The sequence below is a fragment of the Ixodes scapularis genome, unplaced genomic scaffold (genome assembly GCF_016920785.2).
Source record: "Ixodes scapularis isolate PalLabHiFi unplaced genomic scaffold, ASM1692078v2 PGA_scaffold6__148_contigs__length_123643588, whole genome shotgun sequence".
NCBI lineage: Eukaryota > Metazoa > Arthropoda > Arachnida > Ixodida > Ixodidae > Ixodes > Ixodes scapularis.
In genome coordinates this window covers 13604891-13676710 of record NW_024609881.1, presented here as the reverse complement: position 1 = coordinate 13676710, position 71820 = coordinate 13604891, and the positions used below count along the sequence as shown (strand labels likewise).

General features: G+C 47.2%; 3 protein-coding genes across 3 annotated transcripts; 2 read left to right on the top strand and 1 right to left on the bottom strand.

Annotated features, from left to right (window-relative positions):
- Positions 1-37051: 37051 nt before the first annotated feature.
- On the top strand, positions 37052-38745 carry LOC115309968. Its single transcript, XM_029968235.4, has 2 exons — positions 37052-37505; positions 38258-38745. The coding sequence occupies exons 1-2, from the start codon at positions 37331-37333 to the stop codon at positions 38743-38745; spliced, it is 663 nt and encodes a 220-aa protein (XP_029824095.2). The 5' UTR covers positions 37052-37330.
- A 132-nt stretch (positions 38746-38877) lies between these two features.
- Positions 38878-40776, bottom strand: LOC120844175 (putative nuclease HARBI1; the record flags this gene model as incomplete). The annotated part of the gene is made up of 3 exons (XM_040215824.1): positions 38878-39196; positions 40121-40335; positions 40690-40776. Coding segments are annotated over 3 exons (621 nt in total), but the record flags the coding sequence as incomplete, so codon positions are not given.
- Positions 40777-42347: 1571 nt separating this feature from the next.
- Positions 42348-43040, top strand: LOC115332409 (solute carrier family 22 member 7-like). Its single transcript, XM_029994788.2, has one exon. It carries the CDS (start codon positions 42348-42350, stop codon positions 43038-43040), a length of 693 nt encoding a protein of 230 aa, XP_029850648.2.
- Positions 43041-71820: the final 28780 nt, after the last annotated feature.

The window sequence follows — 71820 nt, the reverse complement described above, 5'->3', positions numbered from 1 at the left end:
AGAGGGGTCACGTCACGTGGGGGTCACCTTGGGGTCACGTGACCTTGAGATGACCTTGGAAGGGGTCACGTGACCTCGGGGGTCACGTGACCTTGGGGAGGAGACCACGTGACCTCGGGGGTCACGTGACTTCAGAGGGGTCACGTGACTTGGTGGTCACGTGACCTTCAAAGGGTCACGTGGGGTCATCTTGGGGTCACGTGACCTTGAGATGACCTTGGAAGGGTCACGTGACCTCGAGGGGTCACGTGACCTTCAGGGGGTCACGTGGGGTCACGTGACCTTGGGGGTCACGTGACCTTGGGATGACCTTGGTTACGCCGACGCCGACGGCGACGCCGACGGCGACGGCGACGGCGACGCCGACGCCGCTCAAGCCGGGAACGGGCCCCTAAGAGCTGCGCTCTAAAAACGTCGTGATATCACTATCTAAAAAAGTGAAAGAAGTTTACAACTCCCTGTAACGCCGAATTAGAGCGCAGCTCTTGAGGAAAAGGAGGGAAGGGTACTGGGGGAGGGGGGTCACGTGACCTAGGGGGTCACGTGACGATGCCGATGTCGATGACGTCATCAGGAACGATGATGATGCGGATACTGAGTACGTCATCAGTGACGACACTAATGACGTCATCAGTGATGATGACGATGACGATGCGGATGCCGGTGACGTCATCAGTGACGTCACTATTACGTCATCGGGGGCCACGTGACATTGGGGGAGGGTCACGTGACTTCGGGAGTTACGTGACTTTGGGGTGCCCTTGCGGGGTCACGTGAACTTTGGGTGACCTTGGGGGTCACGTGACCTTGGGATGACTTTGGGGTGACCTTGGTTACGCCGACGCCGACGCCGACGGCGACGCCGCTCAATCCGGGAACGGGCCCCCTAAGAGCTGCGCTCCAAAACGGAACCGAGCACCCCGTCACCAACCTGAAACGTGGTGATCGATGCAGACGTGAGAAGCTGCAGCACCGCGAATTCGACCAGTGTCTCCACAAGGGACGTGGCCACCCCGGACAAGACCAGGCCGAACAGGGTTAGGCCGAGGACTGCCCTGCGCCCGTACTTGTCGGCCGCTGAGCCCATGATGGGCAGGAGCACCGATCCGCCGAGTGAGTACACGAAGCGGAGCGCCCGGAGCAGCCACTTCCTGTCGCAGACGAGGCTGAAATCCCTCACGATGGTGGCGCCAACCTCGCTGTCGTAGTTCCAGCGGTCGCAGCTGACCTCGGTCTTGTTGTCCGCGGGCGTTGGCATCGGCGGTTCGTAGCGGGTGCAGCTGCTGAATCGTCCGTCCACGTCTTTGGGGATGCTCGTGTTTTTCCACTCGTCCGCGGACAAGCCGGCGTACTCGTCGGGGGGCTTGCACCAATGGGCCACAGGACGCGACATGACGAGGAGCGTCTGGCTGTGGACTACATTCATAAAGAACGAGACGATAGAGCAGAGCAGCGCCATCCTCTGGAACTGGCCAAAGCCATAGACGTGGATGTCCTCTTCAGTGCGAGGGACTCTTGGCGACGCGCTGCGGATGTTCCCCAACTCGGTGTTTGGGTTGGCGAGGTTATTGGCCTTCAGGGTCGCCATTCTTTTGGACTGGGATCTTCGGCGGCTTTAACGCAAGAGTCGTTTTGCCAAGTCTTCGTATATTGCAGCCGATGGAACGGATAGGTCGTCGAGACAGTTGAGACACGAAGAACGAGCCTTCGCGTGCGCTCGTGCAAACCTCCTTGCGTTTTCTTTCATTGGCGATGATGATCTTGAAGTAAGACGTACACACGCTATTTGCGTTTTGGTTTCCATGGTTTAAATGTGTTCATTAGATCATAATCAGTGTACCAAAAAGTCATCAACAGTGACCGCAAAACGGTTTGAAGCCCGGAAATTTTTAATGTTTTGAGCCACAAAACTTGCGCCACAAACATATGTTTAGGGAGGGTACCGCTCGTCACTCAATGGGCAAATTCCGCTACACAAACCTGATTTTCAGGAATGCGCGAGAGTATTAATTCCTTTGGAGGTTAATTATGAAGATATACTGAAGGTTATGCGGCCCCACATCATATATCGCACTCATTATCACCACTTATACGGGCCTCTCAGGCATTCATTGTACGTGCTGCAAGCCTCTCTGTGGCGACTGCGCCTTACAAGCACAAATAAATATATACCTACGTACAAATGAATGCTTTAGTTTTATGCGTTACATCAGTGAGAGCGGTTGTGTTCCTTGATGACACGGGGAAAGATCGGTGCTTGCAAGTGCTGCCGAAGCCAGGTCCTGACGAACAGTAAGAATTAATGACGTGTATAATAGGGTGTTTAAATGCCCATACACACAGTTGTCTTTTAGTGCGTTTCACTGCGCTGCGTGAAGAAACGGAAACGTGTAACTAGCACATCCGTGCTTCGTATGAAGCATGGAATTCAATTCAAAGAGTAGCTTGGCACGCGACATACGAAGCAGGGATGTCCTGTTTTTTCGCAGCCACAACATAGAAACACCGAAACGCACCAAACGCAAATCTTATGCGCCTATTGAAGAGCGTTACCATTGCCTACCACAGCCGCGGTGTACCACTCCTGGTAGTTGTACCAATGTGTACCACTCCATCTCGGAATACCCCTCCCCACCCGTGGTGAGGGTATCACCCCTCTTCCTTCTCCCACATTTTCCTCCTGGGAGGCGGCCCCATCCGGCACAGAGCTCGGTGACCAGCAGAGACTGGTTGATCGAGCCCGCCGAATCTGGGTGGCCAACGGAATACTGTACTATACTTCGTTTCACCTTATGTGCGAGCGAAGGCAAAGCTGGAAGCGCGAGCACGAAAGCTCCGTGCCTTCAGGCTTTGCTCGAGCGCGCGAGCTGGGCAGAAACGCAAAAAGCGCTTGTCTCGCGCTTCTAGCTTTGGCTTCGCTCGCAGATAAAATGAAACGAAGTATAAGAGCACCGACCAGAGATTGCAAGGTCCTTTCACTTTTTGAATATTAAAGTTCACGATGATGACGATGATGATAGAGCATGCTTCGAAGTAATAGCGAGAGCTCCCGGTTGTACTGTCGCTCTTTAAAAATGAACTCGTCCGTCTAGTGTCGGTTTATGGACCGCTTGATGCAGTGAACGCTTTCTTTTTTTCAAGTCTTTGATACGAATCTTGGACACGCCTGGAAAAGTCATTCTAGGCATGAACTTTAACTGCGTGTTATCTAGCCGTAACCGCTCTAACCACGCTACAATAAGCCATTCGAGCGCAACTAAGCTGAAAAGCGTGATAGAGCAGTTTGTCCTGGTCGACGCCACAAGCCCGCTGAAAGATTTTTCTCTTCGCTTCACGCATTGGCAGGAAGCATTTCACACCCGCCTTGACAGACTTTACCTGTTAAGCGAGATGCTGACTCAAGTGGAGGTGTATAGTGTTGACGCGATCCCGTTTTCTGGTCATGCGCTGGTCTCCTTTTCTTTGAAGTCTGGAGCGAAAAAGCGCAGCAAGGCACGTGATGGAAGCTGGAAAATGAGCATGAACATTTTACAAGACGAAGAATTTGCTTCAATGGTGAAATAAAATATTGAGGTGCTAATCAATGAAGCTCCGGTAGATGGGCCTGCGTGTGGAAGAACTTCAAATTGGAGTTTAAGGCTGCGGTCCCACGGCAGCCATCTTGAACAAGGCGTTAGTTCAACCAATAGATGGCGATACGCACCCGTGGGGTGACCGAAACATTCACAGTGGGATGGCTCGAGCACCATCACGTTCCCCTCGTGGCCATGCTCGCGCCGCTGCCAGCTGTGCTCAGCTCAAGTAGCGTGGCCCAGCAAACGGATGTATGCGAGAATGTCAGGCTGGGTATAAATTGTTCTCTGATATAGGGACATGCGGTTCGGCGGTTGTAACGGGCTTTCGCAATAAATCTTACCAAGAAGGAATCAAATGTTGATTGACGTGTCAATATTCTATCAATAAAAATTTCTTCTGCAGGAATGCGCGCTCAGTAGACTCAATCTTCCAAGACGCCAGTTGAATGCGGACGTCAAGTAAACTGCTTCGCGATTTACGGTACTTACCTCATCATTTTAATGACGACTAAAATAACGTCACGAAATATTGTGTTTCACGGGGTCCGGAAGATGTTGTAAAGGTTGTTACATTATAGGAATTCCCAGAAAACAAACGCCGTTGCAATATTTTTTGAAGTACCGACACACACAATGTTGTAAGTACAGCTTAGGAGGAATATGATGAAAACCATCAGAAGAAATAGGAAGACGTTTATTTGCAATAAAGACCCTATGAATGAACCGCGTTTAGCGACGGCAAGTTATGAGCGTTAGGGAATTTTTAAGTTCACGTGATTGCTCACTATGGACATGCGGACAATGAAGACCAGTTTTGTCGGGAGATGGTGTTGCGGTGATGACCTGATATCGGACGACTCGTGGCAGACGAACAAGCAAGTTTCTTCTCAGCGAATGGTAACTGTCCCCTGTCAAGCACAACACGTGGCTACCGACGTTGTCGACGTTTCGAACACTTACCGCTTTCGACAAAATTCCTGGCACCTGGGCTAACTTTCTGGAAAGACTCAAAGTCTTCCTTGAGTCCAACGCCATCATGAACAGTAACTGAAAACGATCGACTATTCAGTCGGTGGGTGGCGAAACGTATCCACATCTGCGGAGTCATGGTCGATGCGTACTCTAAGCGGCTGGAAGTTTACACGATGCCTGCCACGACGTCCAAACACGTCATTGACGTTCTACAGTCTCTTTTACCTACTTTTACCCTACCGAAAATACTTTTCTCTGAAAACGCGCCAAATATTGCTTCAAATAAAATAAAGAAGTTTTTGAAGAAAGAAAAAACGGCATCAGGCGTCACATTAGTGCACCATAGCATCCTGGAACTAAAGGGCAAGCAGAACAGATGGTGTGCGAAACGGAAAAAAGCCCTTTTGAAGCTTACGGAAGGAGCAGTTCAGTGAAGAATCGCCAGGTTCTTCCTCCAGCAGCACGCGACGGTCTTATCTTGCACGGTAAAAACACCTGCCGAAGCAATATTCGGTGGACGAAGAGCCACACCACTCGATCTTATGATGCTGTGGCCTACGAACGAAGATCGGGAGATTCCAAGATCGGGAGTAATGGCAGTTTATTCGGTCGGACAACTCGTCTACGTGAGGAATTTCAGCGGAAGTCGGGCCTTCCATGTAAAACTTGAGTAGAAAAGGCTCTATGTTGGTTGACCAGAAGGTGTCATCCCCCTGAATACGTTGGATATCAATGCCCTTGAGTGTAAATATAACTAAATCACAAAACTCTCTTTGTGTATTGTGAAACTGCCCTTGTATTTGATAGTAGAAGCTATGGTGGTGTTTCGAACCTTTCACACCAGGCCCCTTTTTCTTATTTTTCGCCTCATACTCCTTTGCGGTTTAAGTATGCTTCAAGAATATTTTGGAACGGGGACACTTTACGTCAACGAGGTCATTTGTTCTAAGTAGTCAATCAGGGAATGCTGCTAGAAATTTCTCCCTCGTATTAACGAATAAGCCGCACTTCTGCGCAGTGCAGTTTTCCTGTTCCACGTACAGTTGTAAGGCAGCATCCTCATTGACTCTACCGTATTCTGTTGCGGATGAGGAAAGTCTTTGGGTACACGATACTTGAAACAAGTCTGGCACTGTACGTTGTGATTCGGCACCCACTAATGTCGCCGTCCTTATAGAGCCTCATCATTTAATCATTACCTCGTCACCTCATATTGCTCTTCATCAACAGTAAGTACAATAGGCTACCGCCATATTACAATCCAAGAATTGAAAAAATTAAGTCGTTCAGTCCTTCAACAAGTTTATTATTTATATGATGTTATTACGTTACATTACCTCGAGACGATCGACGACCATCGTCGATCTTCAAATACTTATACCTGTATATAAATTAGACGCACAAGGGGGGGGGGGGGGGGGGTCGGTGGCCGAGTGCATGGTCTAGCGCACACCAGCTTGGAGCACGTGGAGCGAAAGCTCGCGCTGCAGAACCCACCCCGCCCCTGCCCGTTTCGATCTGGAACAGCATCGTACCGGCGTGCGGTCGTGTATCACTACTGCGGGGTGCACGCTAAAGACCCCAGGTTTGCGGTTGTATTGCACTGGCTAAATTGCTCATCTACAGCTGAGACACCGGACGCCCACTAGGGCAGACTAACTTCAAGCTGTATAAACATACACACAACAATTTGCAATTAGACGCATAATAACAAAGAACACATGGTGCCGCCTCTTTTCTTTGGATGCCTTTTTTTTTAAACCAGCGCAAGCTCGCGCGCTCTCTCTTTTGAGACGGTTAGAACGGTCGCACATAAAACCCGCGTTTCTCCTACCCGGCCGCTTCCTCCTCTTAATATGGGAAGTTGGTTATAACTAAAGAAGCTATAATAATGATGTATTATTCATATTTATTTTCAGTTTCAGTCTTCCCCGACAGTGGTGTGAACGCCGCCATTTTGGTGCTTGTACAGAGCAGGCGCAACTGCCGATCGTCATGATTCAGAAGTGCGGCATCCTCAGCATTAGATTCGGTGTTAGGAAGCTCATGTAATGTTGCTTTGCTTTGTCGCAACCTGTTTAAAATGGAGGGCGGAAAAGCGTTTCTTGTGATTTCAGATAAAACTTCAAATAACTGGCAACCATGATTTTAAGCCACAATATGGCCAAGTGTCGCTACTCTGACGCGTAGCTTATTTAATGACTCTATTCATGCTCTTGTTCAAGAGGCTTGTAATACCTGTAGGGGCCATGAGGTAAGCCCCGTGGATTCCACAAGCCACTACCTTTTGACACCTGCCTCTTCCTCATTGTTCCCGCTTGTGCCAGTAAATTAGCTACGGTTCAGAGTAACGACACTAAACCATATTGTGGCTTAAAATCATGGTTGCCAGTTATCTGAAGCTTTATCTAAAATCACAGGAAACGCTTTTCCGTCCCCCACAAATGTTTAAACAACCCGCGACAGAGCATTGCAATAGTGCATCAGCTTCCTAGCACCGCATCTAATGCTGAGGAAGTCGTACTTTTGGATCATGACGATCGGCAGTTGCGTTTGCTCTGAACAAGAACCAAAATGGCGGCGCCCAAAACAATTTTGGGGAACGGAGTGCCGATACTTTAAAGCTCATTTATTGACCCTAGGCATGAAGTGAACTCGGGTGTATTCTTTTCCTCTTCGTCTTTATTGTTTATTGATTTCAACCATATCGCATAATGAACACACTACGCTTGTGTAATTATTTGTCTTAGATTTATTAACCTGACCCAGTTCTTAGAACATTCATTTATCGATAGGAAATCTTTCAATATATTTTTTAAATGTGAAGGTAAAAAGACACGGAGATTGATGATGATACAGACGCCTACGCCGCCCTCGGAAATTTTTTGAACATTATAATCAGCAGTTTGTCTGCCATCCGCCAGATAGCGCAACAAAAGACCCAAACAGTTTTTAATTGTTTTAAAATTAGCTAAGCTCTACACCTATTAAGAAACCAAAGCAAGATCATTGTGAAAATGTAATACATCGCAATGTATATCTATTCCAACCAATAAATGTTATTAGATGCCAATAAATCTGTTTCATGTCCAAAAAAGATATGCGTCCAAAACAGGTAAGTTTGAAGGGCAGTTTGGAGCGTTATGACTTTGAAAATGAAAAAAAAGCCATCGTCCACCTCTTGGGCAACCATTGTAGCTCTAAATGTTATAAAATATTTTATCATAGTTTGATTATTTCCTCAGCGGCATTTGAACCCTTAGCGAAAACTAGGTTACTTTAAGTATACTTTACGGTCTTTTAAGATACTCATTCTCAAGAAGTATACTAAAATTGTCCTTAAAGGATGCTAGCCAGAAGTAGGCTTGTACTATTAGTGTCCTTTCTTAGTATGCTTGAAGTAAGTACTGTAATAGTATACTTTTAGTAAACTAGCTAAGACCTAAGTAGCTTCTAAGTTCATGCGAAGCGTCTTACTAGTAGCCTGTCCTGGGTATCTTTTAGTGCACTAGAAGAACGTTATGGAAGTAAGCTGGAAGGATCTTGTAAGTATTCGTGCAGTGACTTATCAGTTGCCTCTCTAAGGTTTCTTTTAGTGAACGAAAAGTTTACTATGGAAGTGCGCTGAAAGGATAATCAGAGCATGCACCGAGTATGCTTAGCTGCGCTCACCATGAAATGAGGACAACATTGTGCTTCGTCGCTGTGTCTGTGTCATGAAATGGCGTCAGCAGCTCGCGTTGTTTCGAGCGCTGTGGCGTTTCAGTGCTGTACGTGAGCCCCCTGATCAAGTTCTCAGCGTTCCGGTGGCAGGCGTGACCGACTACGTCTGCGATTGCACCGTCCCAGAATGAGTGTAGTGACCATTATAAGTTGCGCACACGCTGTGGACGCGTAGCTTCCCGGCGTGGCGATCAAGAAATGAGCCGCCTGGAAACGACAACAATAGTTGCGTTGACGCAGTGGTTACCCCTCACAAGAGCGCAAGAAAAACTGTGAAAGGTACGTTTAGTTGATATCTTCAGGAATATGAAAGGTAGCCGCTGCAGTCTCAGCGTAGTTGTTGTCGTTTCCAGTTCGTTCTGGTTACACGGACGCGGTGAGCAGCCTGCAACAGCGAGTGAGATACGCTATTACCGTTTGATCCACCAGCTTCGGGAGGCTGATATCACATCGCAACCCGCAAAAGTCAGGCGCTTGGCGGATGAATCCGAACACCGCGTACAAAGAAAGTGATTGCTTGGTGACAATCAACAAATATGCGAGCATGACCGACTACGTCTGTGATTCCATCGTTTAATCATCAGTGCTACGTGTTATTTGCCCCACCAACATCGACGAGCAATCTTCTGTCGTCGATAGCTCTCAGTCGGATTATAAAGCAGTGCAGTTTGTGTAGTGGTGCACCGGGTCGCGAAATCGATGCTCCTGAGTTTCGTCGACGCAGAAAAAACAAGCTTCATCGTGTCTGCGTCTGAGAGCTCCGCGTGGTTTCATTGCAGTGTTAAAATTCGAATGATTTGGGGTCTGTTGCTGTCGTGACGCGTTTGAGTTCTTGGTATTTCTATCAGTCGCGAACGTGACCGACCACGTTTGCAAATACGTCGCTTTTTAGACTTAAGCTAGGTGGCGCAAGCTACCGCCCGTTACAAAGTGCGTTGCAAGGTGCCGCAGTAGTATCCATACCCATACAATCATCCAGATGGTGCCGGATTGATCAGCCGTCAGTTTTGTTGTCTTTAAATAAACCAGTTTTTTTCATGAACGTTCGATGATGTTACTTCGAAAACTTTAGCATTCCGAAGTGGGATTACCGCTGAGCCTCCCCGGAACAGTGGTGGCTGCGACAGCCACGTTCACGCCGACGAACGTGAGTCTTCTTCGCGGGCGGTGGTGCGCGTCCATTGTTTCCGCCACCGACGAGAGGCCGTTCAGTGTTCCCGTTGACTCGACGAGAAAGCACAGCCATGGCCGCGGACCGTGAGCTCGTACAGACCCTGGCGTCGCAACCGGGCTTCGCATCGGTGACCGCGATGCCAGACTTGACGGCGTCCATTCCCGCCTTCTCTGACTCGTCGTCGGCAGCGAGCGCCATGAAGTGCGCGGGACTGGGAGGCGCATATCAACACGGTGGCGGCGCAACGCAGTCCGGGTGGAGCGATGAAATAACGCTCGCTGTTGCTTCATCGAAGGTGAGCGGGACGGCTTGAGTGGCATCCAACGACCGGGAAGCGCCTGGAAACTTGGTCGAAATGGGCTGAAGAACTACAGATGGTGTTCCCCGATGATGACGATTCGCACTCTACGAGATGATGCTCCGGCGGACACAGACCGGGTGAGTCCGTCGCTGATTATTTTTTCGACAAGAGCTTCTTCTGCTCGAAGTGTGACGTCAAGGAAATGAGTTTACAATGGCGCAGCTTATAATCGCGGAACTTCGGAACATGAACCACGCTGTGATCCTGCGGCTTCAACAGCGACGTTCGCAACGTCTTTCGAAATTTTGCAAAAACTTGCTGATTTTTTTTTCATGATATCACTCGTTGCAGAAGAAGCAGCCCACAAGAAAAAAAAAAAGACACTGTGGAGGACAAGCTTCTCAAAAAGCTTCGCCAGGAGCTGAAAGGTCACAGGGTATGTATAACAACATTTTTGTTAGAAAGTGTTAGCTTTATGGAGAGCGCATCAGATTTATATAATGTTGCCATTTTGGTGCTTGGTTAGATATATTTTAATCAATGTCATTATTGCTTTTTCAAGTGTACTTATCAATTATTCATTCATGCAAACTGCAAGCTGTTCAGAATGCTGAAGTAATTGGAGACTAGATATACTGTTTCAGTAACCTTTGCACTGTGAGGGCAGATGACATATGATGTTATTTTCCTCAGCATTAGAAAAAGTTGGTGGCAACGGGAATGCAGCTTTGCGGGTCAGTCAGAGGTCACTTCTGGGAAGCAGTTGCTTAGGACTTCCAATGTTATACTTTGTTGTACAACTCTGATAATCTATCATTACTGCTTATATTTTCTGTTTATAGCTCCGTGCATCTTCTGGGGATCCTGAGGACGTTGCATCACAAGCTCGAGGACCTGTCTTCGCTGTACCTGCCCTGGCCTCTGCTGAAGAGGCCTCTGCTAGGTCCAAGGAGTCCCGGATAAAGGAGGGCGAGACCTGGGCCAACAATGTCGAGACCAGGGCCAGTGAGCCTCAGACCGGGGCCGAAGCCAGGGCTAATAAGGTCAAAGCCTGGGCCAACGAGGCCGAAACCAGGGCAGGGCCACCGAGGCCGAAACCAACCTGCTCCATGCCAGCATGGAGCAGGTTGAGACCAGGACCGACCTGACTGGGGGACGCTGAGGCTAGGGCGGCCGAGGCCAGAGCACAGGAGGTCGAGGTTGTAACGTAGCGTCCTCTGCATCCGGATGTAAGGTGAAACAGTATAACCTATTTGTCCAGGCCTAACTGCTCGATGTCGCAAATTTCCAACCTAAAAGATTTTTTGCTTAGAAGTTCATTTGCACCAAAAATAACTTTAGTGATCGATTACATATACACATTTGCAGGTACGTCCCCTGGGCGCCGCCATCTTCCTAGCTGGAGAGCGCGTGAGCTGCGCCATAACCTAATTACGATGCCTTGAGAAGAAGACGTAGTCAGATTATGGCGCGGCCCACAGTGTACCTAAGTACCCCCCAGTAAGCAAGATGGCGGCGCCCATAGGCCATACTTACAAAGATGTATACAAAGCAAAAAAATAAAGTTTAAAACATTTTTCTTATCTACACTTTGCTTTAATTCCCTGCGTTAAATGGTCAACAAGCTTCTTCATATCCCAAAATGAGTACTACTGCTGCTACCATTCTTTGTGATTCTGTAAGTTTTTTTCGTTAAACTGAATGCTGATACAGGAGAGACTTTTTCAAAATCAGGGTAGGCAATATCTGTGATGGTAAAGCACTGAATCGTGATGCGAGAGCTGACCCTGCTTGGGTTTGGAGTTTGACTGTCTCTATGTTTACACACAGTGTCAATTTTCATGCCTCAATTTGCTGTTCTCCTTACAGGAATAGCTTGTGCATTTCTCTTTAAAGTTGCAGCTGTACATAGGTGAAATGGGGCCACTCATAGTATGATATAGAGTGGCAGCAGCATTCTTACTCGATTTGGGAGCGGTTTGTGAAGCGGCGTGTTGACAGTGAGTGCCCGTGTCGAAAGCAGTGAAATATGCACAAAAATACTGAATGTGCACTAGGAGAGAAATTTTGAAAATAAAAGTGACAGCCACTGAACTGAGCTGACTAAGATCAGGGAATGAGATTTGAGGGGTATTGGGGTGGCGAAGCAGTCTGAAGGGAGAGCAATATTTCTAGTGCAAGTTAAAGGGCTCGGATAATTTCACAAATGGTTTCTTTATGGTGAGTATACACATGTCCAGCATGGGATTTCAGGCTTGGATTTCACAGCTTCATGCTTTCCCACCATTCATATTAAAAGTTTGAAGTCTAGGAGCAAGTTTGGTGCAGTGTTTGCTTTAATCGTGTGCACTTTTAATTTTCCTTAATGTTAAACCAGGTGTCACATGTGTGTAACTTCAAAGCGCCTGTGATTTCAGTGTTGACTGTTGAACCAGTAATTTTCTTATAATTTGATGCTTCCTACCGGCAGGTGTGCCACCCCTTGTTGCGGCTATGGAGACTCGTGGAGTGGCAGGCCCTGTGGTTCAAGAGGATATTGTGTAGAATATGGTATGTAACAATTTTTTTTCTTCACATCGCAGTTAAAGGTGTGAATCTTTTATCTTGTCTTTTTCCTAACCGTAATGGCTCATTCACACGAAATTTTGACGCTGGGCGTCAAAATTTGATCAGATTATTTTGTTGAACCACAATCGCAGACTTTTGACGCTGGGTGTCAGAACTCTGTGGAATATCCTGTGGCAAGCGGATCGATCAAAGACCTTTTTGATCTTTTTTTTTCTTTTTTGCTGGAGAAAACTTTTTAATTAGAACAAAAGGCAGGAATTCTATTGCCATATGTCACACCAGGGAATGTCAGCTTATGTGCAGCAAGAAAATGAATTTCGGCGGCGCGAGGATGTCTCGTGCAAGGCTCTGTCACATGCCTCCTCAGCTTGCAATGGCCTTGCCGCTTGCCTTCCTTGTCTTGCTCGGCCTTTTCTGTCCTCAGCTTCAGTTGGTTTGCGACAGCACACTGCCTTTTGGTGCCAGGGTAGGTAGATGCAGCTTTTAAAAAAGGTCTATTGCATCCTTTGTGATATAGCAGACGTTCACAAATCATTTTAAATCTCGTTTAGCAGATGATACATCAATGTCTTTTTTGTTCTGTTTTCGTCGGTGATTGACACTTCATGGCAGGCGAAACCAACACAATTTAGACGAACTTGAGGTTTTAGCACCGATTTTCCATGTTACCTAAAAGGAGTCAGTGTGAAGCGCGGATTGAACACGAGTGTCATGTCAGCCTTGACTGCCCATTCGGTGAGAACACGAGTCGCACCTGATTGATGATGCTTCACTAATTATTAATCTTAAATCTGTGCTCTGCTCGGTCCCCCTTTTGGTCACAGAAAATCCAGTGCGTTGACTTCCCAAACTCTTCTTTTTCTCGCACTGACAGGCAACATATTTGCAAACAGTCTTTTAGCTCCTTCACTCTCGCCAAGACGAAAATCAGACCCCGTGCTGTGGACAGCTTTCGTTCGGTGCTCGCATATTTCTTGGTTGTCACTGAGCAATGAGCATAGGTAACCTACTCAAAGTAATGCATGGTGTTTGTCAAAAGTTGACCTCCTAACTTCCTCCGCCGACGCACACTGGCACGGCAGGGTTGTACTAAGGAAACTGATTTCCCAGATACATCATATAGGAACGGCAGGGAGTAGTAAGCCTCAACATTATAACTTACAGTGCGACTAGGACAAAGACAGACAGAGGAGAAAACACAGGACAAGCGCTGAACTGGCAACTGATTCTATTGAAAAGAAAATACATATGATGCTGCTGCTGCTCAGGCAGGCATGCCCCTCCGTGGCCCTGGCGCTTCTTCTTTTACTCAACACGATACCAGCCGAGTTATCCGAGATCCGAAAAGCCGATCTCGCTCTTCATCAAAGTCACTGTGGGCTGGCTCACACACAGAGATCCGTTTTGTGTTATGTAGTATGTCTCCATCATTTCTCGGGGTAGTTTTTGGTTGTGTCGGAACATCACTGTCGTGTTGTTAAAAAAGGGTTGGCATCCGCAATCCCGGCAATGCATCGCGAGATGTGTGTGAGCGGTTCCTTTTGTAGAACTGTGGTGTTCTTGTAGTCTTATCTTGAGGCAACGCCCAGTTTGTCCTATGTAGGCACGCCCGCAGGAAAACGGGATCTTATAGACCGCACCTTTTATGCAGGCGACAAACTGCATTCCGTGTTTGATGCTGCTGCGGCTGAGATGTCGGATCGTCATTTCTCTCACGTTTGTTGACTGTGGAGCACACAGAGCCGAGATTGTGACAGGCGGAAAAATCAACATTCACATTGTATCTCGAGGCAGCTTTCTTGAGTCCGTGGGAAAGGTGGTGGATGTATGGTATGACTGAAGTTTTCCTTTTCTCTTTCTGCTTGAGGTCACATTGCTCGATCTCTGGATCTGTTTTAAGGTATTTCACGATTTTTTCGCAAGTTGAAGTAATGACCGAATTAAGATACCCCAAATCCTTGAGCCGTTGAATTTTGGAAATGAAGTGGGAACTCAATTTGTGGATGCATGTGCTTGTTAAAGCTGTCCTCAGACAGGGAAATGCGATGCCTTGTTTGACGAGTTTAGAGTGGGCTGACTGAAAGTTTAGAAGAGCCTTTGCTGTTCTGGGACTGTAACACCAGCAAACATGATCATCCCCCTCTTTGATGCGGAGATCCAGGAACTCAATAAGGTTCTTTTTTGGGGCTTCATAGGTGAATCGAAGTCCTTGCCTTTTTTTCGTGAAGATCTTCAGCACATCGTCAAGCTTCTGATGGAAATTAGCCCTCTCAACGAAGACCAAATAATCGTCTACGTACCTAAACACGTTTTTGGTGTTTTTCTCCAAGCAAGGTTCCAGATCCCGATGGATCTTACCTAGGAAGATGTTACTGAGCACAGAGGCTACCCTCGACCCTATGTATACTCCGGACTTCTGTAGGTACACCTTGTCCTGCCATCCGATGAATGTGGACTTCAGCCCACTCCAAACTCGTCACACAAGGCATCGCATTTTCCTGTCTGAGGACAGATTTAACAAGCACATGCATCCACAAATTGAGTTCCAGCTTCATGTCCCAAATTCAACGGTTCAAGGATTCGGGGTATCCTAATTCGGTCATTACTTCAGCTTGCGAAAAAATCATGAAATACCTTAAAACAGATCCAGAGATCGAGCAATGTGACCTCGAGCAGAAAGAGAAAAGGAAAACTTCAGTCATACCGTACATCCACCGTCTTTCCCACGGACTCAAGAAAGCTGCCACGAGATACAATGTGAATGTTGTTTTTTCCGCCCGCCACAAGCTTAGATCTGTGTGCTCCACAGTCAACAAACGTGCGAGAAATGACGATCCTACATCTCACAGCCGCTGCAGCATCAAACACGGAATGCAGTTTGTCGCCTGCATAAAAGGTGTGGTCTACAAGATCCCGTTTTCCTGCGGGCGTGCCTACGTAGGACAAACTGGGAGTTGCCTCAACATAAGACTACGAAAACACCACAGTTCTATGAAAGGAACCGCTCACACACATCTCACAATGCATTGCCGGGATTGCGGATGCCAACCCCTTTTGAACAACACGACAGTGATGTTCCGACACAACCAGAAACTACCCCGAGAAATGATGCAGACGTACTAAATAACACAAAACGGATCCTTGTGTGTGAGCCAGCCCACAGTGACTTTGATAAAGAGCGAGATCGGCTTTTTGTATCTCGGATAATTCGGCTGGTATCGTGTTAAGTGAAAGAAAAAGCGCCAGGACCACGGAGGGGCGTGCCTGGACGAGCAGCAGCATCATCATATGTATTTCCTTTTCAATCGAATCAGTTGCTCGTTAAGCGCTTGGCCTGTGTTTTCTCCTCTGTCTCTCTTTGTCCTAGTCGCACTGTAAGTTATAATGATCTCTACCGTAAACTCGCCCAATTGTCCATTCTGCTAAGCCTGAACAGTTCGGTCTTTTTTGGTGACCAAATTCGGTCGGCAGCAAGACTGCTTTTTAAAAGTGTGAACGAACCATATGTTCTAGCAAAAAATGTGCCTATTAGAGAGGTTCAACTATTAGAACCATAGCTATACTTACTGACCTTTTAATGTGAGGCCTAAGTTTCCACATTCCACCAGGATGTGCGAAGAGGTAAGCATTGGAATCTATGGAAGAAGCTTAGCAATGTTGAGGCATAGAAAGGTAATGGTTCTTCAAACAGTGCTAACCGTATTGTTGGTTTCATTTCTGAATTGTTTTGTGTTGTCTCTGTTTCTGTCGTGTCCTTAAATCTCGGTGATTTGCTTTGTTCGTGGTTTGCAAGGTTTCAGCAGACCCGTCCTCTTTTTTGAAAGGTTCTTTTTTTTAATTAGATGCTGTATATGGGGTGTCTGTTCATGCAGGCTTACGCCATCCCAACAATGTCAGGACTGCTTTCTGCTGATCATTTTCATAACCTAAATATAATTCAGTTAGAACCCAGGGAACAATTTTTGCAACAGATATATCCCTCATTGCCTCTACGCACGCCTTCTAAATTCTGGGAACTGGATGGAAATAGTGTATTAGGTTCACCACTATCTTTCGATGATTTTCCGAGTGATGCTGCCACACTCCACGAATGCGGCCAGCGGAAGTTCTCATTCAGCCACTGTAGGGCGCGCAGCATTCAATCGGTTGAGGCGTTTTCAAAGCTGGAGGATATAGTGGTGCCTCGATTATGTGACTTTCAGGAGACTGCGCGACAACATTGGATAATCCAAAAAACAACAGTTACGGGTCAAAGACATACAGAACTTCCAAACAGCCTTTAAGCTGATAATCTGCTGGAATCTGAAGAAGCTAGAACCCTCATGCAACTATGAATGTAACCTAGAAATTGTGTAATAGAGGTGCCAATCAATCTTTATTAACACATTGGAACTTCAAAAGAAATCAGTGAGTTTCTGCTGACTCGTCCAGTTGTGCATAAACCGGGGACGCATAATTGGGGTTTTACTGTATCCACTGTGGGACACATTTCATTCTCGATCGCATAATGTGTAGAAGTTTCTTAAAAATTTCTGGGCGTTGCCTTTAAGGACTAGCAATTTCAAAATAAAAAAAAAAACAATCAGAAAACTGCTTTAATAAACGACGCAGATCAAGCCTGGAATGTGCTCGACAGCGGATGTTTTCTTCAGCTTCGATAACACTTCCCCAGTCGACTGCTGCATGCTGCAAGATTGCCAATTCAGAACTTCCGGAGGCTGCAATCACAGAGTGAAGCGTAATTATAGTTGGAGGCACTTACTACAGTCCATGTGCATGTTCTCTTAAAGGGACACTTGCATGGCTGTTAGGAATATAGCTAATAATAATCAATAATATTGATTACTATTAGCCTTGGCACACTCGCAACTGTTGTTTATTTGGAAAGACAATTTACTATGTAGGCCTCTTCGGCCAGCCTAGTCATCATCACTTCGCGCGAAGCATTTTTGTTTAATAGTGCAATTGATGCCCCACTTACACACTCTTTTCCTTTTTCCTAAATATCATATTCCTCATGCAGTTCTCTGCTTGTTTTGGCATTGTATCTGGCAAGAATCTTAACATCGTGCAACACCAAGGAACAGGGGCATTTGCTGCAGTGAATGGCGAGGTGGCCAGACAGGCTAGCTCACGTGGCAGCCACGTGCTCATGGGTACGTTCATTCATGCATCCACAAATTTATTATTGTGTTTTATGCTGCAAGGCTCAGACGGCTGCTCTATGATGTTGATTCTGTGGCAGAGCCGAGCCATCTTATTGGATGCCAAGGACACCACGGGAATGCGGTGGCGCTGACCGACTTTCCTTAATTGTGTGAAACTGAGGGTATGGTATCACAGCTGGTCTTACATTGGACCTCTCACGAGTGGGTTTGTTTATCCAGAAGCAAGCTACCTGCAGATGTGTATAATTCAGGTCGCCAAAAGCTTGTTCAATAAAGTTGAGGCATAAACAAGCCTGCTCGTGAGAGGCCCAATGTGAGACCAGATGTGGTACCATACTTACACTCATACCTGCCAACTCTTCCGAATTTTTCGTAAAATGTACAAATTGGGACTAATTTTACGATTTTACAAATCTTGCTTCAAATCTTACAAAAAATTTTTTTTATTTTTTTTGTTGTTGTTTTTGTAACTCCGTTGTTGGTGGTATCTTGTATTGCCACAAGAGGGCGATAGGTACCGTCCACAGCAGGGTCGGGGTTTTTACTATCCGTCTATCCGGTGGCCACGAATCGAAAACCAATCCAAAGCTCAAAGACTTTGTTCGTGTGTTCGGCGGTGCAGAGGTGCAAGTTGGTTCGGCGTGTTCAGACGTTGCTGGGGCCTCGTTGTTTCGGCCAGTTTCGAGGCAAAAAGTATGGCGTCTGTGTTTGTTGCGCGTGTAACTGCAGCATTCTCCTTGTCACTGTGGCTTCGCGGCGCAATGCCGAACTCGAAACCTCAAAAGAGGTACTTTCAGGTGTTCCTGAAGTCCTACACGTCGAAATTTCCGTGCTTCATGCCGCCCAAAAAGCAAGAGAAGTTTGGATTGTGTAGCACGTACACGTGTGATGTAAGCGTTTCGCACGCTGGCCAGGCTGACATTAAGCTGCACATCGCTTCGCGTAACCCCCCCCCCCCGGCCGCAGCCGCGCGACTTTTATGAATTTGAAATTCCACAGGTTGGCAGGTATGTACACTCAGTGTCACACAATTCAAGGAAGTCGGTCAGCGGTACCGCACTACTGTGATGTCTTCGGCACACAATAGGATGGCTTGGCTCTGCCACAGAATCAACAGGCCCAAGCCCTGCCGTCTTAGCCTTGCAGCATAAAACACAAGGATAAAATTGCTGGGTGTGTTTTGGGCGTTGTGTATCAGATACCAATATTGTGAGGGGCAGTGTATATGGGCCAGATGTGGGAATGACCCTGCCCGTGAGCATGTGGCTGCCACGCCAGCCAGCCTGTCTGGCCACCTCGCCATTCACTGCAGCAGATGCCTCTGTTCCCCGGTATTGCATTATGTTAAGATTCTCGCAAATACAATGACAGAACAAGCAGAGAACTGCATGAAGCATATGAAATTTGGGAAAAAGGAAAAAAGCGTGTGAGTGAGGCATCAATCGCCCTATTAAACAAAAATGCTTTGCGCCAATGTGATGGTGACTAGCCTGGCCAGTGGACTTTATATAGTAAATGTTCAAACTAGCCTTATTACCCTCTTTACTATTAGCTAGCTCTCTTCATCAAACACTTCCTTACCACCAGCATGTCACGGCCATTCGTGCACATGCGCTCATCTAAAAGGCATTCATATGGATGTAATGACCGTATTTGGTTCTATTTTTATGTTTCAGATAACCTTTGGAGACATTGCGCTTCCTGAAGCGCAGTTGAAGCATGTCGACACGAAGCAGCCATCCATTTACGTTCAGGAACTCGCGGTCATGGTATTTGAAACTGAGGCCCTGACAAACTGCTGCCTTACGGGGTCGGCAATGAAGGGAAAGCTTCCTAAAAAGGGAGTTAAGGACTTGATAGGTGAGCAAATTGCCATAAAGAGGAAATGGCAAGGCACTATTGCAATCAAACTTAACAGGAACAAATACTAAGTTTACTCTTGACATATATTGGACTTAAATCTTGGACAAAAGCTCACCAGACAGAAGCTCACCGGTCAAAAGCTCACCACGTGAAAATTTCATGTTGGTCTTAACACGAGTGCAGACAACTTAGGTGCATGCGTGCGACACTAAAACACAACAATGAATTAAATCTGATAGGCACATGGTTTGTTGATTAGTCTGGAAACAAGTTTTTCGATTGGTTAGAAGGAAATGCAGTCCCGTACAGGCTGTTTCCAGCAGTCTTGGTAGATCTCGGTGTACCTGGAGCCCCTTGCAAATATTTTCCAGACGGTTGTGGCATACCTTGAGTCAACCCAGATTGATCTTATCAGCTTCAGCTCCACTCATTTTGGTGACCTAAATTTTTGTCCCAAATCGTTGCTTCTGTGCCTGTTATGGCTTACCTGTCGACACCGTTGCATGAGATGGGGTACCACTTCTTCTAAAAATAGTGCAATGTCCATTGCGTCCGCACTTTGGCCCAGCTCGTGACTCACCGGGTAGCCAAAAAAAAGGGGGTGAGCTATTGTGTGGGTCTAAGAAAAAAACGGGTGAGCTTCTGTCCGGTGAGCTTTTGTCTGGTCACCATTGGACTTGTGTCTCGGTACTCATGGATGGTTGTTTCTTTTTGGCTTATGTTGGGGGAGGTATTTGTCTTTTTGTGTCATTACGTCTTGCGCTACACCTCTGGTTTGCAATAATGTGCCCCAGTTCTAGCATACTTTAATTTTTGCCTAGATTATAATTCACTCTGATGTTCCTTCTGCTTAATTTTGATCGTCGATTTATATCAGCGATTAAACTTAACGAAACTTCAGTATTGTTTACTTTTGTGTACAATTTTCTGAAGATAGCTGACTGTTTACCCCAGCTTTAGGCTGCTGAATCTTTCAAAAACTTTCAGCTTGTTCAGTTGTTTTTAAAGTAATTGTTTGGTACAGTATGGCCTCAGTTGGTTTTATATCAGTAAACCCTGAATTATAATATAAAATAGATGTCAGAATCAAAATGAAAAAAATGTGGTCATCTGTGTGTTTAAAATTATTGTCTAGCTACGCTATCTCCGACTTTCTAGCCAAATATCCTGAGGCACTGGTTCTCGAACAGGGTTCCTAGTACAGTGTACTGATGGTTCTTTCAGCACCTGAACTTCCTCAATCATTCCTATACCATTGTCATACACTCAATTGCAACAATGCCAAGAGTGGAAGGGGCTCCTCGGCTAACAATAACATTAGTAAATTTTTGTTCGCTGATGTCAGAAAGTTTGAGAGTCCCTGTCACAAAGAATGTTATGTTTGCAGGCTTTTAAAGGGGTTATGAAATAGTCCTCAGACTTCGGCCAAGTAAGTGTGGCAGTATCTCACCATCGCATGTGCAGTGAAGATCAGAAAACAATTTTTTCCAAGGTGCACTAGTTTTATTAAAAAAATTAAATAGACTTAAGCTTGGGGGGCCCCTCAACCTTTAGAGTCCTTTCCAGGTCACGTGCGTGTGACATGAATTGGGGGCCAAATGAGTGAATGACAACTTTTATAAAAACCTTAGCTTCAAATTGGGCAGATACCTGCTCAACCCGCAAACTCAACCACTATTGGCGCCAAGCCAGTAGTTCCTGTGGCCACCATAAGCTGCATGATGACAAATGGACCCTTTTTTCCTTTCTGATTACGCAGTGCACTCGCGACATTTTGAGGGATCACGGTGTGTTTTCTCGTACTTGTGATAAGGTAAAAGAAATAAAAGTAACGAGCTCCAGACTGTTTCCACAGTAAACTTGTTTCATGATCCCTTTAATGCATTGCAAATTGACGAAATGCCTTGTTTTACATTATTTCACAGCAGCAATATTTCACAGTTGCCAATAAACATAGTCATTGGTCCCCGTGCTCAATATATTTAGATGATTAACTTTTTGTTGTTGGTTTCTTTTTGTGAAATTTTCTAAAATTATGTGGACCTGAAGTATAATTTTAAGTAGTATTAAGTAAATATGGAGTCTTAAGGCAAGTTCCTTAATTGTCTATTGTCTTCTCTTTTCAGCTTTTGTTACTGCCAATTCCCTGGAGAAACTCGGAAGTCCGTGAAAGAATACCTGTAAAGGAAGTGCAGCAATGCTTCCTACACTCAAAACAAAGCCTCCAACACACAAAAGAAAACTGCAGAATGAAAAAAAAAAAAAAAATTAGCTTTCATTTTCATTTATTTTGCGCATTGGCTTTTTTTTTCTCTTAAATCTGATTAGCGATTAATTTAGATTTTATTTAACAAGTGCATTAACTTTTTTCATTCATTTTACTTCAGTCATGTAGGTGATGTTACTTCAGTCATGGTAGATGATAAATATTGTAGGTTTTATATTAACAGGTGCAATACTATTTTTGCTCGTTTTTCTTCATCATGATAGTTTGTAATTATTTTTTTCTTCTAATAAGAGCTTGTTTATAAAGCTTTAAGTGCATCTGTGATATTTGTAAGCCACTAAAAGTATTACGTTTTTTGTTCCATCGTAAGTGTTTGTTTTAGGCAACATGTGTTCATTATATTGAAAAAAATATTTGTTTAATAAAAAGTTCTTACTTTAATTTGTCATCACTTTGAACTCGTCTACATTAAAGCCTGTAACCTAATGCATTTCAGTTTCGATAACTGCAAACCACTGCAATTGCTAAATCAATATAATTTTCTACTTTTCTTATCTGGAATTGGTCAGGAATAAATTGGTGAAATGCTTTAAAAGTTCTATTAAGTGTACCCCCGATTATATTTGAAAGCCTGCTTCCAAATTTAATCCGGGGTACAATTTATAGTACTAAAGGCCTGCATAAAAGCATACTAAAATTCTGCTCAGAAGTGTACTAGAAGAAGTATCCTAAAAGGATGGCGAAATGTTACTTCTGAAGTGCGTAAGAAGTGTACTAAAATGCCTCTTACAGGCATGCTTAGAAGTATCCTAAAAGTATAGCGAAATGTTACTTTTGAAGTGCGTAAGAAGTATACTAAAATGCCTCTTACAGGTATGCTTAGAAGTATACTAAAAGTATGGCGAAATGCTACTTTGAAGTGCGTCAGAAGTATACTAAAAACCGGCCAATTTAGAGCAACAAGCATACTTCTGGAAGTGCAAATAAAGTATACTCTAAGAGCCCCGGTTTTTCGCTAAGGGAAGTACCATGACTCGAAGCACAAAAAAGTGCTACGTTTGATATAAAATATCTAAACAAAAAAATTTTACGCAACATTAAATGTTTTTCTGCATATTACCAATTATAAGCACTGCATCTGTAGCGAATTTCATTACCCTAGCGCTTGTCATTAAAAACATATTTGTGCTGTAAAATGTAAATTTTAGGGCAATATTTGGAAGGATGAAAAAAACAAACTAGTGCAAATACCAAAAAAGTGTATCGTTACATTCTGCTCCGACATCATCTTAACAAAATTGCTATATTGGAACCGTCTTACCTTTAATGGGTCGTTCATAAAACATGAACTAGCGGAGCAAGTGAGGGTCCGCGCTATCATATTCGCAACGCTACAAATGCGCATGTGCAGTAAAAACCAACACATACATAATATCAAATGAAAGAGGATTGCATTGCCTTTCGAATGACATCAATCCCACAAAACAGTATTTAAAAGGAGATGAGTAATGACCTGCCAAAAAGTACCTAAACTGTCACATTCAGTGGGACCGTGGCCTTAAGGAATTCGCAACTGACTTTTCGCAGAAGCGACAGCTCGAGCGCACGCGACAGAAAAGGGCGATGGTCCAGTTAGAGCCACTCTATATGGCGGCGTACCTGCCAGAGTAGCGCCACGCTTTTCCTTGTGCCATCTCTCACCGCGATTGGTCACACGCGGTACCATAACAACGACCCGAGCTGGCTCGGATCACATAGCAATTGAGTGACTATTTGTCACGTGACCTCGCAAGAGCCGTGATGTCTCCAATAAGATGGCAGCGCCCAGAGCAGATGGATGCGAGTCTGTTTGGTGCGGGGAGTCGTCATATGCCGCTGCTTGACGACGATTTTCGGTTTCTTCGTGCTCTCTGACGCAGGTATAACGTGAAGTTCTGAAAGAATGAAACTCTACACCCTGTCTGTGCAATATTGCTCTGGACATTAGCACGTGTGCGACAGCATCAGTCATTTCACCGTATCGGCGCTCGGATTACCGATATGTTCGAGGATTGATAAGACTTTTAGCATGCTTTGTTTGAACGTTGGAATGTCTGAGAATCAATGGGAAACGTGTCCGTCTCATGTCGGGCCTCGGGGAAGTTGCTACAGCCCCAGTAACCGTGTAATCACAGAAACGTTTAGCCAGGCTCCCTCCTGCTATCTTGACATGTTTTGCTCATCGGCGATTTCACGATATGGCTTTTAGGATAAAATTTTTGCATTTTTCTAGCTTGCTTTAAAAGTTGTAATGTCTGAGAATCGAAACGAAAGGTATACGCCGCGTGTAGAGCCTAGGGGAAGTTGTTTCAGGCCTGGGTCACCAAATAATCAGAGCAACTTTTAGCGAGAAAGCTCCTCGGATCTTTAACGTTTTCTACTAATCGACGATTTTACAAATGGGCAGTTCTGAAGGTTTCGTTATAACGAGCTTTCGTTCGATCGCAGTGTTTTTTTTTTTTTTGTTTCTTCGTTTTTCAAGTGAAAAGGTGGCGTTTGCTCAAGTGACGCATGTGAAATGTTTTGCTATATAACAATGCATCAACACTTACTATTAAACTTCGATGCTCAGAGCTGCGTTCGTCTTTGCAATCACCAAGTTACAGACAAAATTATTTCTTACGAGTGTAATATTCTTTTTCTGTAGCTGGGCCCGTTTTCTGCTCATTAATGCCAGTGTGCTTTTATGTAATATAATATGTATGTATATATTTTTAAATTCCCTCTTTCTAATGCCTAGAAAGGCCCTTAATAAATTAATCAATAACATTCACATCACCGTAGCTTGTTTTCGAATACACTACATGTTCAGGAGAGGTGGAAGGAGTGCAGCCCATGCAACAAGTCTTCCAGTCTGGTTTGTCCAATTTATTAATATTGGGGGTCAGAGAGGCGAGTGTTCTCAAAAGCTCCACCGCATACAGTGAACACAGTTCTTGATGTGTTGGCTCTGAAGGCGTAAAGGTTCGAGTGTGAATATTATGCGTGCTCGGTTAGTATATCAAATATGTTCATTTCCACTGGATTACACATTAACTGATTCTTATCAAATGGTTCGATAACAAGTTCTTTCTGCGAAAGTGCTATGTCAGGTGTTCAGTCAAAGTAACTGTGCTCCTTGTTGTCGGCAGGCGTTCCTTGCACCTTGGTGTTCAGTTTGGTCGAGTGGCAACTTTCAGTGACTGACTCCGTCTTCTGATCATGCTTCATGCATCACTCTAAAAAAAGAGGGTATCACCTTACACCCTTTTGTCCCATATAATACACTCCAAAACTTCATTTCGACGTACAGCGCCCTATAATCGAACAGACGGCACCGAATTTTACCAGGGGCTTGATAACGGTCCGATATAACTTATTAAATTGCTAAAGTAAGCATCAAAGACCAAAGAAAGAAAACACGGAGCTTTTGCAGTACGGCCAAGAAAACTCCGATAATCTTTTTTGTAGTCAATAATACTTGCGTTAGCTATTTTAATAAGTTGTACCACACGGCTATCAAGCCCCTCATAAACTTTGGGGCCGCCTGTTCGATTATGGGGCGCTGTACGGTCGAATCGAAGTTTTGGGGTGTATTATATGGGACAAAGGGTGTAACAATACACCTTTTTTTCTGAGAGTGTGTGCCGCCACTACCGTGGCCGCCACTGAGATCTGATACACTGAAGCTGCAGGGATGGTTTATTATCCGCGACGGAACTTATCATCACTTGCGAATGCCATGTTCTATGGTGTGCTTAGAAAGCACAATGGAAGCTTGAGGTCATCTCACCGATGCCCTAGCATGTCACCACCGCATGATTTCTCAATTCGCTGTTGTGTTGAGGATTACACCTAAGGAAGAAGAAGATAAAAAATAGTTTTATTGCCCCTTATATGTGCTACACCAGGACCGCTAGGTTGGACATTTGAGAAACGGTACATGGAAGTGACGTAATGGAAAGGAGGAACGTATCCTAGCAAAACTCACGTGGCGGCTCTGCCCACTTTGACGCCGCTACGTCATCGCAAACTTGACACCTGTCACCCGTTTGAGCGACGTGCCGAGCCAACCCCCGACGAGCGGAAGGAGCTACGCATTCCCTGAGGCGTCCCTACGCGCGGGATACGGGGTGGGATTTACTACGACGCGGGGAGCAGTTCCTGCGTTTAGCGAAGGAACGGCAACCAATCCTGTGAGTCGCTGGTCGTCGCATCTGTTCTATTACAGGTAAAAGTATTAAAAAACAATCAAAACCTGTTGTGCGTTGTTAAAACAAACCGCTTTTTTGTGTCCTTTTGCAATACATTTAAGAATTAATTGGAGAGAAAGTTGTTTCAATATTATGCGGGATGTGCGCTACGCGCCTTCTTCAAACCAAAATGTCGAACCACGAGGAGCCGGGGGTGCCGGGGGCAGCGGAGGGGTCGGCGGAACCAACGGGGAGCGCGTGAGTGAGAGCTGCTTTAGTCAGAAACAATTTTTTTTTATCTTTCGAGAACTTTCTATTGCTGTGCTCAAATAAGAATGTTTGGCGCAACATCTGTGATAATTCTTTCAAAGTGGTCCAGTGTTTATATGGTGGTATGCTAGTCAGAGAATATATAAATATATATATTTTTTCCTTTCGAAATTTAACTATTGTGCTCAAATAAGACCAGAGTGTTCAACAAGATATCTGTGATATATACTTCAGATTGGCCAATTGTTTACATGGTTCCAGTCGATGCTCAGTTTTACTTCCAAGAATGAAATATTACATTACATTTTATCACACTTTTATTCATGAAGTCACAGGTTTTTCTTTAAGAAATAAAGCAATTTTAAAAACAAACTACATGTGCACTGTCTTGAGATAACACAATCACCTAAATTCGATGAAGTACCATAAAAGAGATAATAAAATGGAGCAGAAGGCAAGACGATTTGAAGCATTTGTAATAAGAAACAATGTCCATGACAACAATATCTCTGGTTCAATCAGCAACTAAGAAAGCAATCTCTGCAAAAGCAAGCATTTCTTTCGAGAGCTATTCTAAATTAATTCTGAGTGCTTTGCAGGGGCAATCCAGATGACCTGTTGGTCTGGCAACTAAACCTCCGAACCTTTTCTGTCACTGTCGACTGCGTCTCGTGCCTTCTGCTCATAAAAATAAAAAAAAGGCGGTATCGATTTCACCGCGATGCCCTCGACACGTATCCGGAGGCAGCACGCTGACTGTCCGACGAACTTCACAAGGTGTAGGAGCTGAAGAGAGTATGGAGCTTGTGGACGGCCATGACTGTGGAGCAGGAAGCGAAGTTTGCACTTTACGGCTTCCGCGGGGAGGGCTTCACTGAGGGCAAGGATGTGACGGGGTCCTTGGTGGTCAGGACCTCAGTCGTGGTGGCGAGAGGTTCCCAGTCGCTGGCGGCGTCCATGCTGGGCACCACCGCGGCGAGGGAGCTGAGGGGCTTCCCGACGGTGTCCCTGGTGGTCGGGACTACCGTCGTGGCGGCGGACCCCTTGCGTGTGGCGTTTCGCACGGGCACGTCTGCGGCGAGTTCCGAACCGGGCGACAAGGCGCTACCTCAGAGCCTTCCCCCTGTCCGAGAGGCCGACCGGAAGGCCGAAAGGAGGGCCGGCAGGAGCCAGCCTCTCGGGAGCCGACGCTGACCTCTCCGAGCTCGGCTCAGAACCGTCCGAGCTCGGCTCAGACTCCAACTCTGACTCCTCAGGGTCGGAGTCTGACTCCGGTTCTGGCTCGCTCGATGCAAGGCAGATGTTGTGGAGCACTGCACATGCCGAAATAATGGCGGTGGCTGTTGAAGGGTGGTAATACAGAGCCCGGTGCCTTTGCAGACACCGGAATCTGTTTTTCAACAGCCCGATGCAGCGCTCCACAACAGACCTGATCGAGGAATGCGCCTTATTAAATCGGCCGCAAGCGGTGGAGGTCGCGTGGTTCCCGGGGACAGGGGTGATGAGGCAAGGCTCCAAGGGGTAGCCGCTGTCACCTGCACATGTAGAGGATGGAACATATTACATTCTTTACTTTTTAAAATGAAAGGCAAGAAAACAGCAAAAACAGCTGTGTGCAACTATGTCAATTATAATGTAACTTAAGTGTGACTTAAAAGTGTGTTAATATTTCTGCACTACAGTATCAGTTTACATTATGATTAATTAGCACCAGCTTGCCTGCAAACTCCCTGTTATTTCATGTAACTATGTGTTTTCCTGGTGGTGGTGGTGGTGGTGGTGGTGTTTGCCTGACGTGAGGTTTTTCTCACTGGCTGTGGAAAAGTTTCACGGGCTTGGGTTATTGCAGTATTGATGAGAATGAATGCAGGGGAAAGGAGGGGGAACAGATGGTGATGAGAAATATAGGATGATGAAACACAAGATAACAAATTAAAGTAAAATAAAAAGTCGGCAAGAAATCAGTCAAAAGTGAGAAAATGGGCACATCTAGAACGCGAGCATCACAGAATGTTCACAAAATTCCCGCAAAAAACGTCTGTTTTCCTGGTGGGTTGTATGGGATGTGTGCACGATTCCTTAGGGGTGCTGTGTTGTATGCAAGTGGAATATTAGGCCCTTGCATCCGACAGATAAAAGCTGTGTTGCTTTTGGGAGTGTGGCCGTGACCTTAGGCACGGGCTGAGCAGAACACGCTGGCCTTGTCTTTGGCAAGCAAGGGGACAAGGCGCCAGTTCGACGAACCTCTTTCCTAATCCACGGTGGAGTTGAAGATGGGGAAAAGAGAGGGGGTGGTTAGATTGGAAAGGAGTCAGGTCCTGTTGGGACACGGAGGGTCTAATAGGAGGAGCTATATAGGCAGACCGAAGAAGAAGGGTCAGGGAAAAGAATCCAGTGTGTGGGACAGAGACGACCCGAGGATAGATTTGGCGAGCCCCAAGCGGCCAAGGAGGAATTGATCCCATTCCGTACAAACTGACGAACGTCAAAGCGACCAGGCGAGCCCCCAGGGATCAGTGAAAGAGCTCCAACTTCATGCAAAAACCAACCAGCAAGAGGGTACAAGCAGACAGTAACCGTGAGTGTGCCGAACCGAACAGCGACTCGCACTGCGGTCGCATGCCTTGCGGAATCTATCACTGTCGTGAGATTGGTGTAGTGTGGCTTTCCTAGCCTGCAGAGTGTGAGAGTTATGTGGACATAAACAAAGATTAATGGCCAAACTTTGGCTGTTGTCTCACTTCAAGGAGTTCCAGCAACTGTGTCTGTGTGCCTCACAACAAGCACAGTACGTTTGGTACTGTGGCTTTCAAGCAGTGGGAGCCACCGTGTGCGTAAGGAATGAATTTAGTATGCTCACCAAGCAGGAACTGGCCGTCGCGTGGCAGCTGCCCTTGCTCGAGTTGGTTTCGGAGCCAGGAAAATTGCCACACGAAGGAGTCGGACACCGACCCGGGATACCGTGGGTCGATGCACATTATCCGGCAGTCGGCGTCATACACCTGAAAGTGAGAGATATTGACATGTAATTACCTGAACCCACATGTAGTAGATTGTACTTATGGTTCACAAAGCAGTCGCAATTTCAGAACATTTTAAGTTATTTTGTCTGACACATGCATGTCAACACACCTTCCTGGATGCAAGGTACAACTAACTACCTTGAAACAAAAATAATGTGTCTTTTTTTACGGAAGCTTGCACGTTTTAACAGACAAGTATTATTTTTGGGAGAAGCGTCTCACGGCTCACATGCTACGTAGAGCACACGCTTGCGCAGTCGTGAGACCCCACAGCCCGCAGTCATAAAACGGCCTACTTAAACCGTATCGGCAATACGTTTTTTTTTTCTAGAGATTTGGGGCGCGTTTCGACAACGTAACATGAGTGTACTTACCACCATCACGTTGAGGGCGTAGAAGTACTTACGGCACCAGTACGCCGCCTACGTGACGGTGAGGTCGTTCTTGGACGGGCCGACGATGGAGACCATGGTCCCGTCCACGCAACCGATGACGCCGGGTATCCTGCCGAGCAGCCTGAAGCCCTTCTCCGCGTCGAACCTCTCGCTCGGCGTCTCGGAGAAGTGGATCCAGCCACGCTTGACCCCGAGACGACGCACGGTAGCGACGGACACGGCGCGGACCGCAACGCTGACTGTCTTTAAGTCCCGAGCTACGTGTTCGTCGCTCGCCACCATGCCTTGGAAGCTCCCCGTGCCGTAGAAGCGCAGAGCACACAACACTTGAAGCTCCACAGTCATGACCGTCCACGAGGTACGCACTCTCCTCACCTCCGGTTCCTCGCAAAGTTCGTCGCACAACCACCGCACCACGATCTTGGGCAGGCGGTATTGCTTCCGAAAGATCTCCTCCGAGAGCTCGAATGCATCGCGGTGTTCCCGATACAGCCTTTCCGGCGACAAAAAAAGCTCTATCAAAGAAAAAGTCGAATTGACGAGACGGCGACGCCTCGCCGCCGAAAACATGCAGCCAATGACACCTAGTTCCGAGCAAGTACCTTTTGAAACGTACTCGGTACAAAACGAAACGACATTTTGTTGCCACGTCCGGTAGCCGACTCCGCCCAGTTTTGCCGACTCCGCCCACATTTTTCTAGGGAAATTAAGTCACTTTTGCTTCCAACCAATCAGACGTGATGACGTCACTTCCGTGTACTAAAAAAAAGGAACATGTACAATGTCGAACCTAGCTATCCTGCTCGACGATCATCATCTCTCATCGTCGCCGTCTCTCGTCGCGCAGCTGGTCACACTGCGATCACACGGTGCTTTTCGACAAGCGGTATTGTCATCAGAAACAGTCGTCGTGCATCGCGAAGGCTACCGGGTGCTCGCGGAAAACCCGTCATTGTACGCGTTAATCGAGCCATCGTTGCGCAACAGGCATCGCCGCCATTTTCTACGCTCTAGAATCCTGCCCAAAGCTTCCTCCCCTTCGTGCTATAGAAACAGAAGTTAAAAGCACGAGCACATCACCCCAAACGATGCTTGCACGAACCTTGGCTTGCACTGCCCAAGCGCGCCTGCTCGACAGGGACGTTGAAAGCCCGGAGCACGTTCTTGTAGCTCCTACACCCGCACTTCCTCGCACTCATAGTGAAACAGAGAGTAGGGTGTGTGGAGTAATACGGCAGTTAATCTAGTTACGTGACTTCCGATATGTGCTACGTAGCTCGGACGTGGTCATACGTCACTTTGTTGTCACGGTCCGAACTCGAAAAGCGACAGTTACGGCAAACGGTTGCTTTCGTGTTTCAGGAACGTTCCCATGGGAACCGCATGGAATTATCACGCGGGCTGTGGCCGATAGGAGCGCGCGGTTCGTAGGGGGGAGGAGTTTTCGAGAAACACGAACGTGACCGTTTGTGACCAGGGGTGCTATTCTGGTCGCAAACGGGTACCTTTCGAGTTGTGACGTATCGAGAAAGAAGGGGCGGAGCCTCAAACTAGAATGATTCTTGTTTGAGGCTCCGCCCCAACGTTGGGGTTCACGCACGCTGTCAGCTAGAATCTGACGATGCCCTACGTCGCGGTGACGTGTCCACCCAGTTGGGGCGAAGAAATCCCTGCATTTCCCCCTGTTCTTTTTGTTATCTTCTTCCTTTCCTCTGGGACTTAGAACGAGCGAATAACGGAGAAAAGGCTACCTTCCGGAAAATGGAAGGAAACAGAAAAAAATAACAATATCCTTTTATAAAATACAAAAAGATTATTTCAATAATTATGATGTAAAGTAATTTTAGCTAAGATATCTCAGCTTGTTTTCTCGAAGTCCTTCGCTACGGTCTTTGAAAACAAACATGGCGAAAACCGCGGTAACGACCTTGTGGTGTTTGTGTCTCGTTTGCGTCGTTGCTTTCCCTGCTTCTGCACAATACGGATGGCATTACGAGAAAAAAAAATATTACGTGAAGGTGCGCTGCGACTTCGATCATCCTTTGTGAAGCCGCCGTGAACATGAGCTGCTAATGAAATTTCCTGTTTGCCTGTGAAGGAGACTTCAAATGGATACAGAGCTGACGACGACTCTGTGGGAGTATATGACAAGTCATGGGATCGACGCAGAGTGCAACGGCTGTGAGCATTCTGTGGATGATGCAGGAAAATTTCTTCGGACAGTTTTAATAATGCTTTGCTCCTTTGCTCACTGCAGTGATTATGCCGGTATAGTTTCCATACGCCATGCTCTTCTCTTTCGGCGCTGAAGAAATGCACGCGACGGCATAATCTCGGGCAGTCTTTCTTACTTATTTTTATTTGCAGAATAGCTCGTGCAAAAAAAAAAAACGGCTTTTACGTTTTTACACGTCCCTACATAGGTACCTCGCTTTCCCATTGGCTTCATTGCGCGTGACGATTCAACGCCATTTGCCATGGAAACGTTCGTGAAACTAGAAAGCCTCTGTTTGCCGCTAACAGTCATTTTTCGAGTTCGGGTTGTGACGACAAAATGACGTAAGAACAAGAATGCACGGGACTATTTGCATTGTTTTAACTCGACAACCGTACCCTTGGCGAGTTAAACTCGAAAGAACATGGCCGCGATGCTCGTCGGATCGACCGCGGCTGGGGTTTGACATGCGATCGGTCACTCGATCAACGCGCACACGAATACTTTCGTGCTGTTGGATGAGCCCATTCGGCGGCAGGACCGGGTCGAAGAGCACAGTGAGCTGGCGTTTAACGTCTCCGATGTAACGCTTGGCGAGATGCAAGACTTGGCTTCTATTTGTGCCGGTGTTATGAAGCTTGAAAGTGGTGGTGTTGTTGTGGCTCGTACGGTAGCGTTGCTGAGATTATGAAGACGGTAATAGACCTTTATTCAGCGTTGCCGTGCATTAAGATTCAAAACCTCACCTTGACACAAAGGGAACCACGTTTCCGCGAGCACGGAGGCAGCAGCCAACGGTCTGAGAAAGAATTGTGCCGCCGCCACGACCGCCAGCGATCGCCCCAACGGCAAGAAAACAAACGACAAGCTCATTGAGGTTTGTGTAGTGCTGACTACTGATTCATCGGACGACAAAGGTGAATGATGTAAAACGCAACGTAAGTTTGGCAGCGTTTTGCAAAACGAATTCGTATCGTTGAAAATTTAATTTGTGGAATTCGTTAACGCCTTGAAAGTTTGACGGGGACCGCATTGTGAACGCAGGCTTCACACAAGTGTTTTCTACAGTGTGTGCTTTGGCTGCATGCATATAAAGACAAAAACACTGCCTATATGGTGCATAAAATAAAAGAAATTTCGTTTATCTTGATAATGTTGACTATCTATTGAGGGCTGTTGATAGTAGTGGCGTAGCCAGGAACTTCTAAGGGGGTGGGGATGGAGGGGGGTTGAGGTGGCTGGGATGTTCATGACTTGGGGTGTGGGGGGGATGGTGTCGGAATTTGTTTGTATATTCTAGGGCCCGCCGGATTTGGGGAGGGAAGGAGCGAAGCCCCATAAACCACCCCCCCCCTCGCCCCCCCCCCCCCCCTGGCTTTGCCACATAAGGGGAGCATCCTACATTCACATGCTGCTATAAGCATGTGCATAGCCACTGAGCTCGTACCAGAATGGCAAGATAGTTGCTGACATTCTTCACGTTACGTAGCAGTTCTTTCTTTAGTACATATGCTCGCTTTTCCTTCACACATCTACTCTGCCCCCGCTTGTCGTTTATGCTTGATGGTGATAAGCCAACAGTGCGTATTTGCTCTGCATCACAGGCAAATTTCAAAAATCCAGCTCACACTACTCTTTAATTTCAATGAGTTACTGTAACTTTTGAAACGACAATCTATTTAATTGCTATAATAACCTTTACATTAAACACACCTGTGTTGAATGTAGAACAATTCTATTTTTATTGTTTTTTCTTAGTCACGAAGATGACAACCATCCACAAGACACTGGCTAAATTTCTCGTCTACAGTGGGTAACAATGTTACCATACTCTGTCAGACTAAACTGCTGCTGTCTAGACAAGTAACGATTCATTTTAGGACAGACCTGTTCGTAGTTTATTGCAGGGCATCGAAAAGTGTTCTTATGACTTTCCGATGACTGACTTGCAATTCCAGCAGCTTGGCGTGAAAAGGTAAAATATCTAATTGATAGAACAAAATGCCATCGGCAACCCATCCAGATTTTATTGCGTGATTGACAGTAGCTACAGACCGCAACAAATTGTCAACTGAAGACATAGGTACTAAGCGTGCACTAACTTCGAAGCGGTAGAAACCCTGAAGTTTAAACGTCAACTTACCACCATGTTGTTAATGGCAAAATGGTGTTTGCGGCAAAGTGTTGGAGACCTTCAGAATGGTGACGGTCTCCTTCAGACCGATGATGACGGTGACGAAGGTTTAGTTAGAGTCCAAGTTTAGTCAACGCACCCGACGACGTCGGTGTGGTTGTCATGGTGGCGACGAAAGCCTTCTTTCGCACGTGCCTCAGCTGCCTCGGTCCGGGTTTTGTCGACCCAACCGTCTCTTCCCAGCCGGTTGACAGCGGTACTCACGACGGCCGTCACGGCTCTGATCACCATCCACTGGGCATTAGCTATGTGATCATCGGGGGCAACCGCGCCCTTGTAGTTCTCCGTTGCGAAAAATCTCAGTAAGATTCAATTAGTAGCTGCTGCTCGACGGTCATCATCTCTCATCGTCGCCGTCTCTCGTTGTCACACTGCGATCACACAGTGCTTTTCGACAAGCGGTATTGTCGTCAGAAACAGTCGTCGTGCATCGCGAAGGCAACCGGGTGCTTGCGGAAAACCCGTCATTGTACGTGTTGGTCGAGCCATCGTTGAGCAACAAGCATCGCCGCCATTTCCTACGCTCTAGAATCCTGCCCAAAGCTTGTTCCCCTTCGTGCAATAGAAAGAGAGGTTAAAAGCACGAGCGCATCACCCCGAACGATCTTGCACGAACGTTGGCTTGCACTGCGCAAGCGCGCCTGCTCGACAGGAACGTTGAAAGCCCGGAGCACGTTCATGTAGCTCCTACACCCGCACTAGCTCGCACTCATAGTGAAACAGAGAGTAGGGTGTGTCGAGTAATACCGCAGTTAATCTAGTGACGCGACTTCCGCTATGTGCTACGTAGGTCGGACGTGGTCATACGTCACTTTGTCGTCACGGTCCGAACTCGAAGAGCGACAGTTGCGGCAAACGGTTGCTTTCGTGTTTCGCGAACGTTCCCATGGGAACCGCGTGGAATTATCACGCGGGCTGTGGCCAATAGGAGCGCGCGGTTCGTAAGGGGGAGGAGTTTTCGAAAAACACGAACGTGACCGTTTGTGACCAGGATAGCACCAGAGCCGTTTATACTGAGAGAGTTTGGCCGATGGGCGGAGCTTGTTGGCCGCTAGAACAAGCGGATTTCGCGATAACACAATATGGCGTTACTTCTTTGTCTTGTTCATTCCTGAGAAATCGGGTAGAGTTCCTATGAGTCAGAGCCACAATATGGCGGACGGAAGTAGTCATCCCCCGGTTGTCAGACTACGCTGCTGTGGTTGTCAGACTGTCAAAATCTCCTTAAGAAGGCCAAACTCTCTCAGTATAAACGGCTCTGGATAGCACCCCAGAATAGCACCCCTGGATGGCTACAGTTTCGTCAATCTGCAGCGTAAGTTTTTTTTTTTGGATGGGGGGGGGGGGGGGGGGTTAAGTTTTTGGTTTAAGTAATATTGGTGGCCGGGGTGGCGCAGAAATACTCAAAAATGTATTTGGGAATACAAGTACTGGGATATATTAAAATAGTACCTAAAATACTGTACTAAAATATATCTGTAAAAATGTATCGCGATACGTATCGAAAATACATTTCAAATGGAGGCAAAAAGTCTTTGGAAATACAAATACAGGAATACATTTTAGGGAGAGCAGAAATACAAATACAGAAATACTGATACTGCAATACATTTTTCTAATTTGTTTGAGACGCCACCTGAGATGAAGCTTGAAATTTGAGTGGAAGTTTTTGTCCCGAAATTACTTTCCCGTAGGCTTGGCACTTTGCCTTGACGGTATGGTTTCGGACAACGAGGAGTCTTCAATGGGCTGAAAAAGACGTTCCATCTAGGACTGACCGCGGTCCTTCCCCTGTCATCCTGTCTTTCTGTCGAGGGATGCGAAAAGTATTTGACCTCTAAATAAATTCTGTTACCCAAAATCCCATCAAAACGCCACTTCGCCCCTGTCGAATAAGGACGCCCCTGTCAACACTGATCACATGACGCCACGGTGGAATGAACTGGTATTTTTTTATCTGGGGGTGTGGCCTTGAACATGAAACTTTACCACGCTGCTGTATGAAAGGACAATACGTTTTTTCGTTGTAGGTTACCTCGTGTCATTTGTCAGTGTCATTTGACATTTTTTGAGAGTAGTGAACCATCTGAAGCATCCTGGAACACGTCTTATCTTAGTCGTGCTGCAACAGACTCTGATTCAGCTGTGCCGGCTGGCTGTAGTGTGTAGGCTACCGCCGAATTCATAGATGTCACTCCGAGTCATGCCAAGTGAAGGGCGACCCTTCACTTACAGAAGGGCGGTTGAAGGGGCACTTCCACTTGAAGTGAGGTTTACCATTCTGAAATGGCACTTCGCTTTCACTCGAGCAAGTGAAGGGAGCCCTTCTACGGGATGCGTCCGGGAGCGAGAGTAGAAAAGAAATTTATATTTATACTTTGCGTAAGACCACAAAAGTAAGTTAATTCTTAGTGTGTTTACATAATTTGTGTTTATAAAGAAATATTAGCACATAACAAACATGTTGCGATTTCAGAAACGAACGTAGCTCGTGCATCTTCTTTCAAACTAAATTGGCCAGCAATATAGCCATCAATATCCATGCTGAATACATTCCAAGTCCTTCCGATATCCTTGTTCCAACGCCACCACCGCCGTTGCCTTTTCGTGTTTACTTGCCCTGCTGGTTTGTTCTTTTAAAGTTTTCATTTCCGTAGCGTGTAATGGATAAGGCCAAGGCACCCGCTGCGCGGTTCACAGAGATCGAAAAGGCAATACTGATGGAACTTGTAATGACGTACAAAAAATCATCGAATGTAAAAAGACCGACGAATCGTCGTTAAACAAAAAAAAGGCAACTTGGATTCGACTCTGCAACGAGTATAACTGCAACCACGGTGTATATCGACGGGACGTGAAACAGCTAAACAAATGGTGGGAAAATGTGAAGGCCAAAGCGAAGAAGGACCATTCCAAAGAAAAAAACAAGGTCCACAAAACAGGCAAGTCTCTCGTTCAGGTTTCTCATCGCGCTGAAAGTGCCTCGGAATGAGCGATGGGTCACATTTGTAGCCCGAACTGTCGGTCACAAATTCGCCCTTGTTTCGAACTGTTGTTTCTGGAATACCTGTCATGGGGGATGGAGCGTGAACGTGCGCAGACAAGTCGGTTATGCAACCTAATGCTGTCAGTTGAATACCGTAGTAACCTGACAATCGAGCAGCATGAACGGAACCGCAGCACGATATAATACTACCGTTAAATCAGTAATTCTACTTGCAGTTTTTGCGGCGGACATGTACAGTAGATCACAACTGACAACACCCAGATGCTCAATATTTCATTTCATTACGCATGGGGCAGAGGGGATGAACATTCCCTATCAGCAAATGCATGCCTATAAATCGGGGTATATTTAAAAAGGAAAACAGATCTTAGATAACATTAGAACTTGGAGTGCCTAGATTGACTACTGTTTGCTCCTTTAGGAGGGGGGCCATCTGGCAAGCCAATGAGCGCCACCTCCGTGCTGGTTGGGGCGGTGGCCTCACACGTGTTCAACAGACAGGAAAATATGGAGGACAGCGATGGGGCACCCTATCTGCCCCCGGTCTGCAGCCTCCCAGTTCTCCGACTACTGCAGCCGATGCTGGACGGCGAGGAGGACCCTCTTGATGCCGACTTGGGTAGAATGCTTGAACCGTTTCCATGTCTTGACCTGTACTTTCTAAACTGGTACCTTTTCGTCTTTACCCACTGATCTTCTCATGGATATGCATGGATACGGTTATAAATCATAATGAGTCTGCCTTCAGAAATGTTTCACCTGGTGTTCCTCAGTAGTACATACTGGCACCCCTACGTTTTTTAATAATCATGAATGACCTTGCAGCAACCATCTCATCTAATATTAATCTTGTTGCAGATGACTGTGTCGTCAATAACAAAGTAAAAAGTGTGCATGACAACATTCAATTTCAAGATAATTTAGTAAAAATGAACAAATGGTGCGAACAACATGTACATTACTTATGTACAAGGTAACATATATCATTGCAGGGCTGGGTTCCATACAGCTTCAAAACAGTACATGGCAACTACTGCAGACTAACAATGACCATACTCCCCTGACAAAGAAACAAACAGCACAGGGTATTAAAATAATCATAGCATGATTTCTGCCAAGAAATATCTATACCAAGCACTCCAAAAGGTGGAAACGGTTAAGTGATCTAGTAGCCTAGTTTATGGCACAGGTTCAAAATGGATGAAAACATTGTTACACATTAGATCAGCAGCAGAAAAAAAAAATCAAATACTTCAAATTGCAACTGCGTGAAAAACAAAAATACAATCTCAAACTTATAAAAACCCTTTCTACTCTTCATGTATGTCCCATTGTTCACTTCATAACTTCTACGTGTTCTTTCAATTGCAGAGGAGCCCGGTTCACCAGCTGGGCCTGCCTCAGACGTCGGTGCACCACTGTCACCAGCGGCTGCCTGCATCGCTGATAGACCTGCAGCAGCCCCAGCAGCTTGCCTGATTAGCCAGACATCTACTGCAGGGTCACCAGCTCCTACACCTGCGGCTGCTGCAGCGTGCAACAGTGGTAGTGCGGCAGCAGTTGTGGGCAGTGGTGCCCGCCAGGTCGGAGGACGTATGGCGCTGCTGGAAAGGAGCCTCGCAGAGGAAAACGATATGAGGATGGCCTTTGTCCAGCAGGAGCATGCCCTGCGCTGCAACTTCCTTGAACAGGACCACCGCGACGCACTCAGCAAGAGAGCTGCGCTGCATGAAATGGAAATTAAATTGCGCGAGGAAGAGCTGAAAAAAAGAAATGCCATTCACGAAATGGAGATGAAGCTCCTGTGTATCAAGGAAAACATACTGCTGCAGGAGCTGAGCCAGAAGGCTGCACAATAAATCATGTTCAAACTGCTATGCCTGCTTTACTGATGGTTCACTTTTAAAGTCAAACTGAAGTATCACACACTTGGAAGTACGACTCCTCACCTTCATGGCCTGTGTGATGGGCCTCTTGAGCCTACGTGCAGCTCACGTAAAGCTCAGCAGAATGATGTTCTGCCGGATACGCAGATCCGAAGGAGAGTCCTCCGGGAGAATCGGTGGCAGGTGTGGCTGCCGCCGCCTTCTGGCATTCCGTGCCCTGGGACTTGGTGGCGGGGGTGGAGGAGGAGGTAGGGGCTCATTTCTTGCACGTCCCAGATTATGCAAAGCCGCACACGCGGTGATGATGCTGCATGAGTGGCGAGTCTTGTGCTGGAGCCGCATATCTAAACAGGGAAATCGTCTCTTCCAGACCCCAAAGGCCCTCTCGACGGAGTTCCTCGTTCGGATCTGGGCCTTGTTGTACCTAAATCAAATTATAAGGCATGTGATCGATTTTTAGGCATCTGGGAACATACTTGCAATCACTGTATTTTCTTTTTCAGTATGGAAATAACAGGTTGACATTCTTTTGTCGAGGTTAGATATGTTTTATTGACAACTTTTCGTGCACGCACGGCTTCATGATACTGTTGACATCTCATGGAAACTTTTTCGTTCTTGCGACATTTCGTCGACAAACGTTTTCTTCTGCTAGGTGGATTGAATTTAGTGGTCGCGGTCGTCAAATCTTATGATTTTTTTTTCATTTGCCTAATGCTGAAAAAGAAAAATTAGACTGAATTTACTTTTTAGTGAATGAACCACCGACGGCGGGGCAAGCTATGTCTTAAACAGACCACACGATCACACCTCGCTTTGCTCCACTCTGCTAGGGGAAATGGTTCATTAGCGATGTGCGCGACCAAAAGCGCCGCTGCGGTCAGCTTTCGACGATTGGCCAAACCGTGGGCATATGAGTATTGTCAGATTGTCAGCTTTGACGGTGTTACTTTCGGATTGCAATGACTCCTAGCTTCCACTGTGCTTTTTAAACACACCACCGAAGTCGTCGTCGCACCTGATGGTAAGTAGACAGGATAACAACTGGTGACGTCACGTCGAGGCAAATCCCACTCGTGACGTCACGGATGGAAACCATAACAGGGCGCCATTGAAACATCTCGGTGCTAAAATAATCTCAAGTTCGAGCTTGCACCAAGGCTTGTCGAAACCGCCAAGGGTTCGGCAAGGTAGGAAAGAACATTGGATATCGGCGAAGTGATCTGTCCATGAAACGCTTGAAGAACTGTTTGTCACCGGCAATGACTGCCTGCTATTACAGACATTAGTGATGTTGTCAGTGCAGTACCAAAACAAATCTTATACTTCTGCCGATGATTTGGCTTACCTCCCTCCGGGACTATTTGCCGCTCCAGGGTTTGCGAGCGGCGTCATCAGGAAAGGGAGACAGGCATAGCCCATATCCCCCAGCAGGACGCCGGGCACTCTGCTCTCCTCGTAAAGGGCACGCGCACGACTGCCATCAAAGATGCGGCTGTCGTGCACAGATCCTGGCCAACTTGCCACAACATCAAAGAACTGTAGCTGTGGGCCGGTGATGGCCTGCAGGTATATAACATTGCATTAATACGGCAATTTGGGCCAGTTGGCTCATGCTCGAAAACAAGTGAAACAACTGCCCCCCCCCCCCCCCCCGGGGCTGGCTACGTGCCTGTTGCCCGTAAATAACGTCGCATATGCAAGCTAGGTATAGGCTGTGCAATGGCTATTTCGAGCGGGCCCAGAGGTGTACAATAAGCAGCAACAACACACCTGATGAAAGGGTTTCCCTATGTTTTACAATGATCGGGTTGAACAGCTGAAATCGTTTTGCGTGAGCATTACCCATGCTTCCCAGCCTGGCAGTTTAGTAGGCAAGCTACGTCAATAAAGGGGGTATAAGAAATATGAGCTCACCTGGACGTTCAGGGAGAAGACTCCTTTCCTATTGCGATAAACTTCCGCATCATCTCCGCCGGGGCTTCTGATGCGCACGTGGGTGCAGTCGATGCAACTCGTGACGCCAGGAAACTGCCCCATTGCGTAGAAGTCGCGCATAACGCCGTGGTACTCCGACGCAGCCGGGAAGTGCACCAGCCTTCGGAAGAGCACCCTCGCGATGAGCGTCGTCACCGTCCTCACTGTGCGGCAGACAGTCGGCTGGGAGACATGCACCAGGTCTCCCGCTACCATCTGGAAGGTCCCGGCGCCGTAAAAGCGAAGGGTGACCAGCAACTGGAGCAGGGGGGTGAGCGGCAGTCCTCGGTTGTCGCCGGTTTGCTGGAGAGGCAGCAGCGTCAGGAGTTCCCTCACCGTCGTCTTCGTAAAGCGATATCTCGCGAGGAACTGGCGGTCACTGTACAGCTCCATCGGGTTCAGGCGGTCCGATAGATTACGCCGCGGCACCGACGGACCGAGCGGGTACATAACGCCGAACACAAGGTCGCACGCACGAGTAGCGAACTCAAAAGACGCGATCCTGCGAGCGGCATCACTCCGATAACCCGGGTAACCCGCCATCTTTTGCGATGAAGGGAGGCTCGAGTGTAGTTGAAGGGCGGTGCCACCGCTCACTTGAATTTTTTCGAGAAAAGTCCGAGTGAAGTGCGAGGCGAGGGAGCGTTTCGAGTGAAGGGGGATTTATGAAACGTAATGACACCCACTCAAGGGCGTTGGAAGTTAAGTTCGAGTGAAGTGGGATCTATGAATTCGGCGGTAAGGCAAAAGAGACGGCTAGCAGCGGGCACTGGATGCCAGCAAACAATGATTCAAAAAAATCCCTACCTAAAGATTTGCGGCAGAAGATGCTCCGACTCCACTCCTGGCTCGCCACCTGGTTCGAGTCCCCGACTACGCAACACTTCTCAGAAGAGAGAAGTAAGCTCATAGGAAAATAGTTTGGAGAATCGGAAGGAACCTTGGTCAGCACAGTAACAATGCCCCAGGATCTCGTTGACACTGGGGCCCTCAGAAGAAAAAAAGAAAAAGCGTTCGGACTTGTTTTTGTCTGTTTTTTTCGCGGCGGGATGGGGGGGGGGAGTATTTCCCAAGAAATGTAACGAAATACATTTCATCCTGATTGTATCGCAATACAAAAATCATTGCCAATGTATTTCGATACAGGAATACAGATACTGGTGTAAAATGTGTACCACGATACAGAAATACAGATACGAAATGTATTACTGAAATACTATCGCGATACATTTGTATCGCGATACTGCCGAACCCTGATCGTGGCTCAAGTTTTGTGGCTCAGGAACGTTAGAAATATTCGGTCTTCAAACCGTTTTGCGGTCACTGCTGGTGTCTTTTTCATGCACTATTTATGATCCGCTAAACGCATTTATATTATGGAAACGAAACGCAAATAGTTTGTATACGTCATACTTCAAGTTCAAAATCATCATCGCCGATGAAAGAAAACGCAGGGAGGTTTGCACGAGCGCACGCGAGGGCTCGTTCTTCGTGTATCAGCTGTCTCGACCACCTATCCGTTCCATCGGCTGCAATCTACGAAGACTTGGCGAAAAAGGCGGTTGCGTTCAAGCCGCCGAAGTTCCCCTTCCAACAGAATGGCGAGCCTGAAGGCCAACAAGCTTGCCAACCCAAACACCGAGTTGGCCAACACCCGCAGCAAGTCTCCAAGAGTTCTTTCCTCTGAAGAGGACATCCACGTCTACGGCTATAGCCAGTTCCAGAGGATGGCGCTGCTCTGCTCTATCGTCTCGTTCTTTATGAATGTAGTCCACAGCCAGACGCCCCTCGTCATGTCGCGTCCTGTGGCCCATTGGTGCAAGCCCCCCGACGAGTACACCGGCTTTTCCGCGGACGAGTGGAAGAACACGAGCATCCCCAAGGACGTGGACGGACGATTCAGCAGCTGCACCCGCTACGAACCGCCGATGCCGACGCCCGGAGACAACAAGACCGAGGTCAGCTGCGACCGCTGGGACTACGGCAGCGAGGTTGGGGCTGTCATCGTGAGGGATTTCAACCTGGTCTGCGCCAGGGAGTGGCTGCTCCGGGCGCTCCGGTTCGTGTACTTAATCGGCGGATCGGTGCTCCTGCCCGTCATGGGCTCAGCGGCAGACAATTATGGCCGCAGGGCAGTCCTCGGCTTAACCCTGCTCCGCCTGGTCGCGTCCGGGGTGGTCACGTCCCAGGTGAAGACAGTGTTCGAATTTGCGGTGGTGCAGCTTCTCACGTCGGCATCGATCACCACGTTTCAAGTTGGCGACGTAGCGCGCGGTTTCGTTTTTAGATAATGATATTATAACAATCCTTAGTTCAATTGATTAAGGCAGGTGAACAGTACAGTGTAAACAATGACAGGGACGCATCAGTTTTCGGCCTTTTGACTTGGATCGTTTGAGTTTGAAGGCAACAACAGAGAAAAGAAACATGGACGACACGCAAGCGGCTTCTCGCAACTGAATTTGTATGGAAGAGAAAGAAAAGAACGTGCTGAAATACACACTATGCCAATGCGTGACATATCTACCATACAATACCATCAAATTAATATGTTTTCTTCCATATCTTATATAAACACAAGGTTTGCGGTTTAAGCAGTGTGATAGATGGGCGTCTAATGCAGAGGTCCCCCGAACTATTATTACAAGGCGCTTCCAAGAAATGTGCGAGTCGTCTAGCTTCTAAATATTGTCGCGCCGCCAAAGGGCCTATGCATTATTTTGACTTCAAAACTTGGCTATTTAGTATTTCCGCTTAATTCATACAAATTTCAAAATTTGGGCTCTCCCGCTATGTTTTTTTTATTATATTTAAAAGCGCTTAATTTGAACGGTGTTTACGTGCAATGAATACTTTGTATTCCCGAGGCCTCTTGAGTGCTCTTATTTCCCATCACGGGTGCACTGCAGAGAGGCAACGCCCCACAAAGCTTGTTTCCGGGGTGTTGCTTCTTCGTAGTACACTGGTTCTCTGTAAGAAGAGCACTAAATGGGGCCAAAGCAGGGCACACATGAGCAAGAAAACTGACACCACGCAGAAATTTACATAGCAATTCGCGCGGACGCTGTGAACTGGTGGCACGGAATAGGTCCACGTTACAGCATACACGCAAGTAGCTATGAAAACTGCTACTCGGTGCCCATTTTTAACGCTCATGTGTCCCCTTCAATATAGTCCACATCAGACAAGTTGTTGGCCCGATGACGAAAACTACTTTCGTTTGCAGTTGTCATGCTCGCTCGAAACAGTCCACGATAAACACATTTTTTGAGGGATAAATAAACTTATGTCTTACGTTTCGCAAAGGTTCTATAGGTGGCATAGCTGCTCATGAACCGCAGGCCTATCTGGAGGAAATCATCAGCTATCTGCTTTGTATGTCTAGCCGTTAATATTGCAAATCATAACTTTAGTTTCCAAGATATTAAGATTAATTTCTATTAACTGAAACAAAAATCATAGCTTCCTACAGTTGAAATTAACGAGAGTCTACCCTATGGCAATTATGTCGCGTAATAGTAAAGCAAATAACGGGACTACTTCGCGATTTGCAGCCGCGGGGTGGCGGCATTGGGAACTAAGCCAAGAGAGATGTGTCATTACGTGCTCGATCAAATGCTATATATTATCAATTTTGTCGTTTCAAGATGCCTAAATGCGTCAAAACCTTTATACCAAAGACAAAAATGTACAATATTCAGTTTTAGTAGAGCAACTTGCCCTGATATGAAAAAAAACAAATCTTCCTTCCCTGAGCATTCCTATTAATTCATCTTGGTGATTCCTTTGACTATTCCTCCCCTTGCAACTATGCCAGTCGGACTTCCTTCCGGAAAAGCAAGCTCTTCTCCTCTCTCCCTCTCTTGTTTTGCCCCCTCTCCACATCACTCAGAGCAACCTCCAAGGTCACCATGTGAATCCCAAGCAGAGGACGCGCGAGCTGGAGGCTCTAAAAAGAACCCAAAGGGATTCTCCGTGTCCTCAGTGCACCCGGAAATACGTCACTGAGCCCGTGACTCTGAAGTCGATGGAACAGTTGAGAGTGGTTTGGAGTTCGCCAAAAACGTCAAATATATGACTTTTCTGTTTTCAAGACCGAACGCGCGAAGGCAAATTTGTTTTCAGTTTTTTAATCCAGACATGACAGGGAACAAATATCAGAATTATTCGACCAAATTATTCGGTAAAATAAGTGTGGTAGTTGCTCCCGGTCATGTTTGGACTAAACGATCATTTGCCTTCGCGCATTGGTTCTTAGAAACTGAAAAGTCAAACAATCGACATAATACGTTCAATGCGGGTTATGGAAAACGCCGAGGATTACTTCTCACTAGTGTTCAGCATTAGAACATAAATATTGTGAAGTTTTTTTCAAAATCTTTCTTATCTGTAAATTCGCATGACAAGGCGATCGTAGCGCAGGCTCTGATTTCCATACAATAGTCATTCCTTGTTGTTCATGCAAAGAAAAACAAGTTCGGTTGTGCGAGATATGTGGTGCGCGAGGTACACGCGCAGCTGTGCAAGTCATGTTTACCACTGGGACATGTGACATGCTCGTCCTTATCACTGGCTGACCGGGTTCAAGGAGGACCAAGAATGTACCTTCCCCAAAAATCTCTCAAGGCCTCTGTCATTCCCATATTGCATGGCGCGGGGAATTATGGAACCCTTCCGATGTACGTTCGAGCCGGCTCGTGCGTTTTGTACGTCCCAGAAGGAGTTCAATGCGGAGGGCAAGTTCGTCTGCTTCTTGCGCAGGGGGTAGCGGTGACGTCAGAACGCCGAGCCCTGATTGGCTGATGTAGTATTTTGATTTGCACGAGATGGCGCTACTTGACATCTCCTTTTTAAAGTAGCCATCTCGTGCATCCATGTAAAATAATAAAAAGGACAGCACGCGACGGCATGAGCCGCGCGTGATCGGCGGCCTCATCGGCCAGTGTTCGCCCCGCTCCTGAATCCGTTGGTTGTCCTTTCTTCTCGCTCCGGCGACCGTCCAGGTCCGCTCGGGGCATGTAGTTTTCCCGGCTACGTCGAACGTGAGTCACCGGCGCTTGCGTCCAATGTAGCCAGGCTTTAGAGCACCACCGTGTCGGTGCAGAATATAACATTTTGGCGACGAGGATGGGATTCCGGAACCTTTGTTGGACAGCAACGTGACCAACGCCTGATGGTCAGTACGAATGACAAAAGACCTTCCCCACAGATACACGTGCCACTTTTCACACGCCCAAAGACATGCGAGAGCTTCCTTCTCGCCCGTGGAATACCTTCGCTCTGCATCAGTTAGCGAGCGAGACGCGAAGGCTACAGGACGAAGCTGGCTACCATACTGCTGCTGCAAAACAGCACCGAGACCGTACTGAGAAGCATCTGTGGCCACGACGATAGGCAACGTCGGGTCAAACATGGCCAAAATTGGAGCATTTTTAGGGCTGGTAGAGTACTACAGCAAGTTCATCCCTCATTGTTCCACCATCGTCGAACCGATGCGTCGTCTCCTACGTAAAGGAGTTCGTTTCAACTGGTCTCCGGAAGTCGAGGCCAGTTTTCAGAAAGTAAAGACTTCCATCCAAGAAGCTCCAATTTTGGCCATGTTTGACCCGACGTTGCCTATCGTCGTGGCCACAGATGCTTCTCAGTACGGTCTCGGTGCTGTTTTGCAGCAGCAGTATGGTAGCCAGCTTCGTCCTGTAGCCTTCGCGTCTCGCTCGCTAACTGATGCAGAGCGAAGGTATTCCACGGGCGAGAAGGAAGCTCTCGCATGTCTTTGGGCGTGTGAAAAGTGGCACGTGTATCTGTGGGGAAGGTCTTTTGTCATTCGTACTGACCATCAGGCGTTGGTCACGTTGCTGTCCAACAAAGGTTCCGGAATCCGTCCTCTAAGGATCACTCGTTGGTCCTCCCGACTTCTGAATTACAATTTCAAAATGGAGTTTCAGAAGGGCGCCACCAACGTCGTTGCTGACGCGTTTTCACGGTTGCCAGTGTCTGACACTGAGGAGGGCATGAGATTCGACGAGGAAGTTGTTTCCGTCGTAATGGTTCCTTTGTCGAAAGGCGGTTTTCAACAGGCTACGGCCAATGACATAGTTCTTCCTTCAGTCATCCGCTATACTACCTCGGTTTGGCCTGAAGATAGTAAAACCAATCCAGATCTCCGGCCTTACTATCACGTCAGAGACCAACTGTCGCTGTACGACGGTATTTTGTACAAGGGAGAAAAACTTGTCGTCCCTGTCGAGTTTCGAGACCGGATCGTGGAAGTAGCACACGAAGTTCATCAGGGGATCACAAGAACCACAAGTGTGATCCGGGAACACTACTGGTGGCCGTTGATGAATGAACACATAAAGTAAATATAACAGCTGATCACGAACCCCCTATCTGAGCGTCGTCTGCTCCTTTGCAACGTCGTCTGCTCGCAACGTCGTCTGCGTCTGACCTTTCCTGCGACTTTCGGAAGTGCAGGTCTTTACAAGCGAGCTCGACTTCGCCTTTCTTAGAGGGCATATGAAATAACTCGAGCGGTACGTTGTTTTTGTCTAACAACTAGCAGACGCGCATCAAGGAGAGAAGTCGAAGGACTCATTGGCGAGGTGTCCCGAGGCGCCGACGTTTGTTTGATAAGAACCGAGAGTGAGGGTCTTAGTGTCCGCAAGTTGCCTCCCAAATATTTTTTTCCTCCTTTCGTGTGCGGCGAGACTCCTCACTCATTAACGGCATTGGCGGGTTGGCACGGTTGGCGCAATTAACGTCGTCTGATTTACGTCGGCTAGTCAAAGCGATGGCTGCGTTACCTTTCCTGCGTGTGTCAGAGATTCCCCGCTTTTTCACCGGCGAGAACGCGGCCTTCGAAAAAGGCGAAAGGACATACCTCGAAGGATACGTGCTTTCTTTTGAGGTGAAGGATTTCACTCCAGTTGCGAATGTCCAGGCGTCGTTTATGAATTGTAGCTACGCGGTAAAGATGACGCTCTCCGATAAAGGTGACATTTTGGAGAGTCACTGTGAGTACCGTCGCGTGGCCGCAAAGTGCAACCACGTTAAACATGGTTAAAATCGCGCACAAAGGGACGAGGACAAACGAGGAAGGAACACAGAACACAGACAGGCGCGCACTCACAACTCTAGCATATTAAGTGAAGAAGAGAAAGATGAAGCACTATTTTTTACAGGGGACAACGTCACCAGGGGGAAACAGATCATGTCTCTTTCATTCTGCGGGGCGCAGAATGAAAGAGACATAGTCGCTGTGGACTAGCAGGACAAAAGGGTTTATCTTACACTAAGGTCAGCAACGTATGTACAAAAAGAACACCAACCAGTCCGCCATGCCAAGCCATGCACAAGCCCGCGAGAGTCTCACCGCGCGTGAACAACCTCGACGTCTTTTTTCTTACGCGCGTGAACTCCGACATGCTATACCCAACATCCCCCTTTCTTAGAATAGAGGCAACATAGCCGGACTGTATACAGTTCTACAAGTCTCTCTTGAGTTCCGCGAGTTCACAGCTCTGGACACATGAATTGCTCCAAAGCTCTCTTCACGATGGCTGAAAACGTTTCGGAGGAATTATGCACCTCCCACTCCTAGTGTGCTCGTGTGTTGGGTCGTAGCACGACGTAGAGACTATTGTGCTTGTAGATGTGTCTCCACTGTCATCCATAGCAGGCGAAGACTGCTCCGGAAGCGGTACTAAGTGAGTGCGGTTACAGCGTACGGACTCTCTCTCAGTTTCTACCCAGTAGGATCTGGGCTCATCGGCTTGACCACTGACGACGCCTTGGCGCTGGAGGTCTACCAGCCAGACGTCTGTACCATCGTCTAGTGGAGACAGGTCCCGGACGCCGTGACGCCGATCGAAGTCTTGCTTCTGTTTTCGACGACTTTCTCTCTCGAATAGCCTCAGCTGTTTCTCGTCGGGAGCATGAGGACGAAGACTCTCGGAGGCCACTGGGAAAGTCGTACGAAGCTTCCTTCCCATCAAGAGTTCGGAGGGGCGGTACTCGTTCTTGAGGGGGCTTGTCCTATATGTAAGCAGTGTCTCGTAGGGATCTTTTGATTTGTCTAAGGACCCTTTTATTATTTTTACCGCCGCTTCGGCGAGCCCGTTGCTCTGGGGGTAGTGCGGACTCGAGGTCACATGGCGGAAGTTATACTCTTGTGCAAACTTCGCAAATTCAGAATGGCATGTCTTAGAAAACTGTGGTCCGTTATCTGAGATAACCACTTCCGGAATGCCATGTCTGGCGAAAAGAGAGTTGCAGTGGTTGACTACCGCGGCTCCGGTAAGGCTGCTCAGGCGGACTAGCTCTGGGTAACGCGAGTAGTAGTCAACCACTATCAGCCACCACTGACCACTGAGGTAAAAGAGGTCCATTCCCACCTGTTGCCATGGTCTTTCAGGAAACTCCATTGGCTTCAGTGGCATTTTTCTGTTTCGGCTGTGTTTTAGGCAGATGTGGCACTTTTTAACAAGATTTTCCACGTCTGCGTCGATGTTGGGCCACCATACAGAACTTCTGGCTCTTGCTCGGCAGTTTTCTATGCCGAAATGTCCTTCATGAAGTTGGACGAGGACTGACTTTCGAAATCTTTGAGGAATGAGGATCCTGGTTCCGCACATCAGGACGGCTCCGTCCATAGCAATGTCGGACCTGTGAATCCAATAGTCTTTAAGGTCGGCTCCTATATCTCGGTGACTTGGCCATCCAATCGCACAAAATTTGCTGATACGTTGGCATTCGTTGTCCACTTTCTGCTCAGCAGAGATTTGCTTTATGCTTGGCGGAGTCACCGGCAGAGATGACGTCACGTGGTCTACGAAGCCTCGGATCTCCTCGGCGAGCTCCGTTGTTCCAGGCCGTTGAACTGGAGACCTAGACAGGGCGTCAGCAGCGGTGAGATCCTTTCTTGGAACGTAGGAAATGTATAGGTGTATCTCATGAGACGCATTCGCATCCTCTGGAGCCGTGGCGTTAAGTCGTCGAGTGTTTTGGATCCGAAAATTGAAACCAGGGGTTTGTGGTCAGTTTCGAGTTGGAAACTTCTCCCAATCAGGAAATCTCGGAACTTTTCACATGCCCAAACAAGGGCGAGGCCTTCCTTTTCAATTTGCGCGTAGCGGCGCTCGGTGTCGGTATGGACTCTGGATGCATACGCGACGACCTTGAAGTGTCCGTTTTCCTGCTTTTGTCTCAGGACCGTACCAAGGCCGTACGACGACGCGTCAGCCGTGAGAACTGTCTGTTTGTTGGGGCCGTAGATGCCGAGTACAGGATCCGATGACAGGAGAGCCTTCCACTTATTGAAGGCTTCTTCTTGGGGGCTTTCGCAAACGAAGTTCTGCTTCGACGACATCATTGACGACAATGGCCGCAACACTTCGGCCATGTTGGGCACAAATCTTGCTAGATATGTTGCTATCCCCATCACGTGCCTCAGCCCTTTTTTAGAGGTAGGGTGGGGCATCTCGGCAATAGCACGAAGTTTTTCCCTGTCGGGCCGCACCTCGTCGTTTTCAAGGATGTGCCCCAAAAACGATATGCTGCGCTTGCTGAATTCGCATTTGTCCTTGTTCAGGGTAACTCCGGCTGCTCTGAGACGATCCATCACTTGTCGCAGTCGTTGGTCATGCTGCTGTCTTGTCGACCCCCAGATGAGTACATCGTCCATATGGCAGACAACTCCATCCAGACCTTCCAGGATCTGAGCCATGCGTTGCTGGAAGTGTCCGGGGGCGGAAGAGATGCCAAACGGCAAACGGTTAAAGCCGAAGCGTCCGAATGGCGTGATGAACGTAGTCAGGAGCTTGCTGTTTTCGCTGATTGGGATTTGCCAGAACCCAGAATTTGCGTCTATCTTGGAGAACATTTTCGCACCTTGTAGCATACCCAGAGTGTGTTCCACGGCAGGTATTGGATGCCATTCTCGCAGTATGTACCTGTTTAGTTCTGTGAAGTCCACGCAAATGCGGAGTGCCCCAGATGATTTTGGCACAACTACCATTGGCGCGCACCAAGAAGTTGGCTCCGTTACTGGTGATATCACTCCTTCGTTCTGCATGCGTCGAAGTTCCTGCTTTGTTTTCTCGTACAACGGCAGGGGTATTCTCCGAGGAGACGTCAGCGCGAAAGGCTTAGCTTCTAGCTGTAGCTTGACGTCGTATTCATCTTTCAAGGTTCCTAGACCTTGGAAGAGGTCAGGGTACTCGGATTCGATGTTTCCTTTTTCGATAACGCCGATGCCTGCAGCGAGTTCAGTTAGAACATCAAGCTTCTCGATGGCAGGCTTGCCTAGAAGTGGTGACTTCAAGCTCTGAAGTACGTAAACTTCTTCAATGCTTGTTTGTCCGTTGAAAGTCATGTGCATCTGGGCCGTGCCGACAACGATAAGTGGCTTACCGTTGGGGCCGTCGAGGGGCCGTTTCGATGGCTGGAGCTGTACACCTTCGAACAGATGGCGGAAAAGGCCTTCTGGAAGCACTGTTTCATCCGCTCCCGTGTCGGCTTTCAATACAACTTCCTTGTTATTGACGACCACTGTGACGTCCCAGTTTGAAGACCTTCCATGGCTTGTGAGACCCAGGAAGCCTGGTTCTTGCTTTTGAACGTTGCGTACAGCTGGCGCCGACCGACAGACGGTGGCGAAGTGTCTTTTTTTTGAGCACTGTCTGCAAGTAGCGTCTTTTGCCGGACATGCATTCTTTGAATGTCGTTCGCGAGCACACCAGCCGCAAGAGCTTGTCTGGTTCTTGCTTTTTGGGACCTTTGCAGTCGTTGACGGTTGAGGGCTCGATGCACCAGCGGGGCTTTTTGCGAGGGTCTTCCGTGAGGACGGTCGATGCTTCCCGGTCCGCACGTTGTCTATTGTGACTTCGCTTAATGGCTCCTTGTGCATTACTGCTTGTTGCAGATGGACGGCCTCGTGTTGGCGTGCCACAGTCAATGCTTTCGTATAACTTAGATCCGCATCGTGCTGCAGTTTTTCAGAAACTTTCCTGTCTTTGAGGCCAACAACGAGCCTATCTCGGATTAGCTCCTCTCGAAGGACTCCGTAGTTGCAGGTCTCTGCCAGAGCATGTAAAGCCGTAACGAAATCTTCGACGGACTCACCGTCCTGCTGAATTCGTGTGTTGAAACGTGCCCTTTCAAAGATAATGTTCCGACGGGGAATGAAGTAGGCGTCGAACTTGCTCAGGATTAGATCGAACTTCTTCTGTTCAGCATCGCTGAGCTTGAACGTGTTGAACACCTCTTCAGCCTGTGTACCCATCAGGTAAACTAGTGTGTCGACTTGGCTGGCTTCTGGCCTGTCGCTCAGTCCCGATGCCGTGTGGTAGCGAAGAAATCGTTGTTATAATAATGGCCGATAACTTTCAAAGAAAACGAAAACTGTAATTACACTGATAAATTAAACGTATAAATATTTAAAGTTGAAGATTCTCAGTCAGTTAATGGCGTTCGTCTGGTTCGATCCGTCCAGTTCGATCCGATTGCTTGCCTTCCGCTTGCGTTCAGCTCGTTCCGTTCACTGTCTGACGTTCAGCAGGCGTTCCGTTCGCTGATCACTGTGGCGTTCCACCCGTTCCGTTTGCGATCAGTCTAGTGTTCCGCCCGTTCAGCATCATTTTCGGTCCTCAATCTTCTTCTTTCTCTCTTGCTTTGTCACGTCGCCGAGACTTCTTTTTCTCGTCTTCTACCTTTTCGAACGTAGTCACGCGCTCTCAGCTAAAAGCTGAACAGGTTTCACTCGCGAAGGCCGCAATCGCGGGTGTCACGAATGAAGTGTAAATGAATGTTGTTTTAGTTACTTTGCCCGCCGTCTATAGTTCGCTTACTCTGTAACACACTCCCGCCCCACAAAAAGAGCAAAGCTTGGCACTTTTCCGTCGGCAAGTTCCATATGGTACAACAGTTGGACGGGACGTCTCAAGGTTGCTCCGTTGGGCATTCGCACCAAGCACGAACGCACTTGGTTGCCTCTGTCTGTCTGAACCCTTTCAATCCTTTCCATCCTCCACATGAGCCGTGTTGTCTTGCTCCGGTCTCGATCTTTGTTTCGGTCACGGTTTCTGCTTCGATCCCGCCATCTCTAATCTCTTCAGGGTCAGAATCAACAGCGCGGTGCGCTTGTCCATCCAAGCAGAGCTTTCGTAACCTGGGATCTGTGCCCAGTTCAATTCCTTGTGCTCCCGAAGGAGGAGGTTCCGCAGTTGCAACGTCTTCAAATCCCCTTTCTCCCTTGACTGCCTGTCCACGGGTTTCGAAGCCTCCGAACTTCCGGCGATCCATTGTCCCAGACGACCCGCCTGGTGTGAGTTGGTGCCTGGCACTTTCACCTTTAAGATAGGAGATGCCTTGCTAGTGTGCTCCTGCAGCTTGATCAGCGGCTTCTCCGTGATGTTCGCGACTTCGTTCTTGAGCGAATCCGTTTTTCCAACAGTATTCCGTCGGTCACGTTTCTTGGCTGGAGGGTTTTTTGTTTCTTCGTCGGGTCCGTCGATGCTCATTCCCGCTACTTTCTTTGTCTTATATTTTGACTTCCTAGCATCTTCCTATACTTCGAGTGACTCGCCGTTGCCCACGCCTTCGTTTCCTTTCGCCTTCTTTTGAATCTTTGCCTTCTTGTCAACACCTTTTTGAATCCCTTTGTCGTTGATTTCCTCTTGCAAGTCAGCTGCTTCATCGTTCCAAGTCTCACCGATGTAACTTCCTAAAATCTCTCCTTCCTTTCTACGGCTAGGCGTGCTCCGTTTGGCAGTGTTCGTAGCTTCTAGAGCTGCCTCTCATCCATCTAACCTTTCGTCGCGGCATTCGCCGACTTGTGCGTCCTTTTCTTGTTTCCGTCATTTTAACCTTTCAACTTCCGTCTCCACTAGACCTTCTAGACCTTCCTTGTAAGGGGTCTCTTCCGTGGCCTCTACTTCTAATGTGCCCTCTGCCTGTAGGTTTCTAGACTTGCTCTTTGGCCTTGTCTTTGATGCGGTGTCCTCGTCCTCACTTCCAGCTTCTGGATTGGTAGACCTCACAGATCTTTTGCTTTGGCCAGCCTTGAAGTCCTCCATGCGACGAGCGAAGTACTCCCTGTAGCTCACGCTGCTGGTGTGCGTGTTGGTATACTTTTGCATTGCTACTGGTTTGTCGGTTTGGCAGGTTTCACTTGCTTTTGAGCTTCGTGATTTTCGTATGTCTCCGCGTACACGTTTCATGACTTCAGTAGTCTTCCTTCTGTTTTTCGTCGCTCTTGTAGGGGCAGTTAAAATTTCCAGGTTTGCCCTCACCTGCCAATAAGTCGTTTTGGTGTAATCGGATGACCCGAAGCTTCGAGCGCTTCCCGTCCGTCTCGCTGCACGCGCTTTCCTTCGCGATTTTCTTGTACGACGTTTTCCACGTTTTCCACAACGTAAGGTTGAGCTGTGACTTCTGACTTCTGACACTTCTGACACCATGTTTTATTCTGCGGGGCGCAGAATGAGAGACATAGTCGCTGTGGACTAGCAGGACAAAAGGGTTTATCTTACACTAAGGTCAGCAACGTATTTACAAAAAGAACACCAACCAGTCCGCCATGCCAAGCCATGCACAAGCCCGCGAGAGTCTCACCGCGCGTGAACAACCTCGACGTCTTTTTTCTTACGCGCGTGAACTCCGACATGCTATATCCAACAGAAGGCAACTTCTTTTTTGCTTAAAGCTACCGACGGCTGACTAACGCAGCGATCGGTCAGGCTCAGGATGGTGAACGCCTCGAGCACCCCGCGCGTTTTTTTGTTTCTTTAAAGCGGCCAATGATTGATGTTTTTTCTAAAGATGGTGTGCGCTTACAGATTTTACAGTGCACCGAAAGGTGACCTCCTACATTGGATGTTAAAGAAAGTTTATGCTCTCGTAGCCGGTCATTCAGACACCGTCCCGTCTGTCCCTCTCTTTGTGCGCGATTTTAACCATGTTTAACGTTTAAGGGGTATTCACACGAGGGAGAAATCCCGGGGATTTCTCCCCGGCACGCGCATCCCACGACGAAAATGTCAGGCTTTGCGATGTGCAAAAGCCTCGCGTTTTCATCTCGTGATGCGCGCGTGCCGGGGACAAATCCCCGGGATTTCTCCCTCGTGTGAATACCCCTTTACCAACTCGCCCAACTTACTACTCTTCTGCAACCACGTCGTGGCTACCGCACTTTACGCGGCTCTAGATGGACTGTCCAAGACCGACCTTCCGCAGCAGTGGCTATGTTAAAACGTTTAATTGCACGAGTTTCGTGAATGGTACCTCGTGTTTAATGAGTTGTTCACAGATAATCAGCTAAAGACAAATTACAGCCGATGTAGTGACTGTAAATAAACAAATGCGGCTGTGCGATCGGTACAGTGAACACATCATAGCCAAAAAGTGCTCGATCGCTGCTTGTTGTCACAACTTTCCAGCCCCACTAAAAGGCTCTTGTCTGTTAGCGTATTATGATATATGTATGTGTGGCGTAAACCGAAGTGGCAAAAGTTGGAAAACCTGAGCTAATCGTGGAAGAGAATCCGAGCAAGCTGGATCGAGCTATCCGAGCGGCGTCGTACGTATCGCGGAAGTTATGTCGTAGACTCGTTGACACCAGAAGTAATTACTGCTATACACTCCGTGCGGGAACTATAGGGGGCGCTTTGAAAAACGCGCGCAGCGCCGCTAGCGGAGGAGGTGGCGTTCGACCGTGAGGCGCGTTCAGCAGCCAGGGGCGCCTTTTCGCATGCCAAGCTGTGGCGGCGGGAGCGCGCACGGACGAAACTTTTGCTTTTTGAGCCGTTGAGGGTGACGTTCCATGAGTGCTGGGGCAGAAGGGCATTTAGCTGTTCTCCACTTTTTATATATTGAGTTTGAGTCGTTATTAGGGATAATTTCTCTAGTTGGAGCCAAAAAAGGTGTTGGAGCGGTTTTCCGAAAAGCAAGACGGCCGCCACGATAATTGGTCTGAGTGGGAAATTTATTTCGCTCGTCGCTGTAAACGTAGGACTGCTGGAACGATGATATTGGATTCGAGTGAGCTGTTCACTAAGTTGGTGCACAAAGTGTGCCAAGTTTCATTTAGACAGCAGGTGTGAAAGTTGTGTTGCTAACGGATAAAGAAATAAAGCTGTACGGTATGTCCAATATTGGACCCAAAATGTTGTGTTATAAAGGGCTGCGCAAAGAGTAGATTTCGGCGCACAGGTGCTTGGACTTGACAGTAACATGACACAGCACTTATTATACAAAAAAGGTGCCATAGGGAAACCAGGTGAAAATTTGGTTTGGGCGGCGTAACTCAATGGGGACCGGTTGTGACCATGAAAAGGCTGTCAAGAGAATACCACTGGTCGGGGGAGGTGGAGACTTTACAGGTAGGAAGGGACTAGTGGACTGTGCTTCCAATTGAAACAACTTTACGAAAGGTGGTTCCAAAGCCGAGAAAACAAAGTTGTCGGCCAACGCACGGTTTGGCCGCCAAGGGCTTTTGCGGTCAGCTGTTGTGTAATAACCTACTGTGCGAGGTACTGATTTTCGGCGCACAGGTACTTTTACATGACCGTCACTTGGCACAACACTTATTATAACAAAAATAGTTGGCATAGCGAAACCAGGTGGAAATTTAGTTTGGGCGGCGTAACTAAATGAGAACTGGCTTTTACCGTCAAAGGCTGTCAGATATTACCACTCATCGTGGGAGGTGCACTCTTTACAGGTAGGAAGGGACCAGTGGACGGTACATCCAGTTCGAACCACTTTGCAATAGGTGGCTCTAAAACCGAGAAAAAAAAAGTTGTCTACGGAACTCGGGGTGTCAGCGTTTCCACATCCAGAAGGAGGCTGATCAAGAAAGAAAGCACACCACATAAACTTCCATACTCAAACGCCGATTCTCCAGTGATTCCGAGTTTCATTGTTGTTTTCTTTAGATTTATATTTGTCACTTATTTACTGTTCGAATCTTTCTTCATGAAGTACAGATTGCGTGCCATACTTGTCCGGAAATATCATCGACACGTACGATGGGGACGGAACTTGTTTGGAGGGCATTTTTCCAACGAAATTGGCACAGCATACCCGCGAGGGTGGGATGGCATTTCAGTTCGTCCCATCGGCGTTGACAAATGTAGGCGTTACTGGTACGAAAACAAACGCAGAGCGCAAAGCGGCAGTGTAGAATATGTCCGCCGTGCCGACACAGTGGCAGACATGATCGGGAGACCAAATTTCTCCCGTCGTACTGCACGGCTCTATCGTTGTCGCTGCCCCACAAAACATCAGCGAGGTGAAAAACTGTGAAACTTTGTCTCCACGAGATACGACGCATAACTATTGAAGAACTTAATGACGCAGCACAGGCAGCACTTCATGCTGTGAACCCAGCGCAACCGCACCACTCCGACTTCAATGCGTACCAACGTACGCGGCGTGGTTTCGGTTTCGTTTTCTCTGGAGTTCTCACTGCCCACCTTCGGTACCGGCCGCGCGGCGGCGCGCCAGTCGCGTCGCACGGTGTGTATAATGCAATAAAATGCAAATCTGTAAGCGAGCTGGACAAGAATGACGAATATAATCCCTGGAGAAGGGGAACAAGGGGGGCAAAGGACAAACACAAATCTTTTTCGAAGGCCGTGTTCTCGTCGGTGAAAAAGCGGTGAAACTCCGATAGACGCAGGAAAGTTAGACAAAAACAACGTACAGCTCGAGTTATTTCGTCTGTCCTCTTTGAAAGGCGAAGTCGAGCTCGCTCGTAAAGACCGGCACTTCCGAAAGTCGCAGGAAAGGTAAGACAGACGCAGACGACGTTGCGAGCAGACGACGTTGCACACGACGCACAGATAGGGGGTCGCGATCAGCCAATCACGAGCTCGGTGTTCTGACGTCACCGCTACCCCCTGCCAACGTTATTAGATTATCTCAGTGTCGTTCGAAGCGCCATCTATATTTTCGTTTCATAATTATGCATTCAGAAAAGCCCAGCTGAAGCGCCAATTGGCGATCACAACGCCGCCATTTATCCTGCAGTGGTCACTCAAGAAACTGCACCTAACATCTATTTTGGCTTCAATCGGTCATTTCGGAGCCGAAACAGATACAGTGGAGAGGGTCACAGGTATGCCACCGCTGTGTCCCCAGCGGGCGCGCCCCGAATTTGACCCGAAATTAAGATGAGCCTAGGTTGGGACGTGTTACCTGAAATCGCCGCTGAGGCATGGTCGTATGAAAACTATATTAATTTTACAGCAACACCTTGCGAACTAAAGATTTTAGAAAACATTACGCGCCCCCCCATTTTTTACTAAACTCCAATAAAAGTTACTGTCACCTAGCTGTGTCTGGAGATTTGTGTTTGTCCTCTGTCCCCCTTGTTCCCCTTCTCCAGGGACTATTTTCATCATGCTTGTCCAGCTCGCTTGCACCTTCGCACTTAATTGCATTCTAATTATAACCTTAAAATTGCAAGCTTCAACCTTGTTGGTGTTAGACTGGTGGCGGCTGATAAAACCCGTTTGCTCTACTGTCGTCTAACCCCTGGTTAGCTCAGTTGGTGGGGCGCTCCACCTGTAATGGAGAGGTCCCGGGTTCAATACCCGGACCAGGCGGAGTTTTTCGGTCGCGCTCCAGTCACCTAGCTGTGTTTGGAGATTTGTGTTTGTCCTCTGTCCCCCTTGTTTTCCTTCTCCAGGGATTATTTTCATCACTACAAAAAGAGCTTTTTTCCATTGGTTTTTACGTTTCTAGTAACCTTGAAATGAACGTATCCTGATTCAGTTACCAAAGCAGCCGTCGGGCGGCTCGTCGAGCGACGCTTGGCGAGTCGTGGTGAGTGAGGGGGGTACTGTTCGTGCATGCGGCGCCTATGAGCAGTTACGTAACTGAGCTAATCTAATAACGTTGCCCCCTGCGCAAGAAGCAGACGAACTTGCCCTCCGCATTCCTCTAGCTTACCACTGCGAGATCAAAACAGACATAAAAAAGACTAACATATCAAAAAGCCGAAGCGTACCCTAATTTATTACCGTCTTGTTTTTTTTCTTGGTTTTCGTTTGCGTTTGCAAATCGCAAAATGCTGAACTAGCTTGAATCCATCCTTCTATTCACTTCTTCTCCTTCACGCTCCGAACATCGCATTGCCGTAGTACGTCAAAAAGACGATGAGAGGCGCTGCGTATTTTCGGAATGGTCTATTGGTATGTTGAGAGCATCGAAGTGCCGAACCTCAGGAACGTTGGAGAGCTTCCCACACGCTGCCCGTATCCCCCCAGGCTATCAGCACCGTGCTGCTCTCCGAGGTGACTCCGCAAGATCACCGGATGCTCTTATGCATGCTTAAAGCGGCAGTCCTACGGCCCCATCCACAAAACCGTTGGCAGCAGCGCTAATGCCCTTGTTGGCGGTGCAAACGTCACGTCTCTGCCCGTGCAGCCAGTTTCGTTCTTTTTGAAAATAAATTGACAATTCATCATGACTTATTTAGTGTAGAATGTGATATGCATTTTTCAAAAATTGACGTACAATACGAAAACAAAGAGTGCAAGTTTTGATATTTACAAAGATAGGCAGTCCAAGTTTGTAGACTTGTAATGCATCCAAGACGCGTTCCTATTTTTTTATAGAGTAGAGGAAGGGCTCGTCTAGTTCCGTGAATGCGTACTTTTCCTAATTACCGCACTCACCTTTTTAATATTTAGTCAAAAAGAGCGTTTTTCATGCTATTTTGAAATGTCGTAACTCAGTTTCACGTCATAAGGCAGCCTCGACATTTAAGGGAATGCTCCTGCTAAACATAGGAACTAAACATAAAAAGATATTAAAAATGCGACTACAGCAGCTTTTCTGTAAACCTTATTTGATTGTGACAAAATTTAAAAGGATTTCCTTAACGCATTCTTGGTTTTCTCAGATTTCGTTCTCGCATCTGATCTCATTTTCTTTTTTAAATTGTATGCTAAAGAAACTTGGCTGGTTCTCTGTAAGGCTGGTTTTCTTGTATTTATATTCATATTTGTTAAAAAAAAAATTAAATCGTGGGACTATTTTGAAGCTCGACTCTGTACGCAAGAACCCGGTTTCAGAGAAATGGGCAGCTATTTCAGCAAAAATTTAATGAGAGCTTTTCTCTTTCTAATTAAAATCGACTTCTAATATTGTAAGCTTTCTAAGGCATTCCATTTGACTCAACTATTAAAAATAACTTATGTTGTAGCAGACGGCACGCACTTGCGCCATCTTTTGAAAGGTGGCTGAAATTCGGCGTTGAAAAGTTCAGGAATTGTGGCGCTGATTCTGTCCCTGACGCAGAGGATTCTCGTTTCAAATATTTCCTCGCAATTCTTCCTCGTTCTTGCATTAAATCAATTAGTCTTGCAAAAGAAAAAGAATAAATAAAACGAGACGCACGTTACAAGGGTCACGAGCAAGTTCTGGAAAACATCTAATGCCTATAAATAAGCCATTCAATGCTGCCCTCCGCGTTCTGACATCACAAAAGGTGCAAATATTAACCTACACATGATGGTGACGACGTAGGGAAATTTTTTCCCTTCACTTTAAGATAAACGAACAGACATTTGTTTTAAGGTTCCAGCTTTCTAACTACGCCGGTTCTGTTTTGTTCGCCATCCTGCCGGGACTTTAGATTTTCTATTTTAATGTTTTACTCTACTCGTAGACAACCTACGGAGAGTGCTATGTCTAAACCGCAGTGACTGGGCCTTATGGTATAAGGCAACAAAGAGCTGGTCATTGTGGCTTAAATCTGAGGCTCAGGAAAAGGGTCTTATTAACCCTCTTTCCAATGAAGTGTACTATCGAAAGCGTTGCACATGGGCGAAACCTCCGCTGGGTCGTCTTCTTTGGAATACTTTTTATTCCGTTTATTGGAATAAGAATAATGTCAGACTATCAACTTTGACGGTGTTGGTTTAATAAAGCAACAACTCAAAGTATCTACTTTGCGCTTTACACCAACCATGACTATTGCCCTTTGAAATTAATGATAAGCAGCCTAGGCCGACTTCCTAGAAAGAATGTCTCAGCTGAGAGTGGGGGAAAGGAAGCACCGCCAAAGCCAGCGCACGAGCTCAGCGGGGCTCAAGCTCCTCAAGACACTCGTGCACCCCACGCTTTGCAGTGCTTTCTTTCACTTAGTGTCAGCATAGACACTGTTCTCGCAAGCCGGTCCAGGATCACAACTCGTGAAGTTTTGTTGGGCTTCCCTTTCGTTTTTGGGATTCCCGGGAATTAGTTTGGCGAAATAAAATCAAGCGAGAGGCTCAGTGCTGCCCTGCCATGTTTTCCAATGACTGGGCTAGATAGCGGTTTTCCCTGAGGCCTTCACGCTAACCTATAGGCGCTATGGGACTTCTTTAGCCGCCTGGGGGTGCGACCGTATGCCACCCCTCCATAGAGTAATATACACAAGGTAAAGAGCGGACACTGCCATAGGCCCCAGCGGCCCAGATAGACCAGTGACAGCTAGCGCTCCTAGCAGGCGGTATGAAGTATAATCTGATTCCGTTTCCGGTCAAGTTAGTTTCGGTTTCGGTTTGGGCGTTTCTGCTCTGGTTTTCCGGTACCCTTCTCTCTCTCTCTTTCCTCCCCGCTTCGCTCCGCTCTCGGGAGCTCCTTGACTTTCGAAGGTGCTGTTTTTCTTCTTTTTTTTTTTAATACTGACGCACTTTTGCTTTATTTTTTACGATAGAGTCCGTGCAAAATGTGTCATACAATATTTCAAATTACTTCACAAAGCAGAAGTATATATATTTCTTGTTCTTTTTCTATTGTAAAGCATTGAGGTTACACAATCGCCGCATTGACTCCTGGCTAGTGGAGCATTTTGGGGTCAACAACAGTAAGTGGTTCGAACACATTTTATTGGACCATATTCATGTATACATTATTTACTTCAGATGCTCTGTATGTTTTATACGAAAGAGATCGATACTCACAAAAATAAATGAACATGAAGGACTTCGGCATGTCGTAAACTTCGTAACAGATTCTTAGCGGAACCAAGTTAACAAAACCTTTCCACGGACAACATGCTGTATGATACATTCACTTTCACGCCGACTCGGGTACGGGAAGTAAGTGCAAAAATAAATAAGACATCGCTATCATTACCAGTCATAAGAGTATAATAACAGTGCGAAGCACAGACCGGATAGTGCAAATTCGCGATTTCCGGCACATATAAAAAAAACACCAATTTGCATAGCCTGAAACTCACTGCGGGCGAGCCATTCCCAAACAATGAAAACTCTATTCAAAATCTGACAAGATTCAACGTTCTAAACATTCCCCGAAATTGTTCAGAAAAGAAATATGGCTTCAAAAAGAAAGTGGCTGAAGAACTATGGATAGTGGATACAAAAGTGGATACATTTTCTTTCAAATATTTTTAGCCTCTATACACTATTTTCAATAGAAATTTTGTAGAAAGTGGAGAAATATTTTTGTTAGGGAGCCGTGATACACATTCGCCGGAAAAAGGGGAAACAAATATTTGGAGAGCAACTGCACTGCCCACTTAATAAGCACTTTTTGTTTTTGGTTTGGCAACCGCCTCTGTTAATACACTATTAACAGTTAAACCTGTCTCGTTCTCACTAGCAACTGAAGAGTGCAACCGAACTTCGTCCAAATTCCAGTTAAGCAATCAAACATGTCAACACAAGCGTATTCTGCAAAACAATTTTAAAAACCCTTTGTTGTACTCTTCTGGGCAAAGGCTAAAACCACCCAGACCTCAAAGTGTGCTATACAAGGCGGCACACACTCCTCGAATATGTGTCACACTCTCTATTATGGGAAGAAAGTGATTTTCTAGTTGCTGAATGAAATGAAAGGCAGCTTGTGACGGTACTACTAAGTTCCCGAAGAATTTTCCAGGCACGTGGTATGCTTTAGGAACAAGACAGTACTGGTGAGACCTGGTCAAGTTATTGGACTCATCCTAGCAGCTGTGAACAGCCACAGCTGTAAGTTGTCTGTTCAATCAAAAGCTTGATCAAATAGCCCCAAACGTAATAAAAAAGTGGACGAGTCATCAATTATGTTAGACCTGATGTCTGATGCCAGCTCAGAAGTATCCTCTAGTGGCGGGAAGTTATCAATTGGAAGAGATTCCACAATGTCTGAAATTAAACTTTTATGGTGCGAAGCTATTTGCAACTCCTTTAGGAGGTCAGCCTTGTCATCCTCTACGTTTTCATTGTCCGACAGTTTGAACAGTTTCTTTATCCGGAGGTGTTTTAGTCCTGAGGTGAACTGATGCACATTTGGGTTTCTGTAGCAGCCCAGCATTTGTCGTATATAGCTCCAAAAACGTTCTCAAGTGTGTCTTGCTGCAGGCGTCGTGTAAGGAAGAACTTAAAGTCATGACTGCTTGAAAGCTCATCCCAGAGCATGAGGACACTTTTTATAGCAACTTGCCACCCAAAGATGGCTTATGGCTGCCTCCTACTTTGGAACTGCCATGCTGAAATCCATCCGAGTTACTAGTGGAGGAAATCAAGTATTTCAGATTCTTCCTTCAAAATGGCATGACGCAACTTCTGCCCTGTTGTCTTGAATTTTTTAGCTATTTAGACAACCAAAAAGTATGCACATCCTATCACAGAAATAGGCTGTAGCCATGACTGTTTCAGGAAGATCCTTGGCATAAACAACGGATATGATTACAAGAAAGAGTGAGGCACTCAGTACCTGTGGGGCACAATTTTTTTCCATGTTACAAAAAGGTTCTTGAAAAAATGTGTCTCTCAGTAAGTTTTGGAGCCAATTGCAAGCTCATCTCATAGATAGAACAATGAAGTTCACAATAGAAGACCACTCAATGACCTCATTTCCAATGCAAAGTTTGTTGGCTTGGAGATTGCTCTTGGGTGTCTTGGGAAGGTGCGGAACATCAAAGACAAAGTAAACGTGTTCGTTGTCAATTAAAAAAAATGGCGTATCATCACACACACCAAGCTTACGTTTGAAGCTCCCTAACCACAGGCCACAGCCTTTACTGTGAAGCCAACAGTCTTTAAGGGGCGATACACTGATATTTGTATTTTACTCGAATACCGCCTAGGACGAATCCCTGACGTTAATGATCTGTGAAATACCCGTTCGTTTTCACCACACGCAATCGAAGTCGCAGAAAAAAGATAAAGAAAAACGAGCAGAGTTCACCCCCTCAACTCGCAGCCAGAACAAGCGGCCCCGTGATCTGGAGCCGATTATATGCCGCCAATGTTGATCATAGCCATGCGTTGGAGTTGGCATGACACAGGACACGCGCTGAGTTCCAGACAATGTTATGGTTCGGCTCTTGTCGTCATTGCAGCGATTGGACACAGGACACTCCCCGAATGTTTCTCGAGCTGTTGATTATCACGAGCCCAAATCGAGTGTCCACGCCATGCTCGGGTCCAATCTATGAACCGTATACAAATATCGTCACAGGGCGGTACTGCTACCGCCCAGCTACGTCATCAGGTTTTTCGAAGGAGAGATTGAATGAAAACACTCGGTTTTGTCCTCGAAATTACAGCGCAGCAAAGGAGTTTCTTGGTCAGTGGCGTTACGTGCGAGTATCCTTGAGTTTCACTAGTGCCAGTAAGCTCGTGTAAAGTGAAAAACATTCCAATTGAATATCGTTGCACCGCCCCTTTAAGCTCCCGAATGAGAGAAATGAGGAGACTGCGTTAAACAGAAGACGTTGTTGAAGTACGCGCAACAGTGTATGCAAGGGGCTAAACGCACCTCCTGGAAATTTCAGACAGCACAACGACCAAGGCTCTTTCTGCAATGTTAGAGGGTCGTTCAACACCGTCATCTGTGAGCCCATGGACAATGTCGTGTGCAGGGTCGTAAGTTATATTCTTTTTTTAAAACAATCTTATCGAAAATCAACATGCACACACGTTCAAGTGCAGCCAGACAGCCCGGCAGAAACAACAGCGCGAGAAGCTCGAACCGATCGGCTCCACGAATTCACGCCGAGCATGCGAGCACGCGGGCGGTCATGCGTCACCTTGATTGATGCAAAGTCGACCGAACATGATGCAGCAGAAAGCACAGATGGACGGCACGCACGGCACAGACGAACGACGCAGGGACGAGCAGAGGCGACGGCGTGCAGGCAGGCGAGGCAGGCAGGCGAGGCAGGCAGGCCATGGCAGGCGCCATTCATCACGTGGTTTTTGTGACGTATTTGATTAACACTATTTAGTCGTTTTAAGTACTTTAAATAACTGTAAAGCATAACAATTTAAAAAATTAATACTTTTCGGAGACAGAGCTCTAATTAATATTAACCAAATTACAGAAAAACGCCACGTAGCGGAGGGTATGAAACGCACTATCTGGGCCGCGTATCGGCTTCAGTGTCCTCTCTTTACGTTTACTATATTACTCTATGACCCCTCTCTGCTGGGAAAAGTGCCGCCATTCATTCTCGTGAAAATGCTCGGGACACGTGCCGCACGCCACTCCTGGGAAGAAAATGCCGTCGGAAATCTATTTCAGTGATGCGCTGTGCCACTATGATCTTTCACAAGTGCTGCACGTTTCACGTGCCTCGTGCATCGGCGCACCTTGCGCTACTTTTGAAGCATGAAGGGGCTTTACCTAACACCCCTACCATTGCGTTTGAAAATGTGTGCAATTACACTTGCTTGAAATAACTGTAGTGAGCCGATTGAAATAAGTTTCGATTTACAATAATTAAATGCTTGTCAATACAAACTCGTTTATTGAGGAGACGAGGAAAACCGCACCGGCTTTGTTCTGTACGCCCTCGTGCAGGAAGGTTTCAGCGTTCAACCTTGCTCTACGCGTAGACAACTGGCGGAGTGTGTTGTTTCTAAAGCTCAGGGACTGGGTGTTATGGTGAAGCAAAAAAAAAAAATCCAGTCATCGTGGCACTCAGAAATATGGTAGAATAAACCGCTTTCCCGCGACGTGCGCTAAAGTTAGGCTAAGTGCTCATTGTGCCATTGTTCTGCTGATTGATATTTGTTTCTTTGATTTAAATAACAGCAGTATCGCTTTTATAAGAGCAACTGCTTCGCGGCAACTTGACCCCCTAGCTCTTGCAAGCGCTGCTTGGTGCTCCCTAAAATGCAGTTAAAAATAAATCTCTCGCTGTATACCTCGGTGACTAATTCAATGAATGTTTTCTGAAACTTCTGGGTCGCCTATCAATATCGCCCGATCAGGCCGAGTTCTCGCTCCGAGGAAGTCACACAGGGAGCGCGATGATGAAGAAACACTTTATGGATACTCAAGTTGGGCGAGTCGGGTGCTGCGGAGGGCTTATAATCCGGGTCTTCCCTGTTCTCGCTGAGCACCGTCTCTTCCGTTAGTCACGGCCCTTGGAACGGTCTCTGTCCTCGCGCACCCACCACGAGCCTCGCCCCTTCTTCCCCTTCTCCTCCGGTGCCGTACCTCGACGTGCAGTGCTGCTCATTGCCCCCCACACTCCCCTCCCCTCAAGCTTCGGCTCCCCGGGGATCTGGACGAGTAGTGTTGATTTGTTTTCTTTGAAGTACTCCCCCAATTCGTCCATCTCCGCGTCGCTGGTAGTGGTGGACGCGGATGGGGCCGCAGCTGTTAAACGGGGAGCTTGTGTTGGAGGGAGGGGGGGGGGGGGGGGCGTTGCGCGCTCGGTAGAGGTGCTGGGGGCCTAGTCTCGGCCTACGGGTATGTCTCCTTCCATGTCAACCGGGGCAGGACATGGTGTGTCGACCCGGTCGGCTTGATCTGCGCCGAAGGCCGCTGGGGCAAGGAACTCTGGCCGGTCCCGGTGGAGTTGCTGGACTGCCGCCGCGACGGAGGCGGGACGGCCCATCTTTTTTAGAAAGTCGCCATGCCGGTGCCTAGCTTCGTGGGTGTCCTGGTGGATTACAAGGACTTGCACAGCCAGCAGGCGCCTGGGTGGTCTTCAGAAAGCGAGATGGGCTGTAGGGTATGTCCCTGGAAGGGCTGTGGGATCTGGGCGGGCAGCTGGGAAGGGTGTGGACGGGGCTGGTTCCTCCATCGCACCCTGGACACGAAGTGGACGGCCGCTTGGCCGTCCTGGGCCGTCCAGGTGGCTACGGTGTAGCGAGGTGGCTTGCGTCGGGCTGGTTCTCCAGCCGCCGTCGAGACCGCTCTACCTCTTTGCTTGTAGTTTCGTCACGTCGCCTGGTCCCTCGACGCTCTACGGTGCTCCGCGTCTCCGCCGCCCTTCCTCTGTTGATGTGATCGAGGCCACAGTTGGTCACCCCGCCTCTGCCAACCGGGTTGAGCACCCTGTTTGTTGGTCCACCTTGTTCTTTGCCAACCGGGTTGACCACCCTGTCGGTTGGTCTGGCCATCTTCCCGCCAACGGGGTTGACCATCCTGTCGGCTGGTGTGGCCGGTCTCCTGCCGAAGGGGTTGACCACCCAGTCGGCTGGTCTGGCCGGTCTCCTGCCAAACGGGTTGGCCACCCTATCGGCTGGTCTGGCAGGCTCCGCCAGTACGCCGGGAGGTGGAAGGGCGCCCTCCTGGATGGCCCGGCCCATTCTGGACCCTCCAGAGGGGCATTTCTGGACAGAACAAGCTCTATTAACATCTGTTAAAGGTTAGATCGAGTTCTGGGCCGCAAAGTATAGCGCCGCGCAGAGCCCCTATGAGATCTCTCACCGACGGGTTCGCGCACTGTTCGGCTACCACGCTTAGGCCGCATTGCCGGTCGCGCGCGAGAGCCACGCGGAAAGGAGGATTCGTCGTTTTGTTCTCGTTCATCGTCATCCCGATTACGAAGATGGTACTGTTTCAGGTCTGTGGTTTGGACCGGGCCAGACTCCTTGCTTTCATTTTGCCAAGCGAACCGTAGCCTGTAGTCGTGCCTTTACCATGTTGGGCCCTTCCCACTTCGGAGCAAGTGAGGCTGCGAATCCGCTCGCCGCATTGCTCAAAGGATAAGTCCTAATGAGGACCAAGTCCCCCACCTTGTACTCCAGCTGACGATGACTCTTATCGTACTGGGCCGCCTGTTCGATCTTTGCTGCATCGAGGTTCTCTCTGGCGTCGTGCAACGCACTCGAAAGGCGAACTTTCAACTCCGCGTATTTGGAGAGTGGGCGCTTTGTTGAAATTTGGTTATTTCGTAACTCGTTCTCCAGCGAAGACGATAGCTCCTTACCCAAGTTTAGAACCGCCGGCGTTAACCCAGTCGATCTGTTCACGGTCGTCCGGATTGCAAAACCCATCTCGACAATTTGTTCGTCCCAGTCCCTGTGTCTCTCCGTCAGTGTGATCAGCATGCTCTTCACGTTTTGTTTCACTCCCTCAGTGATATCAGCCTGAGGATGGTAGGGTGTCGTCCTTTTGTGCTTTATGTTTAGCGCCAAGCAGGAGTCAGTGAACACTCTGCTTGTAAAATAGTTAGCATTAGCGCTGATGAGACGCGTGGGTGTGCCAAAGCGCGTGAAAGTTTCCAACAACTTCTCCCATGAATGAAGAAAGAAAAAACAATTAAAAGAGGAACAACAGAACCACATCTTTCAAGATGTGGTTGTGTTGTCCCTGTTTTAATAGTTTTTTCTTTCTTCATCCATGACTTAAACCAACACGCTCTTCTCCCAAGCAAACTTCTCCCAGATGCGCTCCGAAACCAGCTTTCTCAGCGGGTGTAACTCCACCCATTTTGAGAAATTATCGGTTATTACCAATAAATGTTGGTTTCCACGGGGAGTGTTTGGTAGTGGGCTGATGATGTCGCAAGCAATCACTACAGGTAGCTTCAGGCCTGGGGCTTTCCCCCTCGCGACTTTGCTTTCTGGCAGGCTGGGCAGCTTCGGGCGTATCGGAGTGTGTCCGGTCTGATCCCCGGCCAGGTGGCGACGCGACATAACTTATGAAAAGTCTTGCTGCCGCTGCCATGACCAGCCAGAGACGAGTCGCGGAAGTATACGATTAACCGCCTCCGTAGCCTCCTAGGAATCACCACACTCTAAAAAAAAAGTAAAGGAGTCGGCAAGTGTCGACTCGACTCTTTTTGGGGAGTCTTCGGGTTGCCGCAAACCACACTCTCTATGGAGAGTAACGGTTACTCTTCAACGACGAGTGTAAGTTTAACTCTCCCATGCGAGTGTTCACATAACTCTTCTATAAAGAGTCATGACAATACTTTTGCGAGAGTCAGTAATACTCTTTTGATGTGTAAGTGTAAGAGTTAATTTCACTCCTTTTTGTAGATTAACAGTTACTCCACACGAAGAGTTGTCTAAACTCTTTGATGAAAATTAATTTCACTCCTTTCTGTAGAGAAACTATAACTCTATCAAAAGTATTGCCTAAACTCCGTGTTAATGAGTTAAGGATGCTCTCCAGGCAGAGTTACCTTTAGTCCTTCATGTAGAGTAACTTCAATTCTATTAAAGTGTTGCCTCAACTTCTATTCAAGAGTTACGCGTACTCACCAAAAAGAGTTACCTTCACTCCATCTTGGAGAGTAACTACAACTCCATTAGAAGTGTGGCCTAAACTCTGTATTCAAGAGGTAAACATACTCTCCCGGTAGAGTTGATTTCGTTTTTTTTTGTGTAGAGTAATGGGAACTCCATTAAAAGTAATGTCTAAACTCTCTACTAAAGAGTTACACTCTCCAGGAGGAGTTGACTTCACTTGTTTGTGCAGAGTAACTACAACTCTCTTAGGGGCCGGTTGCACCAACGTCGCTTAGCGCAAAGCGGAGCTTAGCCGGGAACTTAAGCTTAGTTTCGGTTTCGTTCGGTTGCACCAAACTCGCTTATCGCTAAACCTAGCACTAAACTACGCTTAACTTAAGCGCCCAACATTGGGCGCTTTGCTTGTGGTTGTTTCTTAATCCTGGATTAAAAACATGGCGGCTGGTTTGTCACGGTCGACGCGGTGGACGAAATTGGTTGTGCAAAGTGTTTTAGGCTACATCAGCGTGAAAGTTTCGACAAAATGACTTTCGATTGTGACAAGGATGCAAAATATTGACGCGTGAAGTGTTTATCGACCCCTGTTTTCAAGTTGGCTCTCCACTTTCAGGGCGTGTTAGCCCTAACCGAGAAACGTACGGAGCTGTGGGGCTCACGTCTGTATTCCCGTTGGTTCTTCTGTCAACGAGCTTATTCGTATGTACTTACTAATTTTCGCATAGCTGTAGCGTATTGTTATTTACCACCTTGTTTATCTACACTTGTAGCGCGTATCCTTCAATCTGATCAGCGCGTTGAATAGTGGCAGTACATGATCTCGGCGATCAGCTGATTGTCGACACCTCTGCCGTTTGCATTAGATTGCGGCGCTTTTAAGTAATAAAACAGCGAAAATTCAATTTCTTTCGTTTTCTGAGTTTTGAGACAATCTTCAGTGAATTTTCCTTATCTCGCGAGTAGAATCTTGGCTTCAGAAAACTGTATCGTTCCATAGCTGTAACTTTTTTGGTGATCGCATTTTTTTTTTTTATATACTTTGCTTTATATCTTTCATTCATTTCCCGAGAACGAGATACTGTTGTTTCCGAGTTGTGCTCTGTGATGGTGTTTTCCCTTTACTTTTGTCGTTTGTTGTCATTGTGACGATGGTTGAGACTATATACCGGAACACGTCTTCAATAAAATTCAGTTGAAAGTTGCGCCTTGTTGTGTCCTCCGTAACTTTTTTGGTGATCACGATTTTTTAGGAATATTTTGCTTTATATCTTTCATTCGTGGTGACGACAAATCGTAACGACTACTATGTTAGATTCGTTCATTGCTGTATCGGGGCAGGCTGGGGCAGGTGATGCAAAGAGACGACCGTTCTTATCGGCACGATGTAATGTACTAATGGGAGTTTTTTTTTTTTTTTTTTTTTTTTGAACTCTACAGTGTGAAACTGAAGTCCGTTTGAGGCTGCAGCGGATGTTCAACGACGGTACAGTGCAGTTCTGTCACCTTGCTGATAGCAACGAGTACCGTCGATGCAAGGACTCTTGACCTGACCTCTCGACGACTTCTATATTCGAAGATTTCCGGGCATTTTCGCAGCTGCCGTGGCGAGTTCGTCACTGTTTTGAACTTCATCGGTCTCAGGCTTGACTTGGTTTTAGTAGTCATCTTACCTGCCTACTTATATCCATGATGTTTTGTCTTCAGCGATGTAGCGAGTAGAGTGTCCTTCTCGCGTTCGGTGAGATTTGGGGCCCCCGATGTCTCCTTCGCCTCAAAATGTGAGCACGAAAACTACTACCACTGTCAAAATATCCTGTTATCAACCGATATTAAACACACAATCAAAGATGTAAAGAGCATTCGTGTTTATTTGAAGCTTTGACTTCTGTTATTGAAAGTTAAACGAAAAAATGATTGAATTTGGAGGCCTTTAATTTGTTACTCACCGAAGATATACAGCGAAAAGCAGACGCCGACGACGACTACTACGGCAGTTTTTCTTTTTTTTGTTTACATCACGTGATTCCTCTCCGCCAATCGTATTCGTCGCTCTGAGCGTTCCCTAGTTTGCTCTGTTTGTCCCTAGATTCCCTACGCAAATCCAGCGTTTAGCTAGGGGCGCGTCTGTAAAGCCGGCTTAACGTTGGTGCAACCGGAATTTAAACCCGTGCTTACCTAAGCTCGGTTTAGGGCGCTAAGCCGGCTTAGGAAAGCGCCGCTTTGGGTTAAGGTAAGCGGCGTTGGTGCAACCGGCCCTTAGAAGTCTTGCTTAAACTCTGTAATAAAGAATTAACCATGCTCTCCGCGAAGAGATGTGATAACCATTTTGTGGAGAGTAACTACAACTCCATGAGAAGTGTCGCCTAAACTCTGTATTCAAGAGTTAAACATACTCTCCCGGAAGAGTTAATTTCGCTTTTTTGTGTAGAGTAATGGGAGCTCCAATAAAGGTGTTGTCTAAACACTCTATTAAAGAGTTAAACTCTTTAGAGAGGAGTTGATTACACTTGTTTGTGCAGAGTAACTACAACTCCCTTAGAGCTCTTGCTTAAACTCTGTATTAAAGAATTAAGCATGCTCTCCGGGAAGAGATGTGATAACCATTTTGTGGAGAGTAAATAAAACTCCATTAGAAATG

Bases quoted from the DNA above. Each gene is read 5' to 3' on its own strand.
- LOC115309968 (XM_029968235.4), top strand. From the start codon at position 37,331: ATGAGCGCCACCTCCGTGCTGGTTGGGGCGGTGGCCTCACACGTGTTC. The intron at 37,506-38,257 runs GTAGAATGCTTG...TTTCAATTGCAG, and splicing joins CCCTCTTGATGCCGACTTGG to AGGAGCCCGGTTCACCAGCT.
- LOC115332409 (XM_029994788.2), top strand. From the start codon at position 42,348: ATGGCGAGCCTGAAGGCCAACAAGCTTGCCAACCCAAACACCGAGTTG.